This window comes from Macaca mulatta, chromosome 5, assembly GCF_049350105.2.
Source record: "Macaca mulatta isolate MMU2019108-1 chromosome 5, T2T-MMU8v2.0, whole genome shotgun sequence".
Taxonomy (NCBI): Eukaryota; Metazoa; Chordata; class Mammalia; order Primates; family Cercopithecidae; genus Macaca; species Macaca mulatta.
In genome coordinates, this window is record NC_133410.1 from 50,637,521 (window position 1) to 50,698,616 (window position 61,096).

At 41.7% G+C, this 61,096-nt stretch overlaps 1 protein-coding gene across 2 annotated transcripts; it reads left to right on the plus strand.

Annotated features, from left to right (window-relative positions):
- The first annotated feature begins 32,600 nt into the window (after positions 1 to 32,600).
- Positions 32,601 to 57,380, plus strand: PLAC8 (placenta associated 8). 2 transcript variants are annotated; one of them, XM_078001439.1, is made up of 6 exons: positions 32,601 to 32,687; positions 36,659 to 36,913; positions 39,150 to 39,290; positions 42,060 to 42,184; positions 53,290 to 53,403; positions 57,103 to 57,380. In XM_078001439.1, exons 3-5 carry the CDS (start codon positions 39,179 to 39,181, stop codon positions 53,392 to 53,394), a joined length of 342 nt encoding a protein of 113 aa, XP_077857565.1. In that variant the 5' UTR covers positions 32,601 to 32,687; positions 36,659 to 36,913; positions 39,150 to 39,178; the 3' UTR covers positions 53,395 to 53,403; positions 57,103 to 57,380.
- Positions 57,381 to 61,096: the final 3,716 nt, after the last annotated feature.

Consider the following 61,096-nt stretch of genomic DNA (forward strand, 5'->3'; position numbering starts at 1 on the left):
AGTGTATGGGGAAGACTGGTCACCCCACCCTAATCTTATTATGCAAATGGGCTTTCCACTTGGCCAGCACCTTCTTGCCTGCTCCTTATTGTACACATGGCTGGCAGAAATAAAAGATGGAGCCACCATTTTGAACATGACTAGTCCCAGGTAGTATATTCCTATTGGCACGACTGCTGGCGTTTGCCTGTGCAAGCTTCCAGCTTGCTTGTCTATGTCTATAGCTTGATTTTATAGGCTGCAGCACCCATTCCCTAGCCCCCTACCTGCCAAATTATCCATAAAAGCTGTAGTCCCTGAGTTCTCACAAAGGCTGATTTGAGTAATAAATTCTCATCTGTCCTGTCACTTGGCTAGTCCTGCGTTAATTAAAAGCTTTTTCTCTTTTTGCAAAAATCTTTTTATAAAACCAAACACACAAAAAAACACAACCTCTTTCGCTACTGCTATACTGCTGTCTCAGTGAACTGGTTTTATTTGTGCAGTGGACAAGAAGAACCTATTGGGAGATTACAACATCACTTCTGTCATCTGGTTTTATTATGAACTCTACACAGATTCCACCCTAATTCCACTCCAGACACCCCACTCCTTGCCTGTCATCTCAAGAATGTCAAACTATTCAGTATTTCCTCTATATCAGTACCTTACCGACCTAGGCACCAACTTCTTGCTGACTAAACCTTATTTCTTAGGTTCTGCTGATTAAATGAATTCTATTCCTCTTCTATAATTATTTGTTGACAACTTTCATTTGTTACTCTTTCTAAATATTGTGTTATTTACTTTGAAAGGACAATACACATACATGGTACAAAATTCAAAAGCTTCTATGAAAGGGTGTACAATGAAAAGTAAGTCTTCTTTCTGCTTCTGTCCCCAAGGCATCCTGCCCTGCCTTGTGAAGGTATTCACTGATGTGTTTCTTTTGTGTCTTCCAACATTATTCTGGGCTTTATTTTCTTCATTTATCAATGTAACCTGAGGACTTTTCCTTTTTGAACGTTAAAGCTGCCAAATTCTTTTTAAAGACAATACATTCTACAGTCTATTTGTTTCCAACAAAATCAGATATACAAAGTAAACCCAAATATACACAACCATTCCTTTCTTACAAAATATATCTTCTGGCCGGGCACAGTGGCTCATGCCTGTAATCCCAACACTTTGGGAGGCTGAGATGGGTGGATCACCTGAAGTCAGGAGTTTGAGACCAGCCTGGCCAACATGGTGAAATGCCATCTCTACTAAAAATACAAAAATTAGCTGGGAGTGATAGCGGGCACCTGTGATACCAGCTACTCAGGAGGCTGAGGCAGGAGAATCGCTTGAACCTGGGAGGTGGAGGTTGCAGTGAGCCAAGATCGCACCATTGCACTCCAGCCTGGGGGACAAGAGCGAGATATATATATATTATGTGTGTGTGTATATATATAGTGTGTGTGTGTGTGTGTGTATATATATATGATTGAGGTAACACTTTTTCCTTATTTTAAAACAGAAACCAATTACACCTCCAACATAGTGTGTTGGCTAGTTCACTAGGGGTTCCCCAAGGTATACAGTAGACACTTAATAAACATTTGTGAATGAACAAATGAATAAATGAGTTCTTCTAGCGCTTAGTGGGGCTCGGAATTTGAAGCTGGTAGAACACAAGAAATACATTTGCCCACAGGATTTAGAACAGGCCAAGAATGGCAATTCTTATAATAGTGATCTTGATGGGAGCACTAACTAAGCTTGGTTTCCATGAACATGTAGCCTCAATCATGATGTGCTAAGATGTTATTCGTGAACAGGCATGGAATAAAATTGTTCCTGAATGTTAAACTAGTGTTCCTGTCATTTCTATATGTAACAGGAAGAAAATATTTCCATGTCCCAACTCCTGGGGGATTGCCTTGACAAGGGGTTGGTGACTTTACAGCTTTGCCTCTTAATTTAGAGAATAGTATGAGGGTGAGGTCACACTATATCACTAGGGCTTGATTTTTTCTCAAACTCTTTTCTTGTGTTTCTTTACACTTCCTTGTTGATCTCATTCATTACCACGAATTCAAGCACCATTTTTCTGCCAATGAACCCTAAATTTGTATTTCACCCCCAGTCTCTCCTTTGACTGAAAAACTCTTTTTTCTTTTTTTGAGACAGGGTTTTGCTCTGTTGCCCAGGCTGGAGTGCAGTAGCATGATCTTGGCTCTTTGTAACCTCTGACTCCTGGGCTCAAGTGATCCTCCCACCTCAGCCTCCCAAGCATCTGGGACTAGAGACATGCAACACCATGCCTAGCTAACTTTTGTATTTTTTGTAAACATAGAGTTTTACCATGTTGCTCAGGCTAGTCTTCAACTCCTGGGCTCAAGTGATTCTCCCGCCTCAGCCTCCCAAAGTGTTGTGATTATAGGTATGAGCCACCGTGTCCGGCCAACTGACGAACTCTTGACATCTGCTTTCTCTACATTTTCTCCTGGAGGTTTTAAGCACCTCACACTTAACAAGTTGAAAAACAGCTTTAGATTTTCTCAAAACCTATTCTTCCACCCAGCTCTGATCTTCCCCATTTTGTTTTCTGGCTCCACCCTCTACCTGGCTGCTGAAGCCAGGAAACAAGAAGCAATCCTGAATTTCTTCCTTTTCTTCCTATCCCCTAATCTAACTCATTAGCATAAAGCTTTTCTTGATTGTGCGTCTCAGAGTTTGGACTCATGTAGTCTTGAAGGCTGGAAACATTTTAAGAAAATGGCTACCTGTTGTCTGGGCACAGTGGCTCACACGTGTAATCCCAGCGGAGGCAGAGGCGGGCGGATCACAAGGTCAGGAGATCGAGACTATCCCGGCTAACATGGTGAAACCCCGTCTCTACTAAAAATACAAAAAATTAGCTGGGCGTGGTGGCGGGTGCCTGTAGTCCCAGTTACTCGGGAGGCTGAGGCAGGAGAATGGCATGAGCCCGGGAGGCGGAGCTTGCAGTGAGCTGAGATCGCGCCACTGCACTCCAGCCTGGGCAACAGAGCAAGACTGCATCTCAGAAAAAAAAAAAAAAAAGAAAGAAAGAAAAAAGAAAAGAAAATGGCTACCTGTTTACTGTTAGAAATTTATATCTTTTTCTCTGAGTGAAAATTGGGAATTCCTGGGAAACACTCTTCTTCTTTTTCTGGGAAAAAATAATTTGGCCTGAGCCACTGTGCCCGGACTCATTTTTGTATTCTTAGTAGAGATGGGGTTTTGCCATGCTGTCCAGGCTGGTCTCCAATTCCTGACCTCAAGTGATCTGCTCCCCTCGGCCTCCCAAAGTGCTGAGTTGACAGGCATGAGCCACCGTGCCTGGCCTCTAACTTGGCTTTAGATGACAATTATTTATAGTTGTGTCTCAGCCTGAACAAACAAAACCAGAAGCTCTCTCCTCCAACAGCCATTCCTGAGTCTACAGGCCAGACTGAAAAGACCTGATATGCACTGTCTCCTGAAAGAGAGCAGATTGGGGGTAATGCTGGAATAGAGGATAAAGGAGCATAAGAGGATAATCATTTAGGAGAAAGTGTATTGGTTACTGTCCTTCAAATTTCAAACTGGAGATCAGTCAGCCTCAGCATCTCAGATTAATACATCTGCTCTGTTCTGTTTCAATCAATAAAAACAAAAAGATGAACAATGAAACATTTTTGGTCATACAAATGCAGCACCAGTCTCTGCCCCCTACCTCCTATCTTTGGGAACTTTCTGGACTTTATGAAGTTGTCCAAAGGCAATTATATCAGATTAGAATATTAAATATACTGTTTAATAATCTAGAAGTCTGTCCCCTGCCGGTGGTGTGGGAGCTTGGTGAGCAGGGGAAGGAGTACAGCAGGGAGATGTTTTCCATGCGATGCCATGAGGGGGAGGAAAAGACTAAAACTGCCTTTGCAAAGATTATGACAGTGAGAGAAGTCTAGCATGGCTGACCCCATCTTGCTACTAGTCTCTCCAGCTGGCTGTCCTCACTTATTCCTGGGCATACACCAAGCTAACCACAGGAGGAATTTAGTTTATAGTTTAACTTTGAAGCAAGGATGATAGTCTCTCCCTAAAACTAGCCCCCTCCTTACTCAGGGACTAAGACCACCTTTGTAAGACTAATGAAAAGTCACAAGATTAGAATTATGGGAGGGACCTGAATTTTGCTAAAACATAGGCATGGTTAAAGAATAACCAGCCATTGTTTTTCTATAATCCCTTACCGCTCAGGAGTCATGAAGCCAGAGTTCACAAGATTTGTGGCTTCCCAAATTGCTCCTACAGATAACATCACTATTGTAGAACCTAAGATTGGTCTTTTGAGATGTTCTTCAGACTTTTGCATTCTGGTGACTGACTGACCACCTGGACCCCATGACTCATGACTCAACCTGTCCTGTGACCTCCACCCAAAGGCAGACTTAACACATGAGGACTGTTTTCCACACTCCTATGATTTCATCCTCAACCAATCAGTAGCACCCATTTCCTAGCCCCCCTGCCTGACAAATTATACATTAAAACCCTTGCCTCTAAGTCTTGGGGAGGCTGATTTGAGTAATAAGCTCTCACTGGTTGCTTGGCTAGCCATGTGTTAATTAGACTCTTTCTCTACTGCAATAGTGCTGTCTCAGTGCATTGGTTTTATCTGTGCAGTAGGCAAGAAGAACCTGATGGATGATTATAAAAGGAGGAGGAATTTTGGAGGTTCTGAACCTGGGAGAAGAGAGAAGAGGGAAAAAAAGCCTTAAGGGAAGTATGGGGTTCCTGGGTGCTGGCTTTTATTTTTCACCACTAAACAGTGCTGTAGGGAGGCTTATTTCTGAAAACATTGCCATTGAACAACTTATTTGTAAATGTCCTTGCTCATTCTTAAGCTCATACTATGTGCTGTGTGGCTTTGAAGGCAGGCACCTCACTGCTTGGTGTTTTCTGCTGAAATCACATGGTCACCTACTGTCTATGTCCACAGTTCCTAAACCCTATCATTCTGCTGCCAGGCCCTTTCTGTGGGCTGTGGCTTTGTAAGGAAAGAAGCAGTCAGGATTCTCCTCCAAATGCAAATATTCAGCCCTCACTCTGACATGTTTCACAGTTTAATTTCTTTCTCTACTATCACTGAGTCAAAATTCTTGAAACAAACAAAAGGATATGACTTGAAAAATTATTTTGCAGACAAAGTCCACCACACTGCCAGGTTTCACTGCTTCCTGAAGATACTGCTTTTTGCTTGCTTTCCTTCCAAATGATAAGCAGATCTCAGGATATATATGTGGCTTTGCTATTACTGTCTTCTTTTCCCTCTTAACAAATGAGAAGTTCAATGCTCATCGAAGCTTTTTGTAAAGCTGTGGTATAAGAACTGGCATTATGGAGTACAGGTCTTTTCCCCATTTACAGTGTTTGTGACCAAACTCAGGTGAGCTTTTAGGCCCAAGAGATTACTGATGCTTAGTGGATTACACTTTGCATTTAACAAACCCTGTTCCTGCACCAGTATATTGTCTCTTTTAACCTTAAAATCTAGGAAATACTAGGAAGGCCTTATTTCCACTTTTTTTTTTTTTTTAAGAGACAGAGTCTTCCTCTGTCACCCAGGCTGGGGTACATAGTTTACTGCAGCCTCAAATTCCTGGGCTCAAGCAATTCTCCTGCCTCAGCCTCCCAAGTAGCTGGGACTACAGATGCATGTCACCATGCCTGGCTGATTAAATAAAGTATTTTTTGTGCAGAAGGAGTCTTGCCATGTTGCCCAGGCTGGTCTCAAACTCCTGGCCTCAGGTGATCCTCCCACGTTGGCCTCCAAAAGTGTTAAGATTACAGATGTGAGCCATTGCACCAGCCCTTATATCCACTTTAGTGGTGAGGAATCTGTGGCTGAGAAAGGCCAAGCAATATGCTTGACTTCACACACTGGCAAGGGGATTGGTGAGGCATGAATTCCTCTCCAGGCTCTTCTGCCTTTGCCAGCCCCTGCCTATGGGGCCACCCTGGGCTCTGACCATGGCCCCTGCTCTCCACGCTCTCACACTGCCCCTGAGCAATCTCATCCTCTTACAGTTTTAACTGTCAGCTGGATGCTGATGATTTCTAAATGTATATCTCCATCCCAGACCATTCTGAGCTCATGTGTTCAAATTTCAGCTAAATGTCTCTACTTGGGTATCTCATGGGCATCTCAAACTCAACATGCCCCCAAGAAAACTCTGAGTTATGTATTGCACTCAAGCTTTCTCCTCCTCCTGTATCGTTTCCTCTCCTCCTTCCCTTCCTCTCTCTCACTCTCTCACTTCCTTTTTCTTTCTGAGAATTCAGGTTTTTTTCTGCCTGATTACTCTTCTTAGTTTCAATTTCAGGACTTTAATAGATGAGAACATGTGGAATTTTTAAGAATGCTAGAAAGTAAAAACATCCATTTGGGGAAAAACAAAGCAATCAGAACTTTAAAGACTATAGATATTGCAACTCTGAAACACTTAACAAGAAGTAAATTCAACATGAAAGTACTAATTTGGCATTAGAATACAAAATATTTATCACTATAAACTAAGGAGAAATGACTAAATTTATATGTCTGTGTGTCCTCTGTAGGTATGTCCTGTTCTCTGACATCTGTGGGAAGGAATTATCTGTTGTTTAGCAGAAATTCTGATTTGCCTCATTTTTTCATTTCTCTCTTACCAAAAATAACTCCTTTTGTTCCTGTTGTTTTCTCCTGAGATTTACTTTTCAGGGTCTAACTTTATCCAGATCTGAAAATCCAGACAATCCAGCTACTTCTGTCTGTATCAGGAAACAGAGGCCTGGGTCTACAGACAGGGTCTTGGTAAAAGAACGACTCAAAACCATGGGATACAGCATGACTGGGCAGCACTACAGCTGTGGAAGGTGAGAATGTTTGGCAGCATATGAGTCAAGGCATATGGATCTACATAAAGAAGAAAAGTATCCTGTCCTTGGGTAGGAGAGCTGAGTTGGGCATCAGTTGGTAGTTTTGTATTTACTGATCTCATTTTCTTAAAACCATTTCATGATGGTTATAGATTCTGGGGACTAAGAGTGTGGAGGGCCTGGAGAAGTGGTTATATGGTTTGGCTGTGTCCCCACCCTAATCTCATCTTGAATTGTAACTCTCATAATTCCCACATATCGTGGGAGGAACCCAGTGCGAGGTGATTGAATTTTAGGAACAGGTCTTTCCTGCACTGTTCTTGCCATAGTGAATGTGTCTCCCAAGATCTGATGGTTTTAAAAATGGGAGTTTCTCTGCACTAGCCCTCCCTTTGCCTGCTGCCATCCACGTAAGATGTGACTTGCCTTCCACCATAATTGTGAGGCTTCCCGAGCAACGTAGAACTATGAGTTCTCTATTAAACATCTTACTTTGTAAATTGCCCAGTCTTGGGTATGTCTTTATCAGCAACTTGAAAACAAACTAATACAGTAAATTGGTACAAGTAGAGTGGGGTGTTGCTGGAAAGATACCTGAAAATGTGGAAGCAACTTTGGAACTGGGTAACAGGCAGAGGTTGGAACAGTTTGGAGGGCTCAGAAGAAGACAAGAAAATGTGGGAAAGTTTGGAACTTCCTAGAGATTTGTTGAATGGCTTTGACAAAAATACCAATAGTGATATGAACAATAAAGTCCAGGCTGAGACGGTCTCAGATGGAGATGAGCAACTTGTTGGGAACTGGAGCAAAGGTGACTCTTGTTATGTTTTAGTGAAGAGACTGGCAGCATTTTGCCCCTGCCCTAGAGATTTGTGGAATTTTGAACTTGCGAGAGATGATTTAGGGTATCTGGCGGAAGAAACTTCTAAGCAGCAAAGCATTCAAGAGGTGATTTGGGTCATTTAAAACTAAATGACTAAAGGCATTTAGTTTTAAAGTGGTTTAAAACTAAATGACTAGGCCGGGCGCGGTGGCTCAAGCCTGTAATCCCAGCACTTTGGGAGGCCAAGGCGGGCGGATCACAAGGTCAGGAGATCGAGACCACAGTGAAACCCCGTCTCTACTAAAAATACAAAAAAAAATTAGCCGGGCGCGGTGACGGGCGCCTGTAGTCCCAGCTACTCAGGAGGCTGAGGCAGGAGAATGGCGGGAAGCCGGGAGGCGGAGCTTGCAGTGAGCCGAGATCGCGCCACTGCACTCCAGCCTGGGCAACAGCGTGAGACTCCGTCTCAAAAAAAAAAAAAAAAACTAAATGACTAAAGGCGTTTAGTTTTAAAGTGGAAGCAAATCACAAAAGTTTGGAATATTTGCAGCCTGACAATGCAATAGAAAAGAAAAACCCTTTTTCTGGGAGAAATTCAAGCCAGCTGCAGAAATTTGCATAAGTAATGAGATGTAGGATGTTAATACCCAAGACAACAGGGAAAATGTCTCCAGGTCATGTCAGAGGTTTTCACGGCAACCCCTCCCATCACAGGCCCAGAGGCCTAGGAAGAAAAAGTGGTTTCATGGGCTGGGCCCAGGGTCCCCATGCTGTGTGCAACCTAGGTACTTGGTGCCCTGAGGCCCAGCTGCTCCAGCCATGGTTAAAAGGGGCCAACACAGAGCTCAGGCTGTGGCTTCAGAGGGTGCAAGCCTCAAGCTTTGGCAGCTTACACGTGGTGTTGAGTCTGCGAGTGCACAGAAGTCAAGAATTGAGGTTTGGGAACCTCCACCTAGATTTCAGAAGATGTACGGAAATGTCTGGATGTCCAAGCAGAGGTCTGCTGCAAGGGCAGAGCTCTTGTGAAGAACCTCTGCTAGGGCAATGCAGAAGGGAAATGTGGGGTTGGAGCCCCCACACAGAGTCCCTACTTGGACACTGCCTAGTAAAGCTGTGAGAAGAGGGCCACCATCCTCCAGAGTCCAGAATGGTAGATCAACTGACAGCTTGCATGTGCACTTGGAAAAGCCACAGACACTCAACACCAGCCCGTGGAAGCATCTGGGAGGGAGGCTGTAACAGGGGCTGAACTGCCCAAGACCATGGGAACCCCCCTCTTGCATCAGTGTGACCTGGATGTGAGACATGAAGTCAAAGGAGATCATTTTGGAGCTTTAAGAATTGACTGCCCCTCTGGATTTCAGACATGCACGGCCCTGGTAGCCCCTTTGTTTTGGCCAATTTCTCCCATTTGCAATGGCTGTATTTACTCAATGCCTGTACTCCCATTGTATCTAGGAAGTAACTAACTTGCTTTTTATTTTACAATCTTTCCAGCTCACAGGCGAAAGAGATTTGCCTTGTTTCAGATGAGAGGTTGGACCGTGGGCTTTTGAGTTAATGTGAAATGAGTTAAGACTTTGTGGGGACTGTTAGGAAGGCATGATTAGTTTTGAAACGTGAGGACATGAGATTTTGGAGGGCCAGGAGCAGCATGATATGGTGTGGCTGTGTCCCCAGCCAAATCTCACCTTGAATTATAACTCCCACAATTCCCACATGTCACAGGAGGAACCCAGTGGGAGGTGATGGAATTATGGGGATGGGTCTTTCCTGCACTGTCCTCATGATTGTGAATGAGTCTCACGAGATCTGAAGGTTTTAAAAACAGGAGTTTCCCTGCACAAGTTCTCTTCTCTTGTCTGCCTCCATGTGAGACATGCCTTTCACCTTCTGCCATGATTGTGAGGCCTCCCCAGCCACATGGAATTGTAAGTCCAATAAACTTCTTTCTTCTGTAAATTGCCCAGTCTTAGGTATGTCTTTATCAACAGCATGAAAACAGACTAATGCAAGTGGGCAGAACTGAACAACAAACAGAGAAAGAGGAGTGGGGGGATCCTCCACCATACAGGGATTATATCAACTTCTGAGTCAAGGTGAAGGTAAACTGCAACAGGTCATAGTCCTTAGACCCCAGGACTAAGAAGAAAATAAAAAAGGCTGTGCTAGCTAAGGGAAAGCTACTTGGAAGCCTATACCGGAATCATCCAGGAATTGAAGGGGGATCAGGAGAGCATACACCCGGATGTGATGCTGGTACAACCCAGAGTAGAATTTATTCTGTCTTTCATTGACCACATTGCTGGAGATCAGGATCATATAGATGGAGTAGTAGCTTGTGCTGCTGGACTAATAGGGGACTTATGTACAGCATTTGGGAAGGATGTACTGAAATTAGTAGAAGCTAGGCCAGTGATCCATGAATTGTTAACTGAAGGGCGGAGATCGAAGACTAACAAAGCAAAAACCCTTGCTACAACAAAAGAACTGAGGAAACTGAAGAACCAAGCTTGATCTGTTACCACTGGGATGATAACCTGAGGACCCCCACTGGAAATCTCCAATCTTTTGAAAAACCTGGAAGTGAGGAGTGTGCACGGATGCTGAATGTTTGAGAATGACAGGATGAGTGAGTGAGGCTTGAAAACACCCCACATTGAAAATCCTGCCACAGCAGCAGCCACAGCTGCCAACAGCAGCACTGTTAGTGAGCTAAACAAGCACTGACTTCGTAGAAAACCATAACATCGGCCATCTTGAAAAAGAGAAAAACAATGGAGTTCCTTATTAAAAAAGAAAGAAAAAAAAAGACTACGCTTATAACACTCTAGTTCTAGGTACCAGGGTTTTCAGTGCTGGGAAATGCCAGTGAAAAGGTATGAGAACTTTCAAAACTAAGCCCAATCAGTGGTTCAGGAGCAAGATGGCTGATATAAGAACATTTTGTCATCTGGTTTCCAGGAGTTAGAACAACTGACTAGGGGAAAAAACCCTGGGTGTGTCATGTTAAGAACATCGTGGCTGGGCACAGTGGCTCACACCTGTAATTTTGGGAGGCCGAGGCGGGTGGATCACCTGAGGTCAGGAGTTCAAGACCAGCCTGGCCAACATGGTGAAACCTCATCTCCACTAAAAATACAAAAACTTAGCCAGGCATGGAGGCAGGTGCCTGTAATCCCAGCTACTCAGGAGGCTGAGGCAGGAGAATTGCTTGAACCTGGGAGGCAGAGATTGCAGTGAGCCGAGATCATGCCATTGCATTCCAGCCTGGGTGACAGAACAAGACTCTGTCTCAAAAAAAAAAAAAAAAAAGAAAAAATTCTGCTGCAGTCTGCCACTTTTCCCTTTTCGGACGCCTCTCTCTCTGCTCTCCTCTATCCTTTCTTCTGCCTATTAAACTTTCCACTCCTTAGCCCACTCTGTGTGTGTGCCTGTGTTGTTAATCTTCTCCGGGCAAGATGACAAATCCCAGGTATCTACCCCAGACAATGGTGTTGCTTCCCTATGACAGGAAATGTCCTCTCCATGGGGCGTAGACCAAGTAAATGACTTTGTAACTTTCCTTCAATCTCTTCATTTACATAGAGCGTACACCAAGCAACCAATAGAATCCTCTAGATGGTATTTAAACTCCCAAAGATTCTGTAATGGGGCCCTTGAGCCTCTATGCTCAGGACCGCTCCCACACTGTGGAGTGTACTTTCATTTTCAATACATTTCTTCAATCTTTCCTTGCTTTGTGCATCCATTTTGTCCAGTTCTTTGTTTAGGACCCAAGAAACTGGACCCCCTCCACTGATAACACCAGTATCGATGACACCATGGAGCGCCCTGCCCTAATCTCATCCTCTCTTTCAGAGGCAATCTGAATTTTGCACTACAATTTCCTTGATTTTCCTTACAGTTTCACCACGTATGCAGGTATTGCTGACCAACATACTTTTGATTTAAAAGTGTATATCATCGTATAACATGTATTCATTATATGGAATTTCTATAAATATCAAATACCATATGTTTTCCTCTGACTTGCTTTTTCCCACTCATTGTTATATTTTTGAGCTCACCAATATTGATCCAGACAGCTGAGGTTCATTCACTTTCACTACAATATAATATTATTTGTCTGATATTAATATAGCCACAGCAACTTACTTTCAGCTAGTTCCCTGGTAGACCATTATCCATCTTTTGACCTACTAAGGTTCTATGTAGTATGCTGGGGCAAATCTTGATAAGAACATAGAGCTAGATGTATTTGTTTACTTTTAAAATCTGATCTGGCAATTTTTTATGTTTTAACTGAGGTATTTAATGTGATTGCTGATACGTTTGGGGAGAAAAATCTGCCATCTTATTTTGTGCTTTCTATTTATTTCTTTTTCTATTTCTCTGTCTTTCCCCTCTTCTTTCTTGACTTCTTTAGACTTGATTGAGTCCCCACTTCTAGTTCACCCCACCGATAGGAAATTTTCAAAACATAGAATTTTAAGTATAATCAAACTATAAAATGAAAGGGAAAAATATGAATATGTTCAGACAAAGAAGGGCTCAGAAAACATACTTCTCACTCCAATCCCGTCTTAGGAGGTCACATTCATATGTCACCCAGTCAAATGAGAGAATAAGCCAATGAAAGAGGATGTCTAGGAATCTATAAAACCCCAGGAAACAATAAAGAAAAGTTTCAGATGGACAGAAGCACAGCAAGTCTAGAGAAGAATCCATCCAAATTGGAGCAAGAGGGTAGAGGTTTCAGGAAGAAGCTATGCAGGGAAAACAGAACTCCAAAGATCTGCAACTAGCATTGAGGAAATGATTAAGATAGGTAAGGTAAGGAGACAAAGAAAAATGGTCTGAAACTTCAGAAGAAAAAAAATGTCCTGACCTCATACCTCATCAGTTAACTTTATTGTTATTTATTATTAATCTTATGTTGTGAGCTGTGAAGCAACTTGCCCAAGGTTAATGCTTCCTCCCAGGGCTATTGTTGAGGATTGAGTTAGTTAACACAGTAATTAGAAGAGTGTCCAACAATTAATAAGGACTACATAAGTATTTTTCAAATAGATGATGGGAAATGCGGCTTGGCTTTGCCCTTAGCAATAGTCACATAGTCACAGTAATGTTACTATTGCTTTTTAAACTAAATTCAGCCATGAGGCAAAGTACAAATGACTTAATTATGGTTACAGAATGAGATGTAAAGTTTTATCAACTTTGAAAATATATAAAAGCTTTGAATATATAATATAAAATATCAAAAACACAGATGACAGAAGTTGGGCAGTAGAAATGAGGGCGAGAGAAGAAGGAAAGGACACTGCTCACCTCCTAAAATGGGAAGTCGAGGGATACTGTCTAAAGTAGAAGAAACCAAAGATAAAGGCCCAGTCAAGTATTTAAAGTTACAAGGGAATTGGGTGGAGTGCAGTGACTCACATCTGTAATCTCAGCACTTTGGGAGGCTGAGGCGGGCAGATCACTTGAGGTCAGGAGTTTGAGACCAGCCTGGCTAACATGGTGAAATCCTGTCTCTACTAAAAATACAAAAACTAGCCGGGTGTGGTGGTGCATGCCTGTGGTCCCAGCTACTCAGGAGGCTGAGGCAGGAAAATTGCTTGAACTCAGGAGGTGGAGATTGCAGTGAGCCGAAATTGCGCCACTGCATTCCAGCCTGGGTGACAGAGTGAGACTCCGTCTCAAAAATAAATAAATAACAAAATAAAATAAAGCTATAAGGGAATTAAAGTAGGAATTAAAAATAGTTTGTAGTTTTATTGAGGCGGGGAGAAGGGTGACTCTGTAAATGAGCTAAATCTTCCTGTATCATGCAGAAACTCATACTTAACATCTAAAATTATTAACATAAGAGTATAATATGTTATTCAGAGACATGAAGATAAATCCCAGAAAAACTTAAGAAAGAAACAGAAACAATTAAAAGAATTAAAAGTAGTTCCCTCTATGTAGCAGGATTGAGACCATGGAAAAGTAGGGGAGGAGACTGCTGCTTTTCATTATAAATCCTTCTTTATTATTTGAAAATATGTAATCATTTATATGTACTACTTTAAAGAAAAATGAAAACTTTTTTTTTTTTTTTTTTTGAGATATGGTCTTGCTCTGTCTCCCAGACTGGAGTGCAGTAGCATGATTTTAGCTCACTGCAACCTCTGCCTCCTGGGCTCAGGTGATCCTCCCATCTCGGCCTCCTGAGTAGCTAGGATCACAGGTGTGCACCACTACGCCTGGCTAATTTTTTGTTATTGTTATTTGTCGATATGAGGTGTCCCTATGTTGCCCAGGCTGGTCTTAAACTCCTGAACTCAAGCAATCCTCCCACCTAGGCCTCCCAAATTGTTGGGATTACAGGCGTTAGCCACAATACCTGGTCTAAATCTTGCAATTTTTAAGTTCTTAAGTAGTTACTATAATTTACCATCATTCATATCCTAAATTGTTTTCAACTTTAAATAAAGATTAAATTTCTCCATGATATTGTAGGGAAGAGGTTGGAATGTTGAACAAATATTTTTAAGTTTTAAGGTGCACCAAATTACTCGCTTTCATAGGGAGTCTTTAAGCCTTGGTCTCTCACTGTTTTAATTATGCTGTTCTTTTTTTTCCCTTGATCAAGAATTGTAAGGTTTGCACAATAATTAAAGTTTTCAAAAGCCTCTGGGAGCTTCCATCGTAGCTACAGTTTCTCATATACACCTTGGTTTTCTTTCCTGGTTGGGGTGGGGAGGAAGGTAAGAAGAATCAGGAGGCTTCCTTCATATTGAGGAGGAGGTTCAAGATCTCTGGAGGGTCCAGGGTCCAATAACAGAACCAAGTCCAACAGTATCAGTGATGTAATGTCAGTCAAGTTGTTAACACATAGCTAAGATCCCAGGTTCCTACTAAGCCAATGGACAAAGACCAAGGGACACTCTGGGGCAACTGCACCTGCATCACACTTTTCCCAAATGCCAGGCAAGCCCGTGCTATCACAGGCTGAATCTTTGCAGTTTCTGCTGCAGCCCATAGATAGGAATCCTGTCTTGATAAGTGACTGGTGATTACGCAGGGCCTTAACACTACTCCCTATTTCAGAAAAGCCAGTCAGCAATTAAAAAGAACAAACACAGATAGTCCCAACCCTGTTCCAGTTCCTGGTTCTAGTCATTTCTAAGGGCTATTTCTATCTCTGCCCTTAGACTTTTGTTTCTTTTTATCTTGTTTCGCTTTAGTTGGGAGCGGGGAGGGACTACCTAAGTGGGTTTCTATTTCATAGCCTCTCCCTAACAAGAGTTCCCAGATTTCATGAAGAAAGCACGGCCTATCTGCAACTCCACAGCTATTGAGTACGGAGACAGTGTCCCCCATCACCAAAATGAAGTCTTCCATCTGGCTGCAGGTGGTCAGGAATTTAATCTGTAGTTAGGGGCTCCACAGTAAAGATATATCTGTAATTTACCCAGGGAAACAAATGTCATAACTTCTTGCATAACACATACTCATGATCATAAAACCATATTCTCAGTTGTAACCTTCTGGGAATGTACTTCCATCAGACATAAAGTGACTCAGGTTACTGGCATGAGCTTGAATTGCACCAGAATCTAACCACAGAAATAGGTTTCCACAGACTTTACTATTGCAATACATATCTTCTCCTTTACCAAGTGAGTTGTAAATGATATGGTCTTAGACCGGACACAGCGGCTCATTTCTGTAATCCTGGCTCTTTGTGAGGCCAAGGTAGAAGGACTGCTTGGAAGGAAGCCATGATGGTACCACTGCACTCTGGCATGAGCAACAGAGTGAGACCTTGTCTCAAAAAATGAAAGGAAAAGGGAAAGGAAAAGGGGAAGGAAAGGGAAAGGGAAAGGGAAGGGGAAGCAAAGGAGTAGGGGAAGAGAAGAGAAAGGGAAAGGGGAAGGGGAAGGCAGGAAGGAAAGAAGGAAGCAAGGAGAGACGAAGTACAAAAGAGCATATAAATATAGCAGCCATTTGCCATATCGGCATCAACCCTAGAGTAAGAAAAGGCAGATTTTGTGACAGTGTAAAAGTGCTTTATGTAAATATAGACCATAGATTAGTAATGACAGACACAAAAAGAATATATCATAGTTTCTTTAGACTTAGATTTATTTGGATTTAGATTTGGAATTTAGATTTAGAATGGATAACAGTATGGAGCGAATATTTTCCCTTTTCAATTTTCATGTCATGTTTTGTTTGTTTTGAGACGAAGTCTCGCACTGTCGCCCAGGCTGGAGTACAATGGCATGTATCAGCTCACTGCAGCCTCCACCTCCCGGGTTCAAGCAATACTCCTGCCTCAGCATCCCGAGTAGCTGGGATCACAGGCACACACCATCATGCCCGGCTAATTTTTGTATTTTTAGCAGAGACAGGGTTTCACCATGTTGACCAGGCTGCTCTCAAACTCCTGACCTCAAGTGATCTGCCTGCCTCAGTCTCCCAAAGTGCTGAAATTACAGGTGTGAGCCACCATGCCCAGCCTTCATATTGTTTTTTAAGGCTATTATTCATGGGGAACTGGAGTCAGCAGGAAGAAACTTGTTCAAGTGCCAAATTCCTGTTTCATAATGAGATTTTTTTGAGAAATCTATATTATATTGTTTGCTCTTAGTTCTATCAGTTATCTATTTCTGGAAACAAACCACCCCAAAACTTAGCGGCTTAAACCACCAACCATGTATTTTGCTCACAAATCTGCAATCTGTGCAGAGCTTAGAGGGGACAGTATATCTACTCCAAATGGCATCAGCTGGGGCAGTTGTACAAGGAGGATCTATTATCATGATGGCTGGCAAGCTGGTGCTGACCCTTAGCTGGGAGTTCAGTTGGGGATGTGGTCTGGGTTTCAGCTTTTCTCCACATGAGCCTCTCATGGGCTGCAGGGTTACAAGGGCAAGCATTCCAAGAAACAGAAAGTAGAAGATGTTAGTTTCATAAGTCTGGCCCAGAAAGGGGCACAGAATCAGTTCTGCTGTTTTCCATGGCCAAGAAGCCACAAAGTTCAGCTTCAAGGGGAGAAGACATAGACCTCTCCTTTAGATAAAAGAAGTATTAGGCCGGGCGCAGTGGCTCACGCCTGTAATGCCAGAACTTTGGGAGGCCGATGCAGGCAGATCACTTGAGGCCAGGAATTTGAGACCAGCCCGGGAAACAAAGCAAGACCCTCGTCTCTAATTAAAAAACAAAACAAGCCGGGCGCGGTGGCTCATGCCTGTAACTCCGGCACTGTGGGAGGCTGAGACAGGCGGATCACTTGAGGCCAAGAGTTTGAAACCCGCCTGGCAACATGGTGAAACTCTGTCTCTACTAAAAAATACAAAAATTAGCCGGGTGTGGTGGTGCACTCCTGTAATCCTAGCTACTCAGAAGGCTGAGGCACGATAATCGCTTGAACATGGGAAGCTGGGATTGCAATGAGTAGAGATTACGTCGTTGCACTCCAGCTTGAGCAACAGAGGGAGACTCATCTTAAAAAAAAAAAAAAAAAAAGATGAAGTATCAAAAGAAGTAGTGAAGAATTTGGGGGACATATTTCAAAACTGAAACACAAGCTCTCCTTTTTTTTTTTTTTTTTTTTTGCATGGTATGCTAAGTCTACATGGCCTGTTCAGAAAATCTAGTGCAAAGAGGAAAAAAAACGTATATAGACATATGTCATATATCCAACTTCAGAGCTGTAAAGTGGCTTTAGGGTCAAAGTGAGGAGTTTGAGACAAGAGGGATAAAGGGGTGAGAGAAGTATGCAAAGTGTAATAAATGGAAAAGAAAAGAGAAGGCAAGTCATAGACTATATCAGAGATTAAATACTGGGATCAAAACCAAAAGATGATGAAGTAAAAATAATCGTCTGGACTTAGTTATCTTTCTCTCTTTCAGATTTGTGCTTATCAAATTTAGGCACTTGGTATATGTAGAAACGTATATGATAAAGATGGCATCTTAAATCCCTGGATGGAGCAAAGTAGACTTTTAATAAATAGTGTTGGAATGACTGGTTAGTTGTTTGAAAAAAGAGAAAATTAGATCTAGAGCTCACACTATACACAAAAATAAACTCTAGATGGATTAGGGAGCCCAATGTAAAAAATGAGACCATGAAAGTACTAGAAGAAAACATGAGGCCAGGCACGGTGGCTCACACCTGTAATCCCAGTACTTTGGGGGGCCAAGGTGGATGGATCACTTGAGGTCAGGAGTTCGAGACCAGCCTGACCAACGTGGTAAAACCCCATCTCTACTAAAAATACAAAATTAGCCAGGCGTGGTGGCCCATGCCTGTAATCCCAGCTACTTGGGAGGCTGAGGCAGGAGAATTGCTTGAACCTGGGTGGCAGAGGTTGCAGTGAGCCGAGATCATGCCATTGCACTCCAGCCTGGGCAACAAGAGTGAAATTCCATCTCAAATTAAAAAAAGAAAACATGGTTGGATTCCTCATTAATCTCAATGCAGGGAAAGGCTTTTAAACTATAGTTCAAAAATCTAGATGCAGTAAAAGAAAAGACTGATACATTTGACTATATAAATTTTTGTTAATTACATGCTAAAAAATGCCATAAACAAAGTCAAAAGACAACAAACTGGGAGAAAATATTTGCAACATATTCCACATTCAAAGGGTTAATATCTTTAATGTATAAAGAACTCTTAAAAACTGAGGCCAGGTGTGGTCCCTCAGGCCTATAATCCCAGCACTTTCGGAGGCTGAGACTGGAGGATCACTTGAGCCCAGAAGTTTGAGACCAGTCTGGCCAACATCAGAAGACCTCATCTCAAAAAAATAAATTTAAAAAAACAAGTCAGGTGTAGTTGCAAGTGTGGCCTCAGCTACTTGGAAAACTGAGGCAGGAGGATTACTTGAGCCCAGGAGTTCAAAGCTGTAGTCATTGAGCTCTGAACATGTCATTGCACCCCAGCATGAGTAACAGAGCAAGATTCTGTCTCTAAAACAGAAGAAAATTGAGGAATAAGGGCCAAAACCCAATAGGAAAATATAACAGAAATATGAACTGACAATTCTCACACACCCCAAAAAATAAGATTTTAAAACAGCCCCAAAACATGAAAAAATAGTCAAACTCAAAATTAGAGAAATACAGCTTAAAACACAAAAACACAATTTTTCACTTACAAATTGGCAAAAATTAAAAAGCATGAAACACGTGCAACAGAGTGTTGCTGGTGAGATGGGGAAGAAGATACTCCCATACATTTCTAGTGGGAATACAACTAGTATCACCTTTCTAGAAGCAAATTTGGCATTAGCTAACAAAACTACATACGCACGTACCTTTTGACCACAGTCCCATATCTATAACCTATTCTGAAGATAAACCTCCAACAATAGGAACATACACATGCATTCAGTTATTTCTTGCAGCATTGTTTATAATTGCAAACTATTAAAAACAAACTAAATGTCCACACATAGGAGATGGTTGAATAAACTATGGTATTCCCACACAATAGAGCACCCTATAGCTATTAAAACATAATGAAGAAGATCTCTATTAGCTAATATGAAATGTTTTCCAGGATTTAAGTCTTAAAAAGCCAAGTGCAAAAGAGTAGCCATAGTGTGCTATCTTTCACATAAGAAAATATGCACATATCTGCTCCTTTGTACAAAAGAAATAGGAGGATAAGCCAAAAACTAAAGAAATTGGTTACCTTTAGGGGATGGGGATAGGAAAGGAGTGGAAAGAAGGGGGAATAGGAATAGGGCAGCAGAGATGAGGAGAGTATAGCTTGCTTAACCACACTAAAGGGGGTAGGAAAGAAAAGAACTACCCTAAGGAACTTTGAAAAACAGTATTTATTTTATTTTATTATTTTTATTTATTTATTTTGAAATGGAGTCTCATTCTGTACCCTAGGCTGGAGTGCAGTGGTGCGATCCCAGTTCACTGCAAACTCTGCCTCCTGCGTTCAAGTGATTCTCCTACCTCAGCCTCCTGCGTAGAATAGCTGGGATTACAGGTGCACACCACGATGCCTGGCTAATTTTTGTATTTTTAGTAGAGACAGGGTTTCGTTCACCATGTTGGCCAGGCTGGTCTCAAACTCCTGACTGCAAGTAATCCACCTACCTCAGCCTCCCAAAGTGCTGGGATTACAGTTGTGAGCCACCACACCCAGCCTGGAAAACAGTATTTTGACTGGATATTGTGAGGCTAAAGATGAAAGGAACTATATACAAACTCTGTAATCTAATTAGTAAATTTGTTTCTCATAGAGGTATGCATTAGCAATTCTGAAATCATTTTAAGATTAGACAGATAAATGATGATAATGATGAAGACAGATAGGATAGAGATGTATGTATGCAGCATATATGTATACATATTCACGTATATATGCAAATATACATACTTATCCTAGCTGTACTGAAGTGGCCTAAAAGCAATGATAACCCAACAGCAATGAGCCCAGCTAGCAACTAGATATTGGTTTCTAAATACCATCCTGCAGTGAAAGGAACCAAGGCTCCTCGAGGAAGAGGTTAATTCCAGGGCTGGGGGAGGGAAAATACAAGATGTATCTGGAATATCTTGTGAAGCCAGAGAGTAAGAAAGTGCCCATAAAGGATGAGGGCATGTGAAAAGGACACTGGAGCCAAGCCAAAGGACCTCTCGATGGCCAAAGTGGGAACACTTTGAACAATAAAATAAATAATGATAGCATTAGATTATAATCCATAGAATAAAATAAGTAAATAAATAATCTAATGGATAAATAAATGGGAAAAAAGAGAGAACTTTTCCTTACAGAAGAATTTTAAGTAATGAATGAACAAAAAATGAGGAAATAGAAAGTTACTTTTGCAAGCAAAATCTACCAAGGAAACTAAATTAGTAAGTGAAAGTGACAGGAGATACAGGGTAGTTGCATAGTCTCAAGCAGCTCATCCAAGATGTCTATTGATTACAAAGGGAAAATAGTAACTTTATAGTGGAGACAGACAAACCCCACCTTAGCCAAGTGATCAAGGTTAACATCACCAGTAATAAAACACATTGACATCATATATGATCTGATACAATCACTGAGAAAATGGCAGAGAAACCCAAATTGAGAGATATTCTACAAAATAGCAGACCAGTATTCTTTAAATATCTCAGTCATGAAAGATAAGGAAAAACTGAGGAACTTCTCCAGATGGTGGAGACTAAGGAGAGATGACAACAAATGCAATATGGAATCCTGGATTAGATACTCAAACCAATAGAGAACATTCATGGAAAAACTCTTGAGATTCAAATAATGTCATCAGTCATTAGTACATTACTGTACCAATGTTAATTTCCTGTTTTAAATCATTGTATTATGGTTACAGGAGATGTTAATTTTAGGGCAAGCTAGGTGAGGGACGTATGGGAGCTTTAGCCTATTCTTGTAACTTTTCTGTCCAAAATTGTTTCAAACTTTTAAAAAATACGTAGGCATTTGGAGGAAAAAATTATCTCATGTTTCTAACATATATCTAACATATATATCCTTCAATCTATAGCCAGTTACCACAAAGATCTTGTGAGTAGAATTCTAAAACACTATCTTCCCTCAATGAGGTGTTTTTTGTTTGTTTGTTTGTTTTCTTTTGAAACAGGGTCTTGTCTGTCACCCAGGTTGGAGTGCAGTGGCGCAATCTCGGCTCACTGCAACCTCCACCTCCGGGTTCAAGCCATTCTCCTGCCTCAGCCTCCCAAGTAGCTGGGATTACAGGTGCGTGCCACAACTCCAGGCTAATTTTTGTATTTTTAGTAGAAACGGGGTTTCCATGTTGGCCAGGCTGGAGTCAAACTCCTGACCTCAAGAGATCCGTGGCCTCAGTCTCCCAAAGTGCCGGAATTATAGGTGTGAGCAACTGCGCCCAGTTCCTCAATAACATTTTTATTGCTTACTCACAGGTTCAAATCAGATAAGAAACAATGTTTGTTGATCTCTTAAAGAGCAACTTTCCACTGCTAGGACAGGGTTTTTTTGTTGTTGTTTTTTTTTTGTTTTTTCTTTTTGAGACGGAGTCTGTCTCTGTCGCCCAGGCTGGAGTGCAGTGGTGCGATCTTGGCTCACAGCAAGCTTTGCCTCCTGGGTTCACGTCATTCTCCTGCCTCAGTCTCCCAAGTAGCTGGGACTACAGGCGCTCACCACCACACCCGGATAGTTTTTTGTTTGTTTGTTTGTTTGTTTGTTTGTATTTTTAGTAGAGACGGGGTTTCACCGTGTTAGCCAGGATGGTCTCGATCTCCTGATCTCGTGATCTGCCCCCCTCGGCCTCTCAAAGTGCTAGGAGTACAGGCGTGAGCCACCGCGCCCAGCCAGGACAGTATAATTTTAAGTATATTATTACTCAAGAGTTTTTCAGCTGTAAAGTGATGGGAATGAAATTCAACTTGAACTTTTGCTCTGTCGCCCAGGCTGGAGTGCAGTGGCGCGATCTCGGCTCACTGCAACCTCCATCTCCCGGATTCAAGCGATTCTCCTGCCTCAGCCACCCGAGTAGCTGGGACTACAGGCAAGCACCACCACGCCCGGCTAATTTTTGTATTTTTAGTAGAGACGGGGTTTCACCACGTTGGCCAGGATGGTATCGATCTCTTGACCTCGTGATCCACCCGCCTTGGCCTCCCAAAGTGCTGGGATTACAGGCGTGAGTCACCACGCCTGGCCCAACTTGAACTTATTTAACCAAAGTGAAAAAGGGCCACGGCAGGGGAGGTAGAAGTTGGTAATTGTTGGCTCATGTAGCTGTGAGGATTTGCGGGGCAGGTCACATAATCTAAGGGAGAGCTACCGGAAGCCTGGGCATTGGAGTGAGGAGTGGAATCTCAATGCTCCTCTCCTCTCTTCTCCTCTGCCTGCACATTGGAATCATTCTCCCCTGCTACAGTCAGACTTCCTCCATGTAGCCAGGGAAAATGGCCACCAGCAAGGCTATGCTCTCATTCCAAGTAAACAAAATTCCAACAGAAAAGAGAGAGCAGTTTTCCTTCCCCTTCCTTCTCCTTTTTTTTTTTTTTTTTTTTTTTTTTTTGAAAGAAGTCTCGCTCTCCTGCCCAGGCTGGAGGGCAGTGGCGCGATCTTGGCTCACTGCAACTCCGCCTCCTGGGTTCACACCATTCTCCTGCCTCAGCCTCCCGAGTAGCTGGGATTACAGGCACCGGCACCATGCCTGGCTAAGTTTTGTATTTTATAGCATTTTTCAGAAAGAATTTTAATTGGCCCTGCTAAGGTCACATGCTCAATCTTTTAGTCCAATCAGTTTCCAAGGACATAGAGCTCTACGATGGGCTAAGCCTGGGTAACACTGTTGCTGGCATTGAAATGCGTCCCAGATTCTCCTCAAGAAAAGACTGGCTGCCCAGGTGCAAGGAGTGTAGTTAGCTGGTGTTCTGGTGGTGGCTCCCATGACCAATTCTTCCTCTTTTCACAGATGTTACCCAATAATCTTTTACAAGCATAGCCAACCTGGGACCCATGCCCTGCCTGGGGTTGCACCACACGCCAGAACCATATATAATGTAGGTGAACAGGCTTTTCAAAGAAATGAATGATTTGTGTTTAACAATTATTTATAAACAATTTTAAGACAGGTTGTTTTGACCAATGGTGTACTAACAATCATTGTAATGAAAACTCAAACTGGAATAAATTTTTGATATTTAGATTTATTTTATTTTTATTTTTTAGAGATGGGATCTCACTCTGTCACCCAGACTCAAGTGCAGTGGCATGATCATAAAAAGAGTTTAATTTACATACCTACTTTTGTTGCAGAGAACTATGACAAAGTGATCAAATTAAAGGCTTTCAGAAATAAAAATACCTACATTAGGATAATATTCTGTGGGAAAATCAGAAGTGAAATGCAAGTTGGCGAGAAACAGGAACAATGTAAAATTTCTGACTATTAAAGAGCTTGCTTGAGCATTTTTTAAATAGGTGTGAATGGGTTATAAATTGCCATGGAGCAATCTGGAACTGAAGGGCTGGCACAGGGGACCAGCCACCACCAAAACAGGTGTGTGGACTCCTCTGGGATTCTCAGAAATGCTTTCAGAATGAATGGGAGCTTAATTAATGGCTGGACATCTTGCATTTGGAACCTCAAATTATTATTATTGGTATTGAGGGGAACAGAGACTCCTGTGAACACTTAAGAATAAGGAGACGGCCAGGCACGGTGGCTCACACCTGTAATCCCAGCACTTTAGGAGGCCAAGGTGGGTGGATTACGAGGTCAGGAGATCGAGACCATCCTGGCTAACACAGTGAAACCCTGTCTCTACTAAAGAATACAAAAATTTAGCTGGGCGTAGTGGCAAGTGCCTATAGTCCCAGCTACTTGGGAGGCTGAGGCAGGAGAATGGTGTGATCCCAGGAGGCGGAGGTTGCAGTGAGCCAAGATTGCGCCACTGCACTCCAGCCTGGGCAACAGAGCAAGACTCCATCTCAAAAAAAAAAAAGAATAAGGAGACATGGAGGTTCCATTATGTACATATATGTATTACTACTTTTCCGTTGAAAATAAGTGCCATGGGCCGGGCGCGGTGGCTCAAGCCTGTAATCCCAGCACTTTGGGAGGCCGAGACGGGCGGATCACGAGGTCAGGAGATCAAGACCATCCTGGCTAACACAGTGAAACCCCGTCTCTACTAAAAAATACAAAAAATTAGCCGGGCGTGGTGGCGGGCGCCTGTAGTCCCAGCTACTCGGGAGGCTGAGGCAGGAGAATGGCGTAAACCCGGGAGGCGGAGCTTGCAGTGAGCTGAGATCCGGCCACTGCACTCCAGCCTGGGCGACAGAGCGAGACTCCGTCTCAAAAAAAAAAATAAATAAATAAATAAATAAAATAGAAAATAAGTGCCATATTAATTATTTAAAAATACATTTCCTTAATCTATTCAAGAATCCCTACAACCACCTCCTGCCTAAAGGTCTGATAAATACATGCACTATGGTTTGAATGTTTGTGTCCTTGTAAAATTCACATTGAAAATTAATCCCTATTGTGATGGTATTAAGAGGTAGGGCTTTGGGGGAAGTGATTGAGTCATAAGGGCTACCTGGCCCTCCCACCTTTTCTGCCATGTGAGGACACAGCTTTCATCCCTTTTGCCCCCTTTACCATGTGAGGACACAGCAAGAACATGCAAGCCCTCATCAGATACTTTTAATAAGTATCCCAAGTGATTTTGTTATATAGTCAAGATTAAAAATCACTGAAGATCCCTTCTAACCCAGAGGTTACTTAATTCTAACTATAGCTGGTGCCTTCCTTATGACTATCAAAAGTATTTGAAAAATCATTACAGTTTAGTATATAACAAAAGTGACAAATCAGGAAAATATGAACTTTGTGGTAAGCAGCGTTGTTATAACTGTATAATCTTAAGATAAAGATAAAATTGGATCTGTTTCTCATATTGTACATGAGAATAAATTCAAATTAGATGAGAGATTTAAATGTAAATAAACAATAAAAGATCTAGAAGAAAATAGGAGTAAATACCTTTATAACCTAAAAGTGAGGTAAATTTTCCTAAGATTCACATTTCAAAAGAAATAAGAGGAAAGATTAACCATTTTTACTATCTAAAACCTTAATTTTAAAAATGTGTAGCAAATAAAATGAGCAAAGTATCAATTTGAAATCACTTTGTATTTTATTCTTAAAATGTGTATATGTTTCTTTGCTCTAACCCCTGAAAAAGCCCAGTGACAATGAGCACCTCTAGTATCTAAATTATGGTCTCTAACTAACATTTCCTGCTAAAACAAGCCAAGACTCCTTGGGAAAATTGTCAATTTCAGGTCTGAGTCAGAAAATATATAAATTGATCTAGGAACATCTTGTCGTACAAGAAAGCAAGCAATATGGTTTAAAAGAACAATTTTAGGCTGGGCACAGTGGCTCACTCCTATAATCCCAGCACTTTGGGAGGCCAAGGCAGGTGGATCACGAGGTCAGGAGATTGAGACCATCCTGGCTAACATGGTGAAACTCTGTCTCTACTAAAAATATAAAAAAATTAGCCAGGCGTGGTGGCAGGCGCCTGTAGTCCCAGCTACTTGGGAGGCTGAGGCAGGAGAATGGCATGAACCCGGGAGGCAGAGCTTGCAGTGAGCTGAGATGCACCACTGCACTCCAGCCTGGGCGACAGAGCAAGATTCGATCTTAAAAAAAAAAAAAAAAAAGAACAATTTTAACATCAATAAGAATAACTGCAATGGACCCGATGCAGTGGCTCACCATTATCCTAGCACTCTGGGAGGCCGAGGCACGCAGATCACTTAAGGTCAGGAGTTGGAGACCAGCCCGGCCAACATGGTAAACCCCATCTTGACAAAAATTAGCCGGGCATGGTGGCACATGCCTGTAATCCCAGTACTCGAGAGGCTGAGGCACAAGAATTGCTTGAATCCAGGAGGCAGAGTTTGCAGTGAGCCAAGATCGTGCCACTGCCCTCCAGCCTGGACGACGAGGAGAGACTTCATCTTAAAAAATAAAACAAAATAACTGTAATGGATCAAAATGCACCAAATATGTTTAAATTCATAAGTTCATAATGAAACTAAAAAAACTTTCCGTCATTGGATACTTTCGAAAAACGCTAGGAAACAACCCATTATTTTGAAAACTGGTGAATAAAGGGAATAAATAAAATATACATTTGCCTTTTTATAGGAATTATGCCTCACAGTAACCAAATGGTTGATGATGAGAATTTTCTTTTTTTAGAATCATTTCACCTAATAAATGAAAAAGGAATATGTGTTAGTTCTTGTCCGTTGAGAAGCAGATGTCCAGACTGGATGAAATGCAAAAGGATTTTACTTGAGGAAATGATTGTGTGAAAGGAAATAGGGAAGGAGCAGGAGAAGGTTGGGAAGTCTGTCAGACTGTGGTGCAAAAGGGTGAAGGAGAGATGAAGAGAAGGCTGGTTGAAGCATCCTAAACTGCTCTGCAGTATAAAGAGGTTTGCCAAAGCCATCGAGCCAAAGTCAACTTACAAAGGCATCCCATGTCTCCCAGAAACAGGTCTACCGTAATGTCCCCATTGCACTCAGTTATTGGTGGGAGGAATGGCCTCAGTACAGATGCAGCACTGTATTTCAAAGCACAGCAGCTGGGGCCTGACTTCAATGGCACTCCGTGTAGTAGGAGGTCTCCTAGGCACATTCTCATGGCCATCTCAGCATGACATAATTAGAATATGACTATTTTGCAACCTCTACTGAAGGAATGGATCCAGGCAATGATCATCAACCAACATTAGAAAAAGGAAATCCACTAAACATATATGTCTTCTTAGGACAGTATAGAGTGGTACCTATGAAGTGTTCTTGCCAAAACAAATTTACCTGAATCTGATCAAGCTTCTAGGGATAACTACCATGTTACAGGAAATACAAGGGGACAGAGGAAGGGGTTAAATGACATAACGGGCGTAAAATCTGCCGATCTAGACTGTGGGAAACACTGGAGAGAAACAACCAGGTTTATTCCATATATAAATTGTGTGCGTTGGGGCCGGTGGTTGTAAGAAGTAGGGAAAGTGAGAGGACACCTATAGATTTTAAAAGACTTAAGAGATATGTGGCAATGTATACACCTTATTTAGACCTTGATTCAAACGAAAACAAATGTTTAATATTATGAAACAATCAGGAAAATCTGAACACTGAATAGTTGATAGTACAAAAACTCAAGGGGCTAGGTCTGATATATTTGGTTTATAGTTTTATAAATGGAGGTTTTTTTAGATATACATACTAAAATACTCGATATTTATCTTCTAAAGATGTATACTAAAATATTAACTAATGAAATAATATGATGTCCAGAAGTTGTGTCAAAATAATCCAGGGAGAAAGAACTAACAATTTGGTATGGCAATAGACTGAATAATATTAACCATAGTTGAAAATTGTTGAAGCTGGATGATGGGTCCATACAGTTCTCTCAACTTAATTCTAGGTTAAATACAATGATTGTAACAATATGCAAGAGCCAAGAAGAGGTGTATGAAACCTTCTCTACATCATGGTCTATGAACCACAGAAGGAGTTCAGTAGGGTGGCCATCCCATTGTCCGCTTCTTTCCCAAGCGGGAGCACCCAGTTCCAAGGGAGCTCTCCTGGCTGGAGCAAAGAATGCACACCAGTCTGGGCAACATGGAGAAAGCTGTCTCTATAAAAAAAAAATACAAAAATTAGCTGGGTATGGGGGTGCATTCCTGTAATCCCAGCTACTCGAGAGGCTGAGGTGGGAGGATCACTTGAGCCCAGGAGGTCGTGGCTGCAGTGAGTCGTGGTGCACCACTGCACCCCAGCCTGAGTGATAGAGTGAGACCCTGTCTCCAAAAGAAAAAAAAGAAAGAATGCACAAAATGGTCTATAACTACATGCAAGGATGTAAGTGAATCTTAGCAATACATGTTTGATCTTCCTTGCAAATTATATGAAGTATCTACTAAGTGGAAGAGAAATAAAATGAATAAGAAAATAGGGCCAGGCATAGTGGCTCTTGCCTGTAATCCCAGGACTTTGGGAGGCCAAGGCACGTGGACCACTTCAGGTCTGGAGTTCGAGGTCAGCCTCGCCAACATGGTGAAAGCCCGTCTCCACCAAAAAATACCAAAAAAAATTAGCCAGGCATGGTGGCACATGCCTATAGTCCAGCTACTCAGAAGGCTGAGGAAGGAGAATCACTTGAACGCAGGAGGCAGAGGTTGCAGTGAGCCACGATTGCACCACTGCACTCCAGCCCGGGCAACAGAGTGAGAATCTGTCAAAAAAATAAAAAAGGAAGAAGGAAAGGGAAAGGGATGGAAAATGATCCCCCGCTTGAGCCTCCCAAATCGCTGGGATTACATCCTCTTAAAGTGCTGGCTTAATCTCAGCATTTTGATAGGCCAAACCAGGGGAATCGCTTGAGCCCAGGAGTTTAAGCCCAGGAGCCCGGGCAACATAGGGTTACTCCAATCTCTAAAATAAATTTAAAAATTAGCCAGGCATGGTGGTGTGGTCCCACTTACTCAGGAGACTGAAGTGGGAGGATCACTTGAGCCTGGGAGGTTGAAGCTGCAGAGAGCTATGATGGCACCACTGCACTCCAGTCTAGGTGACAGAATAAAGTTAAGTAGTGCCCCTGGCCTAAAAAAAAAAAAAAGCCAGAGTTATGTGATGAAGGGTAACAAGGACCTACTTCAAGTAGGACTGAAGGAAAGATGTCGAGGCCCGAACAAGAGTTCAGATAAGACAGATAAGAACATTCTAGACAGAGGAAACCACAGGTGCAAGGTTCTAAGGAAGAGTGAGCTTTGTTTCGGGAACAGAAGGAAGGCCAGTGCAAATGGAGAATGACCATGATGGAAATTGGATTTTATTCCAAGTGCAAGGGGAAGAAATTGGAGTGGTTTTGTCGGAGTTACAAAATTTGATTTACATCTTTGAAAGATGATCCTGGCTGCTATGTTGGAAGGCAGGAATGAAGGCAGGGAGACAAACAAGGAAGCTTTTGCAACAGTCCAGATGAGAGTTACAGAGGATGACAGTGGAGACAGAGAAAAGCAGATGGATTAGTTACACATGTCAGAGGTAAAACCAATAGCTCTAGTCAGTTGAATGGTTGGGAAGTGAGGGATGACTTTTAGGCTTTTGGCTTAATCAACGAGTAGACTGTGGTGCCAATTACTGAGGTGGAGAAGGTTAGGAGGTGAGTGTGACAGAGGATGAGAACTGAAGGTTTCAATGGGGACATGTTAACCTTGAGGTCCCAATTTTAATATTTACATATTCAAGATATGTAAAGTGGACAGTTTTTCTGGAATGGTCCCTATTTCAAGTCTATCCCATTATCTTCATAAGTCAAGATTTTGGGTCAGCAAAGTAGTTACCTGTCTCTTCTGCTGAGTCCTGCCTCTTAATCTTGGCTCATTCTATTCCACCTCTGCATCATCACCAGTTTGAAACCTATCCTTCAAAGTTTGCTTCATATAGAAAAAAATCATTAACTTTCCCAACCCACAGGGAATCTTACCAGTAGTTAATTCCTATTACATTGTATTCTGTCCTCATTTCTTTCTGCTGGTGTGGCTTCACAAATTTTCTTTTCTTTTTTTTTTTTTTTAATTTTAATTTTTATTTATTTATTTATTTTGAGACAAGAGTCTCGCTCTGTTGCCCACGCTGGAATGCAATGGCGTGATCTAGGCTCCCTGCAACCTCTGTCTACCGGGTTTAAGCAATTCTCCTGCCTCAGCCTCCCAAGTAGCTGGGATTACAGGCATTTGCCACCACGCCTGGATAATTTTGTATTTTTAGTAGAGACAGGATTTCTCCATGTTAGTCAGGCTGGTCTCGAACTCCCAACCTCAGGTGATCCGCCTGCCTCAGCCTCCCAAAGTGCTGGGATTACAGGCATGAGCCACCGTGCCCAGCCATACTTTTTATTTTTTTGAGACGGAGTTTGGCTCTTGTTGCCTAGGCTGGAGTGCAATGGCGCGACCTCGGCTTACCACAACCTGCACCTCCCGGGTTCAAGTCATTCTCCTGCCTCAGCGTCCTGAGTAGCTGGGATTACAGGCATGCGCCACCACGCCAAGCTAATTTTGTATTTTTAGTAGAGATGAGGTTTCTCCATGTTGGTCAGGCTGGTGTCGAACTCCTGACTTCAGGTGATCTGCCTGCCTCGTCTTCCCAAAGTGCTGGAATTACAAGCCATGAGCTACTGCGCCCGGCCAAGCTTACTGATTTTTAAAATGTACTTTCCCCCTTTAATACAATAAATAACTATTTAGTATACATTTGTTGCCATCTTTTTGATTTTTCAATTTTTTAATTTTTAATTTTAAAAAATAAGATCTCACTATGTTGCACAGACTGGTCTCAAACTCCTGGGCTCAAATGATCCTCCTGCCTTGGCCTCCCAAAATGCTGGGATTACAGGTGTGAGTTACCACACCTGACCATGTTGCCATCTTTTTATTGTGGAGTTTATACATAGTATTCGGAAGAAAATAGGCTATCTGGAATTCCACATTTCTCTTTTTCTTTCTCCTTATTTAGATTTCTTTGTTTCTTTGTTTTCCCTAACATTGATTATATGTTAGGCGCTGTTTTAAATGTTTTGCATGTATTAATTTTTTGAATTTTCCCTGCAATTCTGTGGGGTAGGTGCAATTATTACCCTCATTTGACAAGGAACCTGAGGCATCAAAATGTTAAGTGGCTAGCAGATGGCAGCTAGGAATTGGGACTGAAAAGGGACTCTAAGCACTTAGAGTCTGCCATAATGCCACATATTCTCACTGTACAACCCCACACAATAGCCTTGTTCTGGTGGGAAAGATTTCCCATCCCCAAGAACTTTAGAGTGAATGACAGGGAAAAACTTCAGAGTGAATGATAGGAAAGCTGGCCACTCTCATTTCTTAATTTTTTTTTTTTTTCTTTTTTTTTAGAGACATGGTCTTGCTGTCACTCGGGCTGGAGTGTGGTGACACATCATAGCTCACTGTAACCTCAAATTCCTGGGCTCAGGCAATCCTCCTGCCTCAACCTTCCAAGTAGCAGGGACTACAGGCCTACGGGCACTTACCATCATGTCTGGCTAATTTTTTAATTTTTTTTTTTTTTTTCTCAGAGACAGGGTCTCACTGTGTTGCCCAGGCTTGTCTTGAACTCTGACCTTAAGCAGTCCTCCGCCTGGGACTCCCACTGTGCCAGCCAACTCTCATTTCTGAAAGGTTTTGTTAAACAAAGTTTATGAGAGGCCATTGTTATGGACTAGCCTCCTGCTTTAGGCCCCAGAAGATCAGACCAAACCAGAATGGAGTCACTTGTGCTAAGTGACATATAATCAAACTGAACTTTGAAATGGGCCAGTTTCCAAAAAACAGGAGATTGTAGTCAACCTGAGTCAGTGTTGTAAGGAAGTCCTCTCTGTTTTAGTCTTATAAGGAAAGTAACTTTGAAACAACCCATCTAGCTTGTTTTCTCTGTTTCTGCTTTCTTCAGCCCTTCTCTGTTTACAAAGTCAAACTTCTCTGCTTAGCTCACCAGAACATTCATTCTATTTTATAGAATGATATGTTGCTTGATTCTAGAATTGCAAATTAAAGGCAATTACATCTTCTAAACTAAATTTGTTGTAATTTTGTCTTTTGACAATTTAAACTGTGGAATCAGAAATTCAAAGACTATGAACAAAAATTTCAAAAGAAACAAATAGTAATACCACCAATAAGAAGAATAATTAAAAAGGTACAAAGACATTGGAACTAACGTTCTAAAAAGAGCCATAGTTTGGAGCTGAGCTGACATAAGCTAAAATCCTAAGTGAGTAACTTGTTAGCTGTGTGGCCTCTGAAAATCAACTCAAGGATCTGAGCTTGTTTCCTCACTTCTAAAATTGGAAAAACAAGGCCTATCAAAGTCATCAACGAATCATTGAAATGCTTGGCCTATTTTAATATTCAGTATCTGTAAGCTCATACCATTAAAGGGTACTTGAGATGCCAACTACTATATAATCTGAAACCATAATGATCTTCTTTTTTCCCCACAAAGATAACAAAAAACAAACACACACACACAAAAACAGTAAGCTCTGCCAGACATGTAAAACCAATCAAACTATATAATGAATTAAATTCTTTCCCCACCGAAAAGACAGATCAGTGTACCTAACACAATATAGGAAAAGGAACATGCCTTATTTGGCAAGAGATATATTCATTCTCCAGATAAGAGAAACACACATTGAAACCACTTCTGCTGGATTACGCTGGCCAATGAGAGCGTCTGAAACTGTTCTTTGTACTATGCACTGCGATAGAAACACAGTTGCCTCTCCCCTTTCAGTAGTTTTCATTTGTGGTGAGATTCTCTCCCAGGACACAAGACATTTCCTCCTCTGAACCTTATTTACTAATTGTAAGTACAAGTAAGAACTTCTTTTAAAAACTTAGCATTGAAAAAAAAAAGCTTTCTTTAAAAGTTATTTGATCTTCTTGTTTTTTTCTTAGCATGTTATATTTTGAGTTTCAGCTAAAAGACTAAGGTTTTCTTATCTAATTGCTTTAAATTTATACATTTAGTCAAATTCAACAATTTCGTGCTAAGCATTTTGCCAAATGCCAGGCTTTTCAAAGTAGTGTAAGATCCTAGCCTTGAATCCTCATCAACTGCTGCTGTCTGCAGCAAACACATATTATATATATTGTATTTAGTAACATGATCATTAATTTCACTCTTTATTTCAATACGTATGCATGTTGACTTATGCTGGTCTAATTTCTTTCTGCTTTACAAATATTCTATTTTATCCATTTAAAATATTTAGAAACAAGATATGGAATTTTGTAGATTTAGCTAATGAGTTATAAGAATCCTTGAATTCTCACTATGAAAGTAAGAAAAACAGACTAGAATGCTTCAAAATTAAATTCTGGTGCTTCATTAATACGTATAAAGAGAGATGGAGAGATTATGAAATGGAAATGTTTCAATCAAAGCAAAAAAAAATGAAATTTAACATCAATAAACAGTAGAAAGAAGAGAAAAATCTCAATAATATGTTGTGTCTGGATTAATCAATATTAATAATATGTATTAATATTACTGTAATTAATATCATGTATTATATTAATATTAATGTATTTTAATAAGATAGTGGGCTGTCCTCAGGAGTGAGGTGCTCATAGAAAGGAGAGACAAATACAGGATTGATTCTTAACTAATAGATAAAATTAAGATGTTTAAAATATGAACCAAATACTGCAAGATTTCCTGACATTGAGACCATTCCACAGAAAGAACTTCCTAAAGAAAGGTATTCTAGTCTCATTCTCCCAAGCTCACCCACCAAGATTCCCATTTCACTTCCTCCTGCCCCTACTTTTCCTGCATTTTCCAAGGTGGCCCCTGCCAATTTTTTTATCACACTCTCTGCTCCTGTGGGGTTAAAGATGGTATAGAACAAAACAGCTGTGTGGTCACCCCACAATGGGTAGAACTGCTGGCCACAGAAAGGAAACCTCAGGCATCTCCTTAGCCCTTACCAAATCCAGCACAAGACTTTTACACATCCTGGCACTCAATAAAATATTTGCTGAATTAAATTGGATCTGTAGTTATTAGTAACAGAAGAAAAATAACGCCACTGGCCGTGGGTTACAAAGTGTGCTCTGCAAGGCCACTGGCATTAGAATCTAGTGAAGTGCCCAGGATACTTCACATGCCTGCACCTGAAGAGAGAGGAGCTAGTTTGAAATGTGCTCCTGGGAATGCGGGAGGGCCTAGCATGGGCTTCATCACCCTGGAGAAAGATAGACTGTTTTTCGAATTCTCACCGAAGCAGCTACATGCTCACCAAGCCATGTCTGTGAGAAAGGCCACCTTTTTCTATTTCACAGGACAAAATCCTATGGCATAAGGGCAGCAGCCCTGCAGGTGCGCATTACAGATTCTTAGACCTTAGCTCATTCTATCTAAATCACAATGTCTGAACAGTGTGTAGAATTCTACATTGTACAGATTCCTCAACCCTAGCTCACTCTATCTAAGTTACAATCTCTGAGTAGTGTCTGGGAATCCACATGTTAAAGAGCTGTCCAAGTGGTTTTACTAATAGTAACCTTTGAGGACCACTGAACTAAGGAGACAAGGTGATACCTAAGGTCCTAGAAATTCTAGATTTTCAAGGAAATTTTCTCTCCACTTACTGTTGACCTTTTACCTTGAATGGCTAAGGCTAAAGATGTCATGGCTAAAGCAAAGAGAATTGTGGTTGTTTGGAACAAGCAACAATTTTACATTTGTTTCTGTTTTACCTTTGTTGTAACTTAAAAGATACCTTGAATTTTTAAATGATCACAGAGGCACATACAAATGAGTGTGTTTGCTTTCTCATCTCAGTTTTATAACTATCAAGAAGGTATTTTTTTGAATAAGGTATCTCACAGGAGAAGTTATTAGACCCTTTTTAGAATAAGCTGGAAGTGACAGATGGAAGTCCTGGAGAGCAGTTCCCTTTAGGACTACTCTTCCATGCCGGGATAAGCCGAGTAGACTTCTCCACCAATCCAGGCAATCTGCACTAGAGAGGAACTTATAATAGCATCAGAACCTCCTGGGGCCCCCCATTCTGCACCAGTTCCTAGTGCTAATATTCACAAAAGCACCTGGGTCCCTGCAATCTCCCACATTCAAAAGAGGAAGTCAAAAGTACAAAAGTAGTGAAGGAAACAGAAACATACAATGTTGACTGTTGGGCTAAAGACTGTTGAGGCTACTACATGGAGGAAGTAAATGTTCACACAAACTAACTGGCAGTTAGCATATGGATATTTGAGATACAGTTGAGATATATATATATATATATATTTTTTTTTTTTTTTTTTTTTTTTTTGAGACGGAGTCTTGCTCTGCCGCCCAGGCTGGAATGCAATGGCACGATCTTGGCTCACCGCAACCTCCACCTCCCAGGTTCAAGCTATTCTCCGGCCTCAGCCTCCCGAGTAGCTGGGATTACAGGCATGCACCACCATGCCCAGCTAATTTTGTATTTTTAGTAGAGACAGGGTTTCTCCACGTTGTTCAGGTTGGTCTTGAACTCCCGACCTCAGCCTCCCAAATTGCTGGGATTACAGATGTGAGCCACTGCGCCAGGCCGATACAGCTGCTTGGTACAGAATATAGAGATGGCCACTGAGTGGATTTCAAAGGCACTCAGAAAATGTTCAGGACTCAAACTGCTATGAAGTCTAACATTAGCCAAATTGAATACACAAACACATACGCCATACACTAAGTAAAGACAGTCAGGTAAAGGAGAAACAATTAGATAATTGCAGGGTGGTTTTTATTCTGAAATCTTCGGATTTCTGTTATTGTATTAAAAATCACAATATAGCCTTCTTGAAAAAATAAGGGTGTAAAATGAACATGTTTTTCCTCTGAAAGAGTTGTAGGATCATCTTTATTTATTGAATACCAGTTTCGTGCCAAGCATTGGCTAGAGGCCAAGAGGGAAAAAAAATACAAACAGCTATAGTATCATTTGTATGACATGCCCCTCCTTTTTTTGTTGTTTTTTTTTGTTTTTTGTTTTGGAGACAGAGTCTCGCTCTGTCACCCAGGATCCACCCGCCTCGGCCTCCCAAAGTGCTAGGATTACAGGCATAAGCCACCGTACCTGGCTTGGTATGCCCCCTTAAATTTTTTTTTTCTAGTCACTGGATTTGCTTTTCGTTTCTGAAAAGGATATTTCTTGTTTTGCTTGTAAAAGAAATAAATGCTAAGTATAAAAAAAATTATCGGCCATGGGTGGTGGCTTACACCTGTAATTCAGTGTTTTGGGAGGCCAAGGCAGGAAGATCATTTGAGGCCAGGAGCTCAAGGTCAGCCTGGGCAACATAGTGAGACCCCATCTCTACAGAAAAGGAAAACAAATTAGCCAGGCATGGTGGTGTACGCCTGTAATCTTAGCTACTCAGGAGGCTGAGATGGGGGGATCACTTGAGCCCAGGAGGTCCAGGCTGCAGTGAATTACGATCATGCCATTGCACTCCTGCCTGGGCAATAGAGAGACCTTATCACAAAACAACAAAAAAAGTCTATCAGCCAATCACCTAGGGATAACCACTTGACATTACTGATAATTAGCATTTCATATTTTTTCTGGTATTTGATAATTAAGATGAAATGCATAAGAAATTAGAATACATATTCTCTAGCATTTCCTGTAATGCTTCTTCCCCCAAGATTCCAAATGTGGGAAGCCATCACCCAAAAATATGGTTTTGACCATGTTAGTACTGGAGTTGAGATTTAGGGAAGATCTGGGCCCCATCTGTAGAGGTCTGAAGAGTCAGGTGAAACATTAGCCTTGTTTGCGTTTTCAGGGCTGGGCTCTGGCCCTTGTTTGCTGTGCACCATCTGGAGCCTGCATCACGCATGGCCTCAGCCCGCCGGGAAGCAGAGAGCGTGGTGACGGGGCCGCTAGTGAGCTCCTCCTGTGTACCAGGTTCCGAGCTAAGGTTTTGAGAAACCTCGGTGAACTTGACCCACAAAATTCCCTGCCTTTGTGGAGCTTACCCCTCAGTGTTGGGGATTTGGGACTTACTTTTCCCAAAGCCAAGCTAATTATTGTAAAAGGGGTGAGTGACGAAAACGGAATCATTGCAAGGTCCTTACCTCTTATTTCATGAGATTGGCGGCATGAGTGTGTCTAGAGGGTTGTGACTGCTTCCTCTTACATTGTGGGCATGTACAGCAGGACTAGAATCCAGGGTCCATCTAATAAGCATTCAAATCAGCGGGCGGGGGAGAGGGTGGGTGATAGTTTCTTGTCTTACTTTCCGATCCCAGCGTTGCTCAGCCCATACCATCTGATAAAAACTTTTTACAATTTAGAAACAAACGCCCGGTGAGCCTGGGCGCCCGGAGCGACAGAGTGGCAGGTGCCCGGGAGGGAGCGGTGCCAGCCCTGCCCAGCGCTGCGGCTCCTGGCGCCTGCAGGTGGGGCTGGGCTCCGAGACCGCGCGCCCGCTGCCAGGTTCACGCCGAGTCCCCAGCGGCGCGCCGCCCGGGCGAGTGGTCCCCCGAGGGCAGCCATCCGCAGGCGCCGTTCCCTGATTGCGCCAGCAACAATGGGCGGTCTCCTTGGGATAGATTCTGCGCGGGCTGCTCTAAGAATTCACCGGCAGGCAGGTCTGGTCCCAGCAGAGGAGACCCAGGGGTCCCAGAGCGGCTCTGGCGGGAGACGTAGTGCGGGGGGTGGTGATCGAAGAGCCCCAAGCGCAGCTGCCGCTCACAGTCCCCTTCTCGAGTGCAGAGAGGGCGGAGAAGGTAAGAAGCCCACCCACCCACTCCCCGCCTCCTGAAGCCCCTGCTTCAGACCTGTCCCTGCAACTGGGGAGGAGCCAGGGGGGCTCTCCGCCTCCCCGATCCTCCTCCCTGGAAGAGGCCGGAAGACAGCGGCAGCCAGACACACGTTTGCCTAGTCCATCACCCGACGTATCTGCCCCTAGACTGGGACTCCTCCGCCGCCACACACACACCCGCGGATCATGCACGCCCTGAATGATCGGCTCAGCCGACCCCTCCGGTTTTTTGTTCACTTACTGGAACCTTCTTGTGCCTCACTCTTCTAGTGTAAAAAAGCAGCGAACGGCTATTATGGTACATAAAAAAAAAAAAAAAATCAAGCAGAAGCCATAACCACTTTAATGTATATGGAAGGGCACATCTAATACATTTAAAATAAGCTTCAGCTATTCTGAATACAGTTCATGGTATTTTTATTTAAAGACAAATTCTTTAGAATGAGCCTGTAAGGTGGGTAGGTCAGAAACCTCATTTTACAGATTAATAAGTGGACATTTAAATGACTAGTTAAATGATGAGTCTAAGATCACAGTTTCAGAAACTAAGACCTGGGCAAAGACTCTCTCACTCCTAATCTAATTCGTGTTCCATGACCCTACACTGCCTCTCATGATGTAGAGAAATGAGGAGTAACCTTACCAAATTTACTTCTTAAATAAACTGCCCGTACCACACAGCAGCGTCCGTCAGGCCAGCGCTGACACAGGATTGCAAGCTCCCAGTAAATATGAAGTGAAGGACAAGTCAGGAAGTAGGAAGACTGGAAATGGTTGCTCATAGGAAATCAGTCCAAAAAGAAATAATAAATTAGGAGCAAGAAGTGGGGGGATATACACAAAAGTTTAGGATGATGCCATTTTAGAGAATGTTATTTTCCATAATTCACTACTTTCGGCCACGATCACAGGTTGCTCATTTGTTTCGCTGCTTGTGTGGATACCAGGTACCTGCCTAAAAACAGTACATGAGCAACACTGTTCCGCTCTCTTACCCCACGAGAAGCAACTGTTCACCTTCCCAGTTCAGAGAATTCTGTGGTTTTTGTTTTTGGGGGGGTTGTTGAGATGGAGTCTCACTCTGTCGCCGAGGCTGGAGTGCAGAAGTATGACCTCGGCTTAATGCAACCTCCACCTTCCGGGTTCAAGCGATTCTCCTGTCTCAGCCTCCCGAGTAGGTGGAATTACAGGCACGCGCCACCAAGCCTGGTTAATTTTTTGCATTTTTAGTAGAGACGGGGTTTCGCCATACTGGCTAGGCTGGTCTCGAATTCCTGACCTCAAATGATCCGTCCACCTTGGCCGGGATTACAGACATGAGTCACCGCGCCCGGCCCAGTCCGGTGAATTCCTTCCTCCCACCTGCACGGCCTCTATCTTGTGAGGGGTGGAGACAGAAATTCTGTTCTTCAAACAGAGCAACTTCCTCTACACTGCCTCAGCATCCTGCCCTAACGTGGGCTTTCAAGAGCAACCTCGAGATCTCTAACGCCACTCTTTGACTTTTCAGTCCACTGCTTTTAAGACCCAGCACTGAAAATGCAATCTCAGGCGCCGGTGGTCGTTGTGACCCAACCTGGAGTCGGTCTGGCACCCCAGAACTCCAACTGGCAGACAAGCATGTGTGACTGCTTCAGCGACTGCGGAGTCTGTAAGTGTGGGGAAAGAATCCCCTTAATTGATACCGAGGTGAATTACCAATGACTAAACCCTTCCCCTATTCTTCCCTTATGGTGCAGAAAAAGTTTCTAACTTATTACAGGCACTCTGCAGGTCAGGCAATGGTATGTTTGGCAAAAAAAAAAAGCCTCTGTACCGATAATTTTTCTCCAGTCCTTCAAAGAACAGTCTTACTCCTAAAATAAGTTCTGGGTTAAGATAATAGCAAAAGAGCTGATTGATTCTAATAACAACTAGCAGGTCTGGCCTGACTAAATAGACCTTACATTAATTTAAAAATTCCAAGTTGAATTTGATTTTTTTTAGAAAGACTATTCTTGCAACATATAAATTAACCTCATTATTTTATAGTTACGTTGTGTCCGGTACCCAGGGGATAGTTTTCATTCATGGTTTCCATATGCGTTCAGAGAAGAACTATTTTCATTCATATATTTAGGTTTTTTACACACCTGAGAATAAAGAATTCTGTGGCAATTAGCTTGTCACTGAGGAAAAAAAAATATCTGACTGCTTTGTTTTCTTTTTCTTTCTTCCTTTTTTTTTTTTTTTTTTTTTTTTGAGATGAAGTCTCACTCTTGTTCCCCGGGCTGGAGTGCAATGGCAAAATCTCCGCTCACTGCAACCTCTGCCTCCCAGATTCAAGAGATTCTCCTGCCTCAGCCTCCCCAGTAGCTGGGATTACAGGCACCTGCCACCATGCCCCGCTAATTTTTGTATTTTTAGTAGACACAGGGTTTCACCAATTTGGCCAGGCTGGTCTCGAACTCCTGCTCAGGTGATCCACCAGCCTCAGCCTCCCAAAGTGCTGGATTACAAGCGTGAGCCACCGCGCCCAGCCTGTTTTCTTTTTACAAGATCTCTCTAAAAGATCTCTTACTTCGAGATCTCTCTAAATGAACTTGCAGGAAAGGAAGTTTGGGGTGAGATGGGCGTTGCAGAGAGGAGCAAGGTGCTTAGTTCTCAATAATGACCAAGAAACAAACAAACCCACCTACAGAAAACTTGCTCTGAAGTCTATTTGCTTGCCTTGGTCCACATAGTACTCTAAGACAAGAAAATAAAATATATTATCCTTTCACTTGACAGTTGAAATTGACTTTGAATGAGAGTTGAATTGAACCTTGTTTTTGCTTTTTGTTTTTTTGAGACAGAGTCTCACTTTGTCACCGAGGCTAGAATGTAGTGGTGCAATCTCGGCTCACTGCAATGTCTGCCTCCCCAGTTCAAGTGATTCTCCTACCTTGGCCTTCGAGTAGCCGGGGTTACAGGCACGCACCACCACACCCAGCGAATTTTTGTGATTTTAGTAGAGACGAGGTTTCACCATGCTGGCCAGGCTGGTCTCAAACTCCTGACATCAAGTGATCCACCCGCCTCAGCCTCCCAAATTGCTAGAATTACAGGCATAAGCCACCATGCCTGGCCTGAAATTGAACTTTGAATGTGTTGAGAATTACACTCAGGCTGGGCGTGGTAGGTCACACCTGTAATACCAGCACTTTTGGAGGCCAAGGCGGGCAGATCACAAGGTCAGGAGTTCAAGACCAGCGTGCCCAATATGGTGAAAGCCCATCTCTACTAAAAAATACAAAAATTAACCAGGTGTGGTGGCGGGTGCCTGTAGTCCCAGCTACTCAGGAGGCTGAGGCAGAAGAATTGCTTGAACCCGAGAGCGCCGTTGCACTCCAGCCTGGCAACAGAGCAAGACTCCATCATAAATAAATAAATAAATAAATAAATAAATAAATAAATAAAATAAAAATAAAAAAAGAATGACACACTCAGTAGCATAGCAAGGGAAAATTACCTAGGGAATAAAACAATTGGGTTAGTTTTTTCACTCTCATTGTCTGGAGTGATGACTTAAGCTTCTCAGGACACCAGTTCAACATCTGCAAATCAAAGTAAGAATTAGATCACATTGGTGAAACTCTCTAAAGATGAACCGGTTAACCCTCTTACCCCTAGTATTATTACCCAATTAAATGAATACACAAGTTCCAATCAAAGCTTAATTGCTTAGTAGCACATTTTCTTAAATGTAGATCTGATCAAATTATTCTCCCCTCTTAAAATGTTTCAGTGGTTCCTCATAGCTCTCATGACGCACTCTTAACACTCAGAGTTTTTCATCATCTGCTCCCCAACCTGCCTCAACCCACAGCTAAATCCTCATCCCATCCCAGGGCTCCAGCCGTATTGAATGAACACTAGCCTTTGCCAGGATATGCCAGATTACCTCGAAGAGGCTCTTTTCCTTTTTGTCCACCTTTAAAACATCTCATCATCCTTCAGTAGTCAGCTGAAACAGCATTTCCTACTCAGGGCCTTGTAGGCCCCATTTTTCTGGGTGACCTGTTGGCATTTTAAACACGTTTCTGTTGGAGAACTTTCCCTATGATCTGCCTTCACTACTAGACTTGAGCCAGGGGCACTGTCAGTACTGAGGATAATGTCTGGAAAATGAATACGTTTTACTGCATCAATGAACAAATGAATGAAGGCAGAGCTAGACAAGAATGATATACTTTACAAAGGCGTGGTCATTCCTGAAATGATTTGCGTGTGGAGGGAGAAACTGATGCAAAGCTACACAGAAACATTGAAGATGGGCTTAGCAGCAGGTTACGTGGCCAAGGCCTCGTGACTTGGACTGCCATTTGTGAAAGCAAGCTAAACTTTCAGTTGTGGCAGGGGCAGAGTGGAGTAACGTGTACCCCTGGTTTTATGTGTCTAGGTCTCTGTGGCACATTTTGTTTCCCATGCCTTGGGTGTCAAGTTGCAGCTGATATGAACGAATGCTGTCTGTGTGGAACGAGCGTCGCAATGAGGACTCTCTACAGGACCCGATATGGCATCCCTGTGAGTCTGTTACCATACCATCTCACTCAAATATGCAACCACATTCAAAATAATTATTATAAACCTAGAGATCATTTGATGTATGCATCTTCTGAAATTGATTGATAAGAGTTCCCTAGCATGTGCAATCTTGCATTCAGTTGTAGCAACAGATCTTCTGGTTATGTGGCCTCCTTCTAGGTTTCTGTTGAAAACCTGAGAAAATAAATAACTCATATTTGCAATAGATGTCATACAATGGAAGAGGATTATTTAGGATCTACTGTGCCCCAGATGCATTACATGTATTATCTCACTTAATTCTCACATCATCTCTGCAAAGCGGGTAGGTCCACAACATTTTGCTGATGAGAACTTTAAAGTTTTAAGAGGTAGAGTAATTTCCTCAAAGATAATAGTAGAGAAGGAGTCAATACTCGGTTCTAACTGTCCATTCATACACTTTCCATTACACCAACTCCACTTTTTGTAGGTGAGAGATTGTATTACTTAGGGTTCTCCTAAGTGCATTAGAAACAGAACCAATAAGATTGGGAGTGGATGTGTGTGTGCTTGTGTGCGTGTGTGTGCACATATATATACAGGCAAACTTCAGATATACAGGTTTAGTTCCAGACCGCCACAACAAAGCGAATATTGCAATAAAGCAAGTCACACGATTTTTTGGTTTCCCAGTGCACATAAAAGGTATGCTTATACTACGCTATAGTCTATTAAGTATGCAATAACATTATGTCTCGAAAAACAACATATGTGCCTTAATTTTAAAATACTTTATAGCTAAAAAATACTAATAATAATCTATCTGAACTTTTAGCAATTCATAATGTTTTTGCCTGTTGAGGGTCTTGTCTCAGTGTTGGTGGCTGCTGACCAGGGTGCTGGATACTGAAGTGGGGTGACTGTGGCAATTTCTTCAAGTAAGGCAACAATGGTCTGGGTGTGATGGCTCACACCTGTAATCTCAGCACTTCGGGAGGCCCAGGAGGGCTGATCATTTGAGGTCAGGAGTTAGAGACCAGCCTGGCCAACATGGTGAAACCCCTCTTTACTAAAAATACAGAAATTAGTCAGGCATGGTGGCAGGTGCCTGTAATCCCAGCTACTTGGGAGGCTGAGGCAAGAGAATTGCTTGAACCCAGGAGGCAGAGGCTGCAGTGTGCCCAGATTATGCCTCAGCACTCCAGCCTGGACGACAGAGCAAGACTCCATCTCAAACAAAACAAAACAAAAACAAAAAACAAATAAGGCAACAATGAAGTCTGCCTCACCAATTGACCATTCCTTTCATGAAAGGAAAGATTTCTATGCTGTTTGATAGTATTTTACCTACAATAGAACTTCTTTCAAAATTGGATTCAGTCCTCTCAAACCCTGTTATGGCTTTATCAACTAAGCTTACGGAATATTTTAAATTCCTTGTTGTTATTTCAATCATAGTCACAGCATCTTCACCAAGAGTAGATTCCATCTCAAGAAACCACTTTATTTCTTTCTCTTTTTTTTGAGACGAGTCTCACTCTGTTGTCAGGCTAGAGTGCAGCGGCTGCGATCTCAGCTCACTGCAACCTCCGCCTCCCAGGTTCAAGCGATTCTCCTGCCTCATCCTCCCTAGTAGCTGAGACTATAGGCATGCACCATCACGCCCAGCTAACTTTTGTATTTTTAGTAGAGACAGGGTTTTACCATGTTGGCCAGGATGGTGCTGATCTCTTGACCTTGTGATCCACCCGCCTCAGCCTCCCACAGTGTTGGGATTACAGGTGTGAGCCACCCCGCCCAGCCTTAAGAAACAGCTTTCTTTTTTTTGAAAGGGAGTCTCACTCTGTCACCCGGCTGGAGTGCAGTGATTTGATCTCGGCTCACTGCAAGCTCCACCTCCCGGGTTCACGCCATTCTCCTGCCTCAGCCTCCCAGGTAGCTGGGACTACAGGTGCCCGCCACCACACCCAGCTAATTTTTTGTATTTTTAGTAGAGACAGGGTTGCACTGTGTTAGCCAGGATGGTCTCAATCTCCTGACCTCATGATCCACCCACCTCAGCCTCCCAAAGTGCTGGGATTACAGGCATGAGCCACCGCGCCAGGCCAAGAAACCACTTTCTTTGCTCATCCATAAGAAGTAACTCCTCATCCATTCAAGTTTTATCATGATATTGCAGCAATTCAGTGACATCTTTAGGCTCCATTTCTAATTCTAGTTCTCTTGCTATTTCTACCGCATCTGTAGTTACTTTCTCTACTGAAGTCTTGCACACCTCAAAGTCATCCATGAGGGATAGACTCAACTTCTTCCAATCTCCTTTTAATGTTGATATTTTGATCTCCCCCCAGGAATCATGAATTTTTTCTGTTTTGTCTTTTGAGACAGGGTTTCAATCACCCAGGCTGGAGTTCAATGGCGCCATCTTGGCTCACTGCAGTCTTCCCCTCCCAGGTTCAAGCGATTCTCCCACCTCAGCCTCCCAAGTAGCTGGGGCTATAGATGTGCACCACCACACTGAGTTAATTTTTTATTTTTATTTTTTGGTAGAGATGGGGTTTTACCATGTTGGCCAGGCTGGTCTCGAACTCCTGACCTCAAATGATCCGCCTGCCTTGGCTTCCCTAAATACTGGGATTACAGCTGTGAGCCACCACTCCTGGCCAGGAATCATGAATATTCTTAATGAAATACAAAATTATTAATCATTTCCACAAGATTTTTGATTTACTTTCCCTAGATCCATCAGCGGTATCACTGTCTATGGCAGCTACAGCCTTCAAAAATATTTTTCTTTTAATAATAAGACTTGAAAATCAAAATTACTCCTTGATTGGCTGCAGAATAAATATTCTTTTAGAAGGCATGTAAACAACATTAATCTCTTTGTATGCATCAGAGTTCTTGGATGTCTAGGTACATCGTTAGTGAACAGTAATATTTTGAAAATAATCTTTCTTTCTGAGTATAGGTTTCAGTAGTGGGCTTGATATTTGTTAAACAATGCTGTCAACACATGTGCTGTCATCAAGTTTTGTGGTTGCATTTATAGAGCACAGGCAGATTTAGCATAATTCTTTTTGTTTTTTCTCGTGGGGTGGGGGAAAGAGAAGTGATTAGAATAATTTTTAAGGGCTCTAGGATTTTGCAAATAGCAAATGAGCATTGGCTTCAACTTAAAATCACCAGTTGCATTATCTCCTACGAAGAGAGTCAGCCTGTCTTTGGCAGCTTTGAAGACAGGCACTGACTTCTCTCTAACTATGACTTTCCTCGATGGCATCTTCTTCCAGTAAAGCTGTTTCATTTTCATTGAAAATCTGTTTTTTAGTGTAGCCACCTTCATTAATTATCTTAGCTAGACTTTCTGGATCACTTGCTACACCTTCTCCACCAGCACTTGCTGCTTCACCTTGTGATTTTATGTTATGGAGATGACATCTTTCCTTCAACCTCATGAATCAACCTATTTTAGCTTCAGACTTTTCTTCTGCAGCTTTCTTTTTTGTTTGTTTGTTTGTTTGTTTTGAGATGGAGTCTCGCTCTGTCGCCAGGCTGGAGTGCAGTGGGGCATGATCTTGGCTCACTGCAAACTCCGCCTCCTGGGTTCAAGCGATTCTCCTGCCTCAGCCTCCCGAGTAGCTGGGATTACAGGTGCGCACCACCACACCCAGCTAATTGTTTTGTATTTTTAGTACAGACGGGTTTCACCATGTTGGCCAGGATGATCTCAATCTCCTGACCTTGTGATCTGCCCACCTCAGCCTACCAAAGTGCTGGGATTACAGGCGTGAGCCACCGCACCCAGCCTCTTCTGCAGCTTTACCTCTCTTATCCTTCACAGAATTGAAGAGCACTGGGGCCTCGCTGTGGATTAGACTTTGACTTATGGGAATATTGTGGCTGGTTTGATCTCCTATTCAGACCACTCAAACTTTCTGCAGATCAGCAATAAGGTTGTTTTGCTTTCCTATCGTGTATATGTTCACTGGAGTAGCATGTTTAATTTCCTTCAAGAACTTTTCCACTGCATTCGCAACTTGGCTAACCATTTGGCACAAGAGGACTAGCTTTCAGCCTCTCTCTGGTTTCAATATGTTTTTCTCACTAAGCTTAATTATTTCTAGATTTTGATTTAATTAGGAGATATGGGACTCTTCCTTTCATTTGAACATTTAGAGGCCATTGTAGGGTTATTGGCTGGCCTAATTTCAGTATTATTGTGTCTCAGGGAATAGACAGGCCCAAGGAAAGGAAGAGAGATGGGAGAACAGAACACCTGGTCAGTGGAGCAGTTGGAATACTCACATTTATCAGTTAAATTTGCTGTCGGTATTAGTCCATTCTCACATTGCTATAAAGAAGTACCTGGGCCGGGCCGGGCACGGTGGCTCACGCCTGTAATCCCAGCACTTTGAGAGGCCAAGGCAGGTGGATCACGAGGTCAGGAGATCGAGACCATCCCGGCTAACAAGGTGAAACCCCGTCTCTACTAAAAATACAAAAAATTAGCTGGGCGTGATGGCGGGTGCCTGTAGTCCCAGTTACTCAGGAGGCTGAGGCAGGAGAATGGTGTGAACCTGGGAGGCAGAGCTTGTAGTGAGCCGAGATTGGGCCACTGCACTCCAGCCTGGGCGACAGAGCGAGACTCCATCTCCAAAAAAAAAAAGAAAGGAGGAAGTACCTGAGACTGGGTAATTTATAAAGAAAACATTCTTGCATTGCTATAAAGAAGTACCTGAGACTAGGTAATTTATAAAGAAAAGAGCTTTAATTGGCTCATGGTTCCACAGGCTGTATAGGAAGCATAGTGACATCTGCCTCTAGGGAGTCCTCTGGAAGCTTACAATTATGGCAGAAAGCAAAGGGGGAGCCAACACTTTACATGACTGGAGCAGGAGGAAGGGGGACATAGGTACTACACACTTTTTTTTTTGAGACAGTCTTGCTGTGTCACCAGGCTGGAGTGCAGTGGTGCAATCTTGTCTCTCCCATCTATCTTTGTGTGTGTGTGTGTGTGTGTGTGTGTGTGTGTGTGTGTGTGTGTAGTAGAGACCGGTTTCACCATGTTTACCAGGATGGTCTAGATCGCTTGACCTTGTGATCCGCCTGCCTCGGCCTTCTGAAGTGCTGGGATTACAGGTGTGAGCCACCACGCCCGACCTGTGCTACACACTTTTAAACAACCAGATCTCACGAGAACTCACTCACTATTGGAACTAAGGGGAAAATCTGCCACTATGATCCAGTCACGTCCCACCAGGCCCCACCTCCAACATTGGGGATTACATTTGACATGAGATTTGGGTGGGGACAACATCCAAACTATATCACCACCTTATATGGATGGGTGTAGTTCATGGTGCCCCAAAATAATTAAATAGTAACATCAAAGTCTAGTGATCACAGGTGGCCATAAGAGATATAGTAAGAATGAAAAAAATTGAAATATTGCAAGAATTTCCGAACTGTGACACAGAGACATGAGGTGAGCACACGCTGTTGGAAAAATGGCACCCATAGACTTGCTTGATGCAGGGTTGCCACAGACCTTCAATTTGTAAATTGCAGTGAGCTGAGATTGTGTCATTGCACTCCAGCCTGGGTAACAAGAATGAAATTTCCATCTCAAAAAAAAAAAAAAAAATCGTCTTTTAAAGAGGACCAAAGTGAGAAAACAATTGTCTGTGGATGACAAAGACATTTTAGGGCAGCCACAGCTAAAGGCACAATTGACAAGGAAATTTACTTCTGTGGCACACAGCCATTCAACATAATAATTATAATTATTATTGTTAACATATACTAAGTCATATTAGAATTATAGCAGTTTTATATAATTTTAGAACATATACCAATAACACATTTACACAAATATAGACCAAAGAAAGTAATTTCATATTTGACAATGCTTCCTGTATGATTTTTGTACCAAATAAGCCATTTAGAGGACCTAATATCTAACTATTAGGTTAGAAAGAAACATAATTTATAATTTGATTTTGGAAAGTTTGTCAAATATCAAAGGTCTAAAACACCAGATATCACAAAATAGAATCCCAAGTCACCATAAGTCATTCATTTGGCAAAAATAACTAACAAAATTAAAAAAAAAAAAAAAAAACCAAACCTTTTATTCTAATAGAGGAGACTTAGCTTTCTAAACAAGACTCAGTGAAGATGGCGTGAAGCCAGCCGAATCTGTCTCTTCTTTCTGTCCTCCTTTTGTTCCTGCCATTTACCCAGAGGAGAAAACAAAACTCTTTCATTATCTTTTAACATGACATAAAAATCATCTTTGAAAAAGAAAACCGAATTTCATGTTTGCATTAGTGCGTCTTTAATGCTAAAGCTAGTTTTTACATACAATTGTATATATCTATCCAGTTTTAATTAGTTTGACCATAAGGTAAGATTTTCATAAACTTTTTAGAACGCTTTATAATTTTCCATCAAACAGCAGATCCATTTTCTAAGAAAATCCTGTTATTTGGACACATGGGCCCAGATTCTGGCCCCACGTCAGTATGATTTGAATGTTTTAACCTTTGGAAAAATGCTAAATAATTTTTTTTAGCTCTTGGCCAACTTGTTTATACTAACAGAATGTTTTACAAGATCAACCCTTTACAAACCCTTTTCACTTTCCTTAAACCTTTAGTTTTGTCCCGTTACTCTTTTAGGTTAAGACAATCTTTAAAACCCTCGGGCCGGCACAGTGGCTCACGCTTGTAATCCCAGCACTCTGGGAGGCCAAGGTGGGCGGATCACAGGGTCAGAAGATTGAGACCATCCTGGCCAACATGGTGAAACCCCGTCTCTACTAAAAATATGAAAATTAGCTGAGCATGGTGGCGCACACCTGTAGTCCCAGCTACTCAAGAGGCTGAGATAGGAAAATCGCTTGAATCCCGGAGGCGGAGGTTGCAGTGAGCCAAGATCGCGCCACTGCACTCTAGCCTGGCCACAGAGCGACACTCCATCTCAAAAAAAAAAAAAAAAACAAACCCTCAGAACTAGACAAAATTACATTCCCTTTAACAAAAGCCATATTCCTATGCCTTCTTACAATCTTTTACCAAAAACACATTCCCTACACACCTTGTATTTTTTAAAACTGTTTCTCCAGTGGTCTCAATTACATGTTATAGTATTAACTCTTAGCAACTTTTATTTTTGGTGAAAACTCTGATAAGTAAGAGATTTTAATTATGTATTGGGGTGGAGCCTAGGACATTAGACAGAAATGAAGATAAGGTCTGACTTTTTAGCATAGCTAGTGGGCATGGCTCTCCATATGTCCCCAGGCCTTATATATTAGCTAGGCCGCCAAAGTAGGTAAATCGAACAATTTTCAAAAGTCAAAGAAACGGTTTGACCTTAAAGCATTTAGCAAATCTGATATCTGACCTTAATTTAGGACAAATGTCTACATTTTCAAGACAACTTATTTTACCAATAATCTTTAAAACTGTCCTTATTTCCAAAAGATTACTAAAGCCATGTGAACAAAAAGGCATTAAAGTTTCTATTGTTCTGACAAAATATTTTATTTAAGCCCTTTTTTCTAAGCCAATTAATCAGAGCTCTTTTATATATAAACGTCACACACACATACACACAGACACACACACACCTCACATGTAAATACAGACAGAAAGAAGATTGGGCACTTGTAAGATTTTTTCATTTGCCCGTTTCTTAATTGGATGACTGGCTTCAGGGTGGAGCCCTTGGAGGAACAGAGCTGGGAGAGCATGCATTTCTAGGACCAAATAAGTAACAAACAAACAGCTGAAGGCAAAGACAGATCTCCAAAGTTAAAGATGCCATTTTATACTAGTTTCTGGATCCCCAAAAGGAGGGAAATACTACGGAAGAAGACAGTGCAGTGCTTTTACCGACTGTGCATTTCATTACAAGGCAGCCCAAAGCCAATCAGCCCATTTTGTAATTAGCCCATCCTCATGAGAGTCTCATCTCCCAATGAGGGGTGAGCATGTTGCCTTATCTTCCAGGTGGCCAAGAGCATGCTTCTCTGATCTAAGTGTGAAGAGTCAAGTATCCCTCCATACTACTGTTAACCACCCCTTAAAGTATATTTCCTATCTAGTTATTACACACCAAAGCTCTCTCATAATGCAGAGTGATTGCTGATACCCCCCAAACTCAAAACCGTCAGATAACACAATGCAAAACAGAACAGAGTCTTTGATTTTGACAGGCATCTATCCACTTTGGCTGTATCCAATTCCTGGGGTTTCATGAGGAAAACAGTGTCCCCACCCCCCGCCCCCCCCGCCAAAACGCAGTCTCTGGTGCCTCCTCTGTTTTTCCCAATGAGTCCTAGGCTACCAGAAGTTATCTTAGGGCCTCTCATGTGCCTTAAGGATGACAAGACCAAAAAAAAAAAAAAAAGGAGAAAAATAATTCAGTCAACTGAGAAGAAAAAAATCTTTTTTCAGAAAAACAAGTTCCAAGAAGAGAAAAATATAAAGGCCTTTTAAATATACCTATAGCTTGTTTATCCACTTTTAATTAAGCTGACTTTTAACAAAGTACTCTCTAAAAAATAAATCCTTTCAGATATCTTATTACCCGACTTTAGCCATGCCACGCGGCCAATATTTCTGGTTTCTGAACTTTACCAAAGGTAACCTCCTCGGTTCTTCAAGGACATGGCAAGCAGTTTCCTTTCTACAAGATTTACAATCTCCACGAGGTAGTTCAGAGAAAGGAAAATTCAAGAGGGGAAATCAGAAGCTATCCATTGGTGGAAAAACACCTCAATAAATGGCAAAGTTACACAAATAACAAACCAGAAAGGAATCATTCCAGAAGCCAACAATTGAACCCAGGCCGCCACTGCCAAAAAGATAACACCTTAGCTGCTGAGCTATATAGCACTGAGCAGTTTCTACTGCTTTTTCCAGAAGGAGCTTAGAGAAGCCAATTTCAAGCTCACAAGGCTTTTATCTGCTCAAGAAAAATTTTTTGGACTAACTATGACATGAACCCCCAAATTCCTCTCCTCTGGATGGTGGAAACCAAAAGAAAGTATCCCCATGTGGTCACAAGATTTAGCTCTCAAGGACATAAAACAAGACATAGAAATGTCTTACAGTATTGTCTATCATATATCAAGTAGGAAAAATAAGTTACGGGATAGTATGACCTCATTTTTAAAAAACAAAAGAACTCCTGAAATGCCAGACTCTATATGTCCATGTTCATAGCTGTATCTTCGTCTAATCTATATTTATATGAGTCATAGGCATAGAACAAAAGCTAAGGAAAGAGGATACACAGCAGATTATTAATAGTTTATCTCTCGTAATGACATTGGGTAGAAAGGGATTATATTGTTATTTTCACTTAATATTGTTCTGTGTTTCAATTCGTCATTAAAATTATCTATAGCATGCATTTAAAATTGTTTTAATTTTTATTATTTTTAAATTTTGTTCACAAGTGCTGTCAGTAAGCATTTTTTTTTTTTGGAATTAACAAAATGATAAATATTTTTAAGTGACAATATAAAGTAGTTTCAGCTAGGTGCAGTTGAGCACACCTGTAGTCCTAGCCTGAAACTCTTTTTCAGGAGACTGAGGTGGTGAAACTGCCTTTGCAAAATTATGACCGAGACAATGAAAGAGATCTAACTTAACTGACTCCATCTCGCTTCTAATCTCCAAGCTGTCCTTGTTCATTCCTGGGTGTAGGCTGAACTAACTTTGGGAGAAACTTAGTTTATAGTTTAAACAAACATGGTAATAGCCCTTTCCCAAAGCAGACCTCCTTTTTGCCTGGGGACTAGATTGCCTTTGTAGGACTAACATTAGCCACAAGATTAGAAATTATAGTTTAGAAGTCATGGAGCTGGAGGCTACAAGGTTCTGACCCTCCCTAAACTGCTTCTAAGATCAGTGCTTGATATGGTTTGTAGACCCTGCACTTGATGGAGATTAGGGTTCATCTCGTGCCCTGCCCATGACTGTGTTCAGTTTCAAGTCGATTAAATGCCAGGAATGTAAATGCCACTGTTTTCTAATGCAGCTTTAATATTTTTATTTATCAAAACCCTGAAACAAAGTGTTTTTAAAATCATCTAATTTTACAAAGTAGTCCCCAAAAGTTTCTTCCTTACTTCTTCCCTAGAGCTGATGTCTTGGGAATTTTTCTCCATATCTCCAAATCACACACTTGTATTGCTACTTCTTGACTTTTAGTTAGAGGCATTATCTGTTAACCTCCTACTAGGGAAGATGTGAATTTAGTTCTGTTTTCTCCTCCTCCCCCCACCACACACATGTGCCCTCTCCCCCATCCCATTCTTTCCAATATAGTTATATGGTTAATTCCATATTCAGTGTTTACATTAGGATACTTATATTTGTTTTATTCAACTTCAGAGCTGAGTCATATAGTAAATATGATTGCTTTTCCTGTTCAATTTTGTTTTTCCTGGTATTAGTAATTATTGAGTTTTTTGTTAGTATTTTTCCTCCATTTACTTATGAGTCCTTTAGCCCCAAATTGTTTGCCAGTTTTCTAAATCTCTTCCCAACACCTTCAACACGTAGATGTTTTATCATTTTCATCTTCATGATGAAATCACTTCCAGTCCTACTACCTTTTGAACTAGTTGCCCATTATTCCTAGTGCTTAGCTCTCATCCTGGGATCTCCCTTCACCATGACCCTGGAGATTCCATTAGCTTCTCTCCTATGTTAGACTCCTGCTTCTTATATCCCGTATCTTCCTCTTCCTTGGTTTATACCCACATTTTGGTGGAGCACATCCTCTACTAACTTCCTGTGACAGAGAGGAGGTCCAGGAGAAAAGAGTTTTGAAATTCCACTTCCTAAAGATATTTAACTCTCATACTTGATAGTTTGGTTGGACATCTTCTTACATTTTCAGAAATGTAAAGTATAGAAAATATTTTCTGTCATAAAATGAGACAACATTTATATGAAAAAGCGAGGTAACATTTCCTAAATGTATCCATCCAAACTCTGAATCCTAAAGAGCAGTGCCTTCTGCTTCTCTTCAAGATGTGGCAAGTCTTAATTCCAAATAGGTGAATTTTATATTTTTATTTCTTTTTTGTTTTCAAACAGGGATCTATTTGTGATGACTATATGGTAACCCTTTGCTGTCCTCATTGTTCTCTTTGCCAAATCAAGAGAGATATCAACAGAAGGAGAGCCATGCGTGCTTTCTAAAAACTGATGGTGAGTCAATGCAAACATTCCTCTCAGAATATGTGGGTTTTCAGAAATATCACTAACGACTTTGTCAATTACTCATTGTTTTGAATAATTCAGCAATAGCTATTTCTTAAGTCTCCTGAAGTGCTATCATAATATCAAGATTGGCTTTAATTTCTTCTTATGAAGAAGATAGCTCCATACTTTGAAACTATAATTTAGTAAATAAAGGAATGGTGAATTTTCTAAACTTCTCAGAATTCTGGTGGTCTATTAAGGAAGCACTTACCAGTTGTAAAATACCAGAGTATGGTGAGATATAAAAGAATTAGAAAACATTTTCCCTGCTAAGACAAACAAGTTGACAAAAGGAATTGGTAAATAATTATAAAATAGAAGAGCAATGAAAATAACATACTATATGATATTTGGATTGATTGTGGCATAAAGCATCTATCATAGCAAGGTGAGGTTAAATAGAAAACTCCTATTGGAGAAGTTGAACTTTGAAAGAGGTGGAAATAGAATTTAGAACGTTTGGAAGTTATATGGAATTCACCATCTGAAATTCAATCAAGTCATTTCCAACTAATTTTTCTCAGGACTATCTATTGAGGATGTAGTTAAGTAGAAATCAACATGATTTACTCCATCCCCTGTAGAATATGTCTTGAGTATGGAAAGAAAACAATTTTTCTACTCTTTCTAATAGCCAATTTCCTTCCTGAAGTGATAAAGACTCTGTATAGGTTAATAAAAATAACTCTTGGGAGATATGTAAAAAAATGTTCATTTACTTAGCAAGTAATGTATCAAGGATCTAGGATCAAGTATACATTGTCTTTGCAAGTAATGTATCAATGTATCAGTATCTAAGACTAGGTAAGATACTGTTAGGTATTGTGGTGGGGTTGGGGGGCAAGATGAATAAGCTGGTCCCTCTGTCATTATAGACTTTATACTAAAAAAGGGGGATTAGACAAACCCCTAACTAAAATGCAGAATTCAATTAATGGCTATAGACAAAGTGATATTTTATGTTCAGAGGAGGAAAAGATCACATCTTATAAGATGTATAAGTGAAAGTTTCTTGAAAGAAGTGATTTTTAATTCTAAAGAAGAAGTGTGTACTAGTTCACAACGAGAAACTGATGGCACTGAAACTGTGATAGTTCAAGGATTTAATGAAGACTAAGTATAAAGGTGTGGGTGGGGCACTGTAGGGAAATAACAAGGCATGGTGTAATAATCTGCCTGGCAACAGCCCCAGGGAGGAGAAGAGGGAGCAGTTACCTGAATCCTTAAGGAGAGAGCTGTGTGAAGAAGGCTGCCCTGAAAGAAACAGTATCCTCTCAAGAGAGGGTTTTGAGCAGCCGGAGGCAACCCACAGAACTGAAAAAGTACCCTGACCTCACTTTAGGATGTCCTTCTGGGTTTCCCGTTGGCTGAACCCACCAGAAAGGCAGAAGGCAGCCAAGTGTCACTGTAGTCCCCAGGTCGCCTCCCAGGGCACGCAGCAGGATGGTCAAGGGAGTAAGTGAATTAGATGGGGCAAACAGAGGATCACTGACTCAAGATGTGGTTTTAATTAATAGAAATGGAGGCTGAGTGCAGTGGCTCACGCCTGTGATTCCAGCACTTTGGGAGGCCAAGGCAAGAGGATTGCTTTAACCTAGGAGTTCAAGACCAGCCTGGGGAACATGTTGAAACCCCGTCTCTTCAAAAAATACAAAAATTAGCTAGGTGTGGTGGTGCACACCTGTAGCCCTAGCTACTTGGGAGGCTGAGGTGGGAGGATCACTTGAGCCTGGGAGGTAGAAGCTGCAGTGAGCTATGATCACACCACTGCACTCCAGCCTGGGCAACAGAATAAGACCCTGTTTCAAAAAAAAAAAAAAAAGGAAAAGAAAAAGAAAAGAAATGAAACGTTGCTTCTAATCAGCAATATTCATGAAACTAGAGAGGCAAAAAAAAAAGAGAAAATATGAACTTAGGTCCAACTTGGTTAGAACATATGGCATAAGTAGAAAAATAATGAAAAATAAAAGATTTTAAAAAGTGAATTGGGGCCTTAGCATGCAATGTCTGAATACTAAGCTAATGACCTGGTAGGAATTGGGAAGTTATTGCAGGCTTGAAGTAAATGAATAGAACTACACTTTAGAAATATGAATCTAAGGCTGGGCACAGTGGCTCATGCCTATAATCCCAACACTTTGGGAGGCCTAGGTGGGAGGATCACTTGAGCTCAGGAGTTCAGCACCAGCGACCAGCCTGGGCAACATAGCGAGACCTCATCTCTACTAAAAAGTAAAAATAAAAATAAATAAAATTTAAAAATAGTAAATATTAATCTAATAGCAGTATATAGTACAGACTGTACAGGATGAGGCTAGAAGCAAAGATGGGGAGTTAGACCATTCCAACACTGTTTACTTAAATAAATGCATGAAACAATTTACATCAAATATCTACCCACACATTGATGATAATGAGTCCTGATAGCACAAGTGTTTTCTTTAACCTCAGGGAAAATATCTCACTGAATCTTTAGATGGGTTTGAAGTAAAATACCTTGGCAGTCCTGACTCCTCCTCATCAACTTGGACCCTACATCACTCACTGGCAATAAAGCTTTAGATACACAGATATCGAAATGGGGAGAAACGAGAGAAAGAGCAAGGAATAACAACATGATTTACGTTAAAAATAGATTGAGACAAAGGACATAGGAATCAACTGGAAAGCTCCCCACAGTCCAAACTGGGACACTTTGAGGAATAAAATAAGGTCGTGTTAGATTATAACCCAAAGTGTCAAATATTTATGAGTTTATACTAACATAAATGATTGAATAAAATTTGAAAATTGAAGAAAAGTATGCGTGTTGAAAGCAGGGAAAACTGGGAATTTTGAGAATTTCTGTATGGGAGAAGAGACACAGCTGCCATACGGAACTCCACATATTTAGGTGGATACTCCTTCCTCAAGGAGAGCGGCATGATTCCCCACCGTGAAGTGGGGGTTTGCATGGTGACTTCCTTCCAAAAAGTACAGTATGAAAAGTACAGCACGCAAGTACACTTTCTATGCTGTATGGAGTAACTCCACACTGGAGAAACCTGACACAATGACCTGAGGCAGGTAATCGACGTCACCATCACTGGTAATATATTGATAGTTTGCACCCCTGATTTGATGTGATGAGAATGGCACTTTACCTTTGTGGTCTTCCTCCCAAAACCTCATTACTCCAGTCTAACCATGAGAAAACCATCAGACAAACCTAAACTGAGGCACATTCCACAAAATACCTGACTACTCCTCCTGAAAACTGTCAAGGTCATCAAAAACAAAGAGAGGATGAGAAACAGTCACAGTTTAGAGGAGCCTAAGAGAACATGACATTTAAATGTAATGTGGTATTCTGGATGAGATGCTGGAACAGAAAAAAACAGTAGGTAAAAACCAAGTAATCTGAAGATAGTATGGGCTTTGATTAGTAATAATGTGTCAGTATGGGTTCATTAATTTTGACAAACCTCCCATGGTAACGTAAGATGTTAACCAACAGGAAAATTGGGTGCTGGATACCTGAGAGCTCTCTGTACTATCTTTGCAACTTTTCCATCAATCAAAAATGATTCTGCAATTAAAAGTTTATTAAAAATTATAAAAGTACATTGAGAAAATTCAAAACTCTTCTTTGTGTGTCCTTTATAGGTGAAAAGATCTTACCGAAGCAACAAAAATCAGCAGACACCTCTTCAGCTTGAGTTCTTCACCATCTTTTGCAACTGAAATATGATGGATATGTTTAAGTACAACTGATGGCATGGAAAAACTCAAATTTTTGATTTATTATAAATGAATGTTGTCCCTGAGCTTAGCTAAATGGTGCAACTTAGTTTCTCCTTGCTTTCATATTATCAAATTTCCTGGCTTATAAACTTTTAAAATTACATTTGAAATATAAACCAAATAAAAGATTTTACTGACAAGATTCTTCATGCCTTTTTGCTCCCCTTAAAATGTCTTTTTCACTAGTTAATTCCAAGGGTCAGTCTCATAATTTTGTTTTTATACTTTGGTTTCTTTTTTTTCTTTTCTTTCTTTTTTTTTTTTTTTTAAACAGAGTTGGGGTCTATTTTTTTTTTTTTTTTTTTTTGAGATGGGGTCTCGCTTTGTCACCCAGGCTGGAATGCAGTGGCGCGATCTCGGCTTACTGCAATCACCGCCTCCTGGGTAAAAGCGATTCTCCTGCCTCAGTCTCCCGAGTAACTGGGATTACAGGTGCCCACCACCACGCCCAGCTAATTTTTGTAGTTTTAGGAGAGACGGGGTTTCACCATCTTGGCCAGGCTGTTCTCAAACTCCTGACCTCGTGATCCACCCGCCTCGGCCTCCCAAAGTGCTGGGATTACTGGCATAAGCCACCGTGTCCAGTCTAGAGTTGGGGGTCTTTCTATGTTGCCCAGGCTGGCCTTGAACTCCAGGCCTCTAGCAAGCCTCCCATCTCAGCCTCCCAAGGTGCTGGAACTACAGGTGTGAGCCGCTGCACCAGGCCTCATACTTTGGTTTCTGAGCAGGAGATTTTGTTCCACAGTAACCCAGCTCTCTTTCATCTAAGAACTTTAGATGAGAGAAAGAAAAAAATAGACTACAGATAACTATTCCAAGGCAGTTATGGTACATTTAGCCAACACTTTTGCTTCTTCTCATGCTACCTGTTAGTATTAATGCTGGCAAAGCAAGATTTTATGCAAAACAACATACCAAGCCTTGCTTTTCCACTGTATTCCTGAGGGGGTTATTTATTGTGTTGTTGATTTTCTTTCCCTTTTGAATATGAGATATCAGAGTAAGAAAATGTCAATGATCAAATTCAATGACACAATTTTGGTTAAATATTGATGGATAAAGGTGTAAAATGATTTTTTTCACATTTCTTATCCCATTTGATCCATCAGCATCATTTTGCCCTGATGAAAATTTCACTTCCTAATTTCCCCTAGTTCTCCTCCTACACTTCTGATTCCATTTCTTTTTCCTTGGTGGGGGGGGAGGGAAGTAAGGGGCAAAACTATTTATCTTATATATTTATTGTGAAATCTCAGTGAGACAAAATGTCAAAGCACCTGGAACTTAGTAGGCACTCAACAAATTCAAGCACTCTGCCCCTTCCTCCACTTACTCTACAGATGCAGGTGCTTTGCAGGGTTCTAGCTTGGGTCCACTCCTTTCACATCTCATGTTCTTAGATAGTATCATCTACTCCCATGGTTACAACTACCTCTTAGGACCCCAAAGTCTGTACTTCCAGTTTCTCCCTTACTATTGATCTTCAGAATGTCTCTCTTGCTAGCTGTGAAAACGAGTCCATCTGGATGTCCCCTAGACCTTGTCTACCCAACAGGTCCAATGATATCACTTAGTTTTTCAAGGTGAGAAATCCAGGTACCAATGACCCCTGAATTGCCTCATCGCACCTTTCTCCTTTTCCCCGATATCCAATTTCACCCACTCTGTCACCAATACTCCACTTGAAAGCCCCAAGGGGTGATCTATTTTGTTTGCTGCTGTATTTCCAGTGTCTACAACAATGCCTGACACTTAGTAGGTACCTACTCAATCGTTTATTGAATGAATTAATCTCTCCTCTCCTCTTTGCTGGCATAAATGTAGTCCAAACCTTATTATCTCTTTGGCAAATCACGTTCATACCCTTTAAACTAAACTTCCTGCCTCTAGAAACTCCAGCTTCTCTTGCCTTCTCTCCAGTCCATCCTATACACCGTGTACCATGAGTTAAATTGTGAATTTTTTTTTTTTTTTGAGATGTAGTTGCACTCTTGTTGCCCAGGCTGGAGTGCAATGGCACCATCTTGGCTCACAGCAACCTACACCTACCGGGTTCAAGTGATTCTCCTGCCTCAGCCTCCCGAGTAGCTGGGATTACAGGCACGCACCACCACCCCGGATAATTTTGTATTTTCAGTAGAGACAGGGTTTCTCCATGTTGGTCAGGCTGGTCTTTTTTTTTTTTTTTTTTTTCCAGACAGAGTCTCGCTCTGTCCCCCTGGCTGGAATGCAGTGGCGCGATCTCGGCTCACTGCAAGCTCCGCCTCCCGGGTTCCTGCCATTCTCCTGCCTCAGCCTCCCAAGTAGCTGGGACTACAGGCACCTGCCACCGCGCCCGGCTAATTTTTTGTATTTTTAGTAAAGACGGGGTTTCACCGTGGTCTCGATCTCCTGACCTTGTGATCCGCCCGCCTCGGCCTCCCAAAGTGCTGGGATTACAGGCGTGAGCCACCGCGCCCGGCCGGTCAGGCTGGTCTTGAACTCCCGATCTCAGGTGATCCACCCGCCTCGGCCTCCCAAAGAGCTGGGATTACAGGCGTGAGCCACTGCGCACAGCCAAATTGTGAATTTTCTTAAAAAAACAGACCCCAGTATTTTCCTTGGTTCTTCACAGTGTAGCCAGCCTCATTTTACCTCTTTAGCCCACTCTCCTGCCAATTCTTCATTCATAAAATTCCCAATCTTCCCTGCCTTCGAGATACATATTTTTTAAAAATTTCAAATTCCGGCCGGGCGCGGTGGCTCAAGCCTGTAATCCCAGCACTTTGGGAGGCCGAGACGGGCGGATCACGAGGTCAGGAGATCGAGACCATCCTGGCTAACACAGTGAAACCCCGTCTCTACTAAAAAATACAAAAAAAAAAAAAAAAAAAAAAAAAACTAGCCGGGTGACGTGGCGGGCGCCTGTAGTCCCAGCTACTCGGGAGGCTGAGGCAGGAGAATGGCGTGAACCCAGAAGGCGGAGTTTGCAGTGAGCTGAGATCCGGCCACTGCATTCCAGCCTGGGCAACAGAGCGAGACTCCGTCTCAAAAAAAAATAAAAATAAAAATAAAAATTTCAAATTCCAATTGTTCATTGCTGGTATATAGGAAAGCAATTGACTTTTGTACATTAACCTTCTATCCTGTGATCTTGCCGTGATTGTTTATTAGTTTCAGGAGACTTTTTGTATGTGTTTCTATATTGACAATCATGTTGACTGTGAACAAAGACAGTTTTATTCCTCCTTCCCAATCTGTTTAAAGCTGCATTTCCTTATCTGGTCTTAATAGCTAGGATTCTGGTATGATATTAAATAGGAACATGAGAGTAAACATCTTTGCCTTGCTCCTGACCTAGGGTGAAAGCATATAGTCTCTCATCATTAAGTATGATGCAGGTTTTTTGTAGATCTTCTGTATCTGATTGATGAAGTTCCCCTCTATTTCTCGTATACTGAACATTTTTTGTTTTTGAACTTTTTTTTTTCTTCAGATTATGTTTTTTTCTAACCTTTTAGCATGCTTTATAATTTTTCGGTTGAAAGACAGACATGAGGCATCAGGTAATAGGTAATTAGGCTTTTTTTTTTTTGAGACAGTCTTGCTCTGTGTCCACAGCTGGAGTGCAGTGGCACAATTTCGGCTCACTGCAACCTCTGCCTCCCAGGTTCAAGCAATTCTCCTGCCTTAGCCTCCCAAATAGCTGGGATTATAGGTGTGCACCACCACACTCAGCTAATTTTTCTGTTTTTAGTAGAGATGGGGTTTCGCCATGTTGTCCCGGCTGGTTTTGAACTCCTGGTGTCAGTGATCCGCTCGCCTCAGCCTCTCAAAGTGCTGGGATTACAGGCATGAGCCACCATGCCCAGCCGGT

Excerpts from the sequence above, each read along its gene's own strand:
- PLAC8 (XM_078001439.1), top strand. The coding sequence starts at position 39,179 with ATGCAATCTCAGGCGCCGGTGGTCGTTGTGACCCAACCTGGAGTCGGT. Across the intron at positions 39,291-42,059 it reads CTTCAGCGACTGCGGAGTCT|GTCTCTGTGGCACATTTTGT; the intron begins GTAAGTGTGGGG and ends TTATGTGTCTAG. Across the intron at positions 42,185-53,289 it reads GGACCCGATATGGCATCCCT|GGATCTATTTGTGATGACTA; the intron begins GTGAGTCTGTTA and ends GTTTTCAAACAG.